At 44.8% G+C, this 68,861-nt stretch overlaps 9 protein-coding genes across 9 annotated transcripts; 4 read left to right on the top strand and 5 right to left on the bottom strand.

Moving 5' to 3' along the window:
- The first annotated feature begins 13,562 nt into the window (after nt 1–13,562).
- Nucleotides 13,563–14,320, top strand: CheA7a (Chemosensory protein A 7a). Its single transcript, XM_017235923.2, has 2 exons — nt 13,563–13,796; nt 13,861–14,320. The coding sequence occupies exons 1-2, from the start codon at nt 13,563–13,565 to the stop codon at nt 14,170–14,172; spliced, it is 546 nt and encodes a 181-aa protein (XP_017091412.2). The 3' UTR covers nt 14,173–14,320.
- Nucleotides 14,321–17,795: 3,475 nt separating this feature from the next.
- On the bottom strand, nt 17,796–18,157 carry LOC108121674 (uncharacterized). Its single transcript, XM_017235925.3, has one exon. The coding sequence runs from the start codon at nt 18,008–18,010 to the stop codon at nt 17,891–17,893; it is 120 nt and encodes a 39-aa protein (XP_017091414.1). The 5' UTR covers nt 18,011–18,157; the 3' UTR covers nt 17,796–17,890.
- Nucleotides 18,158–39,810: 21,653 nt separating this feature from the next.
- On the bottom strand, nt 39,811–42,028 carry LOC108121658 (protein phosphatase PTC7 homolog). The gene is made up of 2 exons (XM_017235908.3): nt 41,231–42,028; nt 39,811–41,162 (listed from the first exon to the last, which is right to left on the bottom strand). The coding sequence occupies exons 1-2, from the start codon at nt 41,861–41,863 to the stop codon at nt 40,464–40,466; spliced, it is 1,332 nt and encodes a 443-aa protein (XP_017091397.2). The 5' UTR covers nt 41,864–42,028; the 3' UTR covers nt 39,811–40,463.
- A 2,595-nt stretch (nt 42,029–44,623) lies between these two features.
- On the top strand, nt 44,624–45,417 carry LOC108121669 (mitochondrial import inner membrane translocase subunit TIM14). Its single transcript, XM_017235921.3, has 2 exons — nt 44,624–44,945; nt 45,008–45,417. Exons 1-2 carry the CDS (start codon nt 44,703–44,705, stop codon nt 45,197–45,199), a joined length of 435 nt encoding a protein of 144 aa, XP_017091410.2. The 5' UTR covers nt 44,624–44,702; the 3' UTR covers nt 45,200–45,417.
- Nucleotides 45,418–48,132: 2,715 nt separating this feature from the next.
- Nucleotides 48,133–48,789, bottom strand: LOC108121666 (uncharacterized). The gene is made up of 2 exons (XM_017235918.3): nt 48,650–48,789; nt 48,133–48,582 (listed from the first exon to the last, which is right to left on the bottom strand). Exons 1-2 carry the CDS (start codon nt 48,707–48,709, stop codon nt 48,385–48,387), a joined length of 258 nt encoding a protein of 85 aa, XP_017091407.2. The 5' UTR covers nt 48,710–48,789; the 3' UTR covers nt 48,133–48,384.
- A 10,945-nt stretch (nt 48,790–59,734) lies between these two features.
- On the top strand, nt 59,735–60,017 carry LOC108121676 (uncharacterized). Its single transcript, XM_043209828.1, has 2 exons — nt 59,735–59,888; nt 59,959–60,017. Exons 1-2 carry the CDS (start codon nt 59,735–59,737, stop codon nt 60,015–60,017), a joined length of 213 nt encoding a protein of 70 aa, XP_043065763.1.
- Nucleotides 60,018–60,985: 968 nt separating this feature from the next.
- rumpel lies at nt 60,986–64,017 on the top strand. The gene is made up of 5 exons (XM_017235905.3): nt 60,986–61,282; nt 61,865–62,024; nt 62,087–62,152; nt 62,326–63,416; nt 63,534–64,017. The coding sequence occupies exons 1-5, from the start codon at nt 61,014–61,016 to the stop codon at nt 63,790–63,792; spliced, it is 1,845 nt and encodes a 614-aa protein (XP_017091394.2). The 5' UTR covers nt 60,986–61,013; the 3' UTR covers nt 63,793–64,017.
- A 2,579-nt stretch (nt 64,018–66,596) lies between these two features.
- LOC108121641 (uncharacterized) lies at nt 66,597–66,872 on the bottom strand. The gene has a single exon (XM_017235889.2). The coding sequence runs from the start codon at nt 66,870–66,872 to the stop codon at nt 66,597–66,599; it is 276 nt and encodes a 91-aa protein (XP_017091378.2).
- A 405-nt stretch (nt 66,873–67,277) lies between these two features.
- Nucleotides 67,278–67,573, bottom strand: LOC108121675 (uncharacterized). The gene is made up of 2 exons (XM_017235927.3): nt 67,488–67,573; nt 67,278–67,429 (listed from the first exon to the last, which is right to left on the bottom strand). The coding sequence occupies exons 1-2, from the start codon at nt 67,533–67,535 to the stop codon at nt 67,298–67,300; spliced, it is 180 nt and encodes a 59-aa protein (XP_017091416.1). The 5' UTR covers nt 67,536–67,573; the 3' UTR covers nt 67,278–67,297.
- Nucleotides 67,574–68,861: the final 1,288 nt, after the last annotated feature.

The following is a 68,861-nucleotide window of genomic DNA, read 5'->3' as shown; positions in this document are numbered from 1 at the left end:
CCAGAGAGGCAGGGGAGAATTCAAATTGGATCCCTCCCCTTGATAGCTTCATATAGCTATCCCTATATAGATGTATAAATTAGCATTTCGGACGACCGTCGGTCGCCGTGGAATGGCTTATTAATGGCAAATTAAAAGCAATAAAAAACAGATGTGCTTAACTTGGCGCATTCCCGGGGGCGTGTGGCAGCAGTCGAAATTTTTTCGCTCATCAGAAGCGCTTTTGGGTGGCGCACCTTTTGCCAAGTTCGGCGACTTTGTTGTTGTCGTTATGAAAATTACTTTGCTCTTTGCCGGGAAAAGTAACAGGCGGGGTAACAGACTCACCCACCCCCACCTCTGGTTGCGTCTCCTGCGAACGAATAAAGTTTTGCATTCGAAATTTCTCGTTTTGCCTTATGCAGTTTATCATTTTTGCAACCATCCTGCCCTTCTCCATGCTCCATCCTCCATCCAGCTCCATTATCCAGCCTCCCGCCCCCAACCATTACCACCCGCTATCCATTCAGGTGGGTAATTTTAATTTTAAGCTTGAGTAATGACAATATTTACTTCCACTTTCGCGTTATAGTCAAGCGGTACATGCTTTAATGGCATTTTGATTTGAGATTTTCCACTTTTGGAAGCACCCGGTGCTACTCCTCAGGTCTCCTGCCTCCGCAGGATTCTCTCCAGATGTTGTCCTCCTGGCGGTGAATTATCCGGTGACGCCGGTGTGAGGATCGTGAAAATTGGCAGAAGGATTTTTGAATGGGAGCTAATCATGGTTCGTACTGGCTGGATTTTTCATAAAGTTTTGGGTCACACACACACACATTCATGATTGCAGTTAAACACACACACTTTACGACCCTGCCCTCTGTCCTCCCCCCATGACATGTGTATCCTTGCGATAGCTCAGAAGTTGTACGTGGAACTTTTGCAACGTCTTAAACAATTAGATGCATCCGTTTATAAGGATTCTGATAGGGAATTGTGTGGAACATAAACAAGTGGCCCTTTTCTGGCGGGAGCTTCTTGTTTCGCTGCCAAGATCAACAAAAGTCGTAAAAATATAAATATGAGCCGGAGCCCAGGACTCGCGGTGTCTGATGTACTCTGATGGGGTATGGGGCAGGCAGGCCACTCCAAATCGTCGACATTGTCTATAGGAATTGTTCTGCCTGGCAGACAGATGAGAAAAATTTTCAGAGCGCTTGTTAACAATGCAAACACCCACACACATGTAACCTTGCCTCCACCCACTGCCTCCCACTGCCACAACAATTATACAACCCGGTGATAGGATGAAAGTGGGTGTGGCAAAAGTTCAAGGAAAGTAAAAAACAAAAGCAGTTGCCACCCACCCCATCCAGAGACTCAACTCCTTCGTTCTGAATCTGTATCTTAGAAGTCTTCTTCCTCCAGTACACAGCGAGAAATTGTTGATCTTTCTATGGTTTGTATCTGTAAGGAATTATTATTTGTATATCCCCGTTTTGAGCAGTGCACTGAAATAGCAAATATTTCGTCTAAAATGTGAGCGGGGCACTAATCTCGTTTATGTTGCGTAAAATGCATGTAATTCGTATAAACAAAGCACAATACATATATAGGCTGCTCCTTTTTCGTGGCTCTTGGGTTTTTTATATATATATTTTTTTGTGGGGCGGTGGGGCGTGGCAGTTGCTGATGCCTAGATAGAGCTTTGATAATTGTGTGACATACATATATGTATGTGAAATGAATGGAAAGAGGTGTAGAGTCTGAGTCGACTTTTGTAGACCCTGTTGGCAGATTCTCTTTTTTGAAGAGCTTTATATAATTATTATAATCATCTATGAACTATGATACCCCAGTGACGGTTCGAGTGAGCCGAAAAAAAATTATAAAGCTCATCAAAATGTGCACTGAATTGTAAAACTGCCTTCTGCTCTGAGGTGGGGACTGGGAACTGAAGACTGGGGACTGGGTACAGGGGACTGAGAACTGGGTACTGGGGTGTGGCACCATGTTATGTGTGTTCTGCTTATCTGAGGCAATTAAAAAATGTCTCTTACTTCTTGGTGTTTTTTTTTTGTTTTTTGTTTAAGACTTCCTGGAAACGACATCGTTGTCAGTTGCGAAACAACAAAGACGCCTCAAAAATCTCGCATATGAATTTTTCTTCAAGGAGTTAACGGGTTACTAGAGGGAGGGAGGGGTTTCCGCAGGACATTCCTTTCGTGGCAGGCCGTAAAAGTTTTCCCTTTTGTGTGTTGATGTGTTTATTTATGACGACTCTTACTTCTTACTGATTTTACTGATTTCCTAAAGGTCCTTTGGCATCCCCTGGCCTTCCAAAACTAGTCGATGGTTTCTCGTTTCTAGCGTTTCAAAGCCTCTGACACTCTCATAAATCTGGCATTTAATCAAATGGCCCCGACCGAAGCCAGCTGATTGATTGAAATGTCACACTAAATGCCCTGCCGCTTAGGCAAATAAAAAAAATAACCAAATAAATGAAGAAAGCATCTAAAAATGCCAAAATGAAACATAAATGTCACAAGAATCACAAGGAGCGTGGCCAGCCACACATCCGCACAGGGGAGGTCCTGGCGAAGGATTTCCACCGACCGCAACCCGAAACACAAAAAAAAAAAAGCTAAAAAGTGGAAACAAATCCCTCCCCCAACCCTCTTGTGTGCGTTCGTTTTGTATTTGATAAGCATGAAAAAATGCACAAAAATAAAAAAGAAAAAAAAACATAAAATTGTTTTAAAAAAGAGGGAATCCTGACGGCGTGGGGGAGTGTGTGAGTGACTGACAAAAAGGACCAACTGATGGACCTTCGCCCTAAAAACGGAATCCTTAAAAAATAGTGCTACTTAAAAGTGAAACAGAACCAGAAACAGAAACAGTAACAACCAACGAAGAAATGAAAAGTGGCTAAAAGTCCTGGATGGGGATGGGGGTGGGGTTGGTGGTGGGGTGGTTCTAACTTCACTGGCCGGCAAAATGCTTTATCGTTTATACTTTTTATTTCTGCGTTTGTTAAGTTGGAAAAATGAGCGTCGATTAATTTAATAGAGACAAAAAGCCTTCGCAAACAAACGAGCCTCGAGCTGCCAGCAAAATGGGTCTGAGGGTGGGACGTAAAAAAAAAAAAATGTATAAATAACAATACACATGAAAAGGATATGGAATCTCTAAAAAAAAAAACAAAAAAATTACTAAGCACTGTTTGGCCCAAATTCGAAAAGGAAGTGATTAGATCTGGAACTCTGGACGATCCAGACTTCTTGATGATCCGATATCTGAGATCTGGGAGTACTCTTCATTGTCCACAAAGGCTCCCCTCGGACAGAGTTCCCTGGACAACTTTTCATATTAAACAGAGAACGATAATATAAAATACGAACATTTGTCTAAACGTTTAGCCATTTATTATCAAGAGTATATCCCCCAAAGCTTAGTGGTAAAATAAAATCGAAAAAAAAAAAAGAAAGTGGAATGTGGAGCAAAGCATGTGAAACTAATGAAATCCTCGGTAATATGCTATGGACCTTTGCTATTTGCCGAGAGAGCCAGATACCCCCAAGACCCCAAGACCGAACCTAACCAAATTGAATATGCAATGAATTGTAAAACGCAAAAGTTTTGCATAAAACAAGAAATATGTACTAAATATACATATATTTTTTATAGAGTAGTTGGTAAGGGAGGGGGAGACAGCTTGGTCAGCTTTTTGGATAGAAAAAATGTACGCACATTTTTCAGCGCATATTATGTAATTTTTCACATTTCTCCACGCTCCAAAAAATGACCAAAACTGACCATTTTTTTTTTTTTTCGGTTTCGTTCTGTTTTCCTTGGGATTTCCATACCAATGTGTGTGTGTGTGTTAGTGGCTTTTCCTCAGAATGAATAAAAGTATACTTTCATACTTCATGGAAATGGGGGGGAATGTGTCCAATCAGCTGGCTGCAGTCGCACGATTGGTTGTCCTAGCGCACTCGTGGCTCCGAAATCGAAGGACCTCATCGCCCCGTCTCGGTCGCTTCGGTCTCCGTCTCCTTCTCTCGGGTCATATGTGTCGGTGTCGGTGTGTGTGTGTGTGTGCGTGTCCTGGCCAGCTATTGATATCTGATGCGTATTCAATAGGTTTCGATGCGGAGGATACTCGCGCACGCGTCTCCCATATCGGAGGGTGGAAATCCAGGACATGACTGCAACCCTTTTCGTTTCCAACAAAGGGGTGACGCAGGAAGGATATGCACCAGGCTTTCTAAAACTATATCTAGTAGTATAGTAGTCCATTTCAGGATAAATGTATCTCATTTGCGTTTTTCAGGGTCTACGCAAATGTGCCAATAAAAATACTTAAACTTCATTAATAAACAATTATGTGCCCGTTACTGCGAGCCGGGCGCAACGAATTAATGGCTTTGTTGGCTTCAATAATTTTAATGTCTTTTTGCAGACTCCCCTATTCTGATGCGATGCGGTACCCCCCCCCATCAAGGTCCCATCTACCTCTGCCGCCCATAAAGGTCCATTAAAATGCCAATGTGTTTGCTACACTGTAGCAGGCCATAAATTAAAGGGTCCCCCCTAGTCAAAATGAACGGGGAGAGTCCTACAAAACAAACCAAAAAAAATTAAGAAAATATTAAAAGTCAGTATGTGTGTGTGTGTGTGATATTTATAGATGAGAGTAGCGACTAGGATGCTTAGAGGGATACCTCTTCCAGCCCAATATCTATAAGATTCGGTAGGCACTCATAACCGAAACCGAAAGGACTAATAACGAAAGTGCTACCCTGGACCACTAAAAACACACCCATGCCCATGACACAAATGATAATACATTATCAGGCCCAAGCATTAATGAGCTGGAGCTCCAAGCACGAATAGTAGAATCTCTCTGGGAAGGGTTCATCGTGGCTGGCTGGGTGTGGGTGTGGGTGTGGATGGGCTTTTAAGTTTATGGGCCGCAAAAAAAGGACCAAAAATCAACGGCCATGGCCGAGGGAACGATAGAGATAGAAGGTATCAATGAAATGAAGTTTCTTCAGGCTGCGAATAATTTTATAGCATATTTTTCGGCTGTTTTTATATTTATTACATTGGGGACTTTTCATTGTTACGCATCGGTCGTTTGCCAGCCCCAGAAGCCAGAAGCCCCACCTACCACCAAGTGCGAAGAAATGTCTTGGAAGATGTACGGCCCAATCCTTCCCTTTGGCCCGATGTCTCGTCCTTCTGCCGCTGAGACTCCCCTTTCGGCCGTGTTTGTTTTGGCTTAAATTAACAAATGTGCTTTTGTGTGATAATTATAATTTTACATTACCTTTTGTTAATTGTTCGGCGCTGGATGGTGGTGCTGGGAGGTACTGGAGGTGTTAAAAGGACGCAAGATGATAATGTGGCCCGTTATTAGATTCAGGCTCGCAAAGATGGCTATGCCCATGCCCTGCCTGGGTGTGACATATTGGCAATTGGAATCAAGGCTCGGTGAGCAGATACAGGTCCTTGGCCTACTATCCAAGTAGTGGGTCCTGAGCCTGGCTGAGATATGACACTAGAAACTTTACCGCCACTGTACACACATGCGTGTGGGAGGCCACACCCTTTCCTCCGAATGTGTGTGTCTGTTACGCATTAATGGCACAAAATTTTTAATGATGTGCTACGTGTTAAGTCATCTCCAGAGTGCCGCAAAAGCAGAAGGAGCAGCATCAAGGTATGTATAGTATGTTGAACGTGCAACATCCATGCTGCGCAAAGCAACACATCACCGAACCCATTGCCAAGGTAATAATCGTAAGCAACAAAATTGGTAATTTTTGGGAATATGTTTTGCTGCGGGACAGCACCCGGTAGCACCTCATCCTATAGGATATATATATACATATACATATATATATATAAAATTGTAATAAGTAAAATTATGGTTCCCGCTTAGGATGTGCTTCCAGAGAGAGAGAAAGAGGAGGCTTTCATTAGACCTTTCGCTACCGACTTTCCCGCCTTTCCGCCTTAAAAGGTGTTGAATGTTTCGGGTATATTTTTTGCTGCATCTGCTTTCTGGGCTAATAATAAAATAGTGTTCGTTGTGTCGCAGCTAATAGGCTTTTTGGTTAATTAGAAATTTTATGAGCCACCTGCTAATGGGGCTGTGGGCCGCACACCATTCGGTGGTGTCATTGCGGCAGGTGGTGGTTCCAATTGGCGGTCATTGTGGTGCTATTGCTTTTTGATGGGAGAGATTGGGACAGTTCACAGGCCATTGATGGGAGCGCTCCTCCAGAGGGACCTCCTCCTCCGGCCAGCATCTAATTGGAACACCATCCGCCATTCGGCTAGTGCCACACACAAGGAATACTCATCAAAAGAGATACAAATAGGACCAGAAACGTAAGGGGGCTGCCCAGCTCGAGCAAAACTGTTTGAATTATTTGCAACATTTGTACAAATTAACTTTATGACCGCTGGCTAAATACAGTCAAACATGGCTCAGACCAGGAGCCGACGAGGGGCGATCCAACTACAGGTGGGGACAGGTACTTGGTAGGGTGGGCAGGTGGTGGGGTTGGGTAGGTGTGCAGGTGTACAATGTGTATACAACACACAAAGCATAACAAGGCAAACACAAAATATGAAACGAGCAAAGAAGCAGCAGTAGCTGAAAAAAAACGAAAAAATATTCTGTATATTCTGTCTGTTTTGGTACCAGACGATGGTGGGGTACAAAAAATTGTAAACATTGTTCCCGCTTCATTGTTCGTGCCGGTACCATTTCCCTCACTCTAGCACAGCACCCTCCTTCTGTCCAGGATCTCTGTCACCAGTGCCAGCCTGGGCTCTTCCTCGGCCGGAGAGTAGCTGAGATTCAGCGCCAGCCGTTCCAACCAATCAGCCACCCAATCAGACTAACAAGCCCAAGTCCCAGATTGCATTTGATGGCAGATGTCCTTTGGCTCCGTCCTCGGATGCACTAGGAAAAAATATGGAGAACCTGCCTCCTACCTCCAAGTCTATAGAAACTTTTCCGATGTGCTCCGAAACGATGTCAATATCTTGGTCAAGTTTTATCTGATCCTTAAAAGGGATAGCTTTTTGGAATCGTGGATCCATTCTCTATTAAACTGCATTAAAATCTGGAAGGCCAATTTTTTGAGGATATTTTTCCAAATTTTTTGATGAAATGGGGAAATTCAAGAAACCGTAGAAATGGCCTCTTGTCAAGTGTGTATCTTGGTCAATATCCGTCTGATCCTTAAAAGGGATACCTTTCTGTAATCGGGGCTCCATTCTCTATAAAACTGCATTAAAATCTAGAAGGCCAATTTTTTGAAGATATTTTTCCAAATTTTCTGATGGACCCCCTATGAAAAATGGGGAACTTCAAGAAAACGTAAATATGGGCTCTTGTGAAGGGTGTATCTTGGTCAATATCTGTCTGATCCTTAAAAGGGATACCTTTTTGGAATTGTGGATCCATTCTCTATTAAACTGCATTCAAAGCTGGAAGGTAAAATTTTTGTAAAAATTTTTAAAAAATGTTCTGATGAACTATCTGAAAAATGAGGAATTTTACTATACCCGGTTCTCACGAAAGCGTGGATCTCGTGGAGATTATTATATATAGAGCTATAGGATTCAGCATGGAGACTCCTATAATGCCCACGCAGTTTAAGTTTGTATCAAATTATTGTTTTCAAACTATTCTAATGGATAATCTGCACCTCAAATCATAATTCAACTATCTATCTTTATCATTTCTAATGGTTTTAAGGATTAGTTAAAGTGCGGGTGGAAGAGTACCGGGTACCGGGTATGATATAGTCAGGAAACTCGACTATAGCTGTCCTCTCTTGTTTTTCCTCAAATATGTATCTCTAATGATGCTTCGAAAAATTCACTAAAATCATAACACAAGACCAAGCAGTGTCGATGTCTTAACCCATTTGGGTTAACCCAAGACTTCTCAGATTTTCTCAGTGCAGCTTGTCCAGGTGGAGGCCCAGTCACAGTCCACATTTTGTTTTCTTACCGCGCTGACTTTATTTACATGGACATTCAAGAGGCAGAAGATGAACCAGAAAACCAGAACTGAAAACCCTGGAGCGGGACACAAAAAAAAAAAAAAAACAGAAAGGGGCAGACGGAAAATTGAGGTTGATGTGAGGTTGGCAGCTTCGAATGCCGTTTGCCAAACTGCAGTAAAAACTCAATGATTTAACAATGAATGCAGCCAGGCACTCGCGTAGACGCACCCAGAGAAACCCAGCAAGTGCACTGAGAAAAAATGATGGTAAAATAAATACTAACAAGGAACTATTGCTATCAAAAGTTAATTTAGATAGCAAGAGAACCCACAGCCATTAGAACCCATCATGTAGGTTTGGTGGGGTTTTATTTTTTAACCTGTAGGTACCAGAAAAGTCAGCAGCTAGCTATACAAATATATCCAACCCAAAGAATACAAAAAAAAAAAAAAAAATTAAAGCAAAACATTGACAGACAACATGAAGGACCGAAAGGATCACGAGGCTATAGCAGCGGTGTGCGTGTCGAAGGACGAAGGACGACCCACTGTTACTGCAGAAATATGAATGCCTCACTGGTTCAAAATGAATTAATAATCAGTAATTCTTGAACAAAAAAAAAAAACAAAAAATGAGGCAAAAACCCGAGTGAGGCTATGGGGCAAAGGTCGCCCGGTGTCTGCCTTTGGGGCCGACCACCCCCTTTTTAACCCACACCTGCCTGCACTCCTGCAGCCTGCAGTGACAAGCTAGACCGGACGCGGGACCTGGAAGCTACGGTGGTTGACTGGTCTGTGACTGATTGGCGCAGCTGAGCACCTGACTGAACCACCAACCCCCCCGTCTAAGTGGGCTGGGGGGGAGGGGACCAGAAGAGGCCATGGATTTTAATTACAAGAAATTGTTTGCGTTTTTTTTGTAAAGCTCTGCTTTTGCGAAAGATTTCGCGGGCCAGAGCTCGGTTGAAACAATGGACCACGTAGTGATGTCTATGTGACACGCTTATGCATATATTTGCAAGGACCAAAGGACCTTTTCGTATATTTTACAAGAAACAATAATTAGGAAACCAAAAACTGTAGGGATAGTGCTTGAAAAGAAGGCGAAGGTATCTCCTAACTTGGCTTATATTAGTGACGAATATTCCGACTTCTATAAATCAACTCCTTTTCCAATCATTTTCAGGTAAGGCCAAAGGACCTATTTTTATATATTTTATAAGAAACAATAATAAAGAAATCGAATAGGAAAGGAAACCGTAAGGGATAGTGCTTAAAAAGAAGGCAAAGGTACCTCCAAATTTGGCTTATATTAGTGACGAATATTCCGACTTCTATAAATCAACTCTTTTTCTATTCATTTTTTTTTGTCAACAAAAAGGCGTAAAAAAGGAATTTTATTGCCTTAAATGTGAAATATGTTGGGAATAGAAGAATGCCGTTAAAAAACGTAACTATTGTCATATGATTCGACTCGAATTTGTTTTTTTTTCTGTCGTCTCTAAAGCCACACGCCCATCGTTATATAATGAAAAGGGTTCGACACTGAGGCGGGGATCCGGTAAGGACATGGGACTACAATGACGTTGGACCAAACAAGGTCGCAAAAACGAAAAAAAAAAAAAAGGTGGCTATGAGTAGAAAAATAGCAAAATTTATTGGACATTTGCACGACACCCATTTAATATAGAATATTATGTAAGCATTTTTTGGGGAAAGACCTTTAAGATGAAGTGCCGTGTCGTCTCTCAATAATGGGCCCAAACATTCAAATACTTTTGTGTCTTGGAAACTAACCTTTATTCCCCAATGGGATCTTATTCTTTTTTTTATTATTTTTTTTCGAGTATCCCCATAAAAGCGCAACAAATTACATGTCAAACGGGGAATAAGAAGAATACCCACATTTCTTGTCGCCTTCCTTGCGTATTAAAAAACAATTTGCACCACACACCACACTAACACACACAAGTGACACGCCAGGACACCACAAAAAAAAAAAAAGGACACAAGAAATTGGCCACAAAAGATGCTAATGATTTATTTAATCGATTTGACCAGGAACATATGTCGAGGCTAAAGACAGTATCGTGTGAAAAATGGCCAAAAATCCTCTTGAATTTTATTTCCTTTCGCCCCTTTTTTTTGCGTCAATTTTTATGTCCTTGCCGGCCTTGTGGCCGTAGAGAGTCAAGTGTCCGGCTGATCTTTTTAATAGTTTCGGTTACGCAATGTTGACAAGGGTTCTCCAGAGTCCAGAGTGTCCGGACAGGAAAGGGTCAGGTCGAAAGGGGTCGGTCCAAAGGTTCGAATGGGGGGAATAATGTTAAACGTTTGTCAATCTGCGTGATTTGGCACGAAAGGTGTGAAAGGGGTTGACCACCGTCCATGGTCTCGAATCATTAACTCCAATAAATATCAGGCCACGGGAGGTGTGGATTTGTGGCGATTATCGTTGAGTATTTGTGGGGATAGTTCTAACAGATTCAAATATTTTCATAAAATTATGTGTAATATTTTCCATCTCGGACATGGACCAAGGGAAGGTCTAAGCTTTTTTTCCTGGGGGTGTGTCCATCCAGAAGAGCTAAGAAAAAAAAGGGGGCGTCTAATAAATCGGCACCAATATATCAAAGACTTAAATTTCAATTTTTTGAAAATTTCCTGCCATTTAAATGCACTCCTTCGTCCGAGGGATTATATGGAAATGAAACTAGAGGGGATGGGTGGATGGGTGGGGGGCGCCAATTGTTATGGTTGGCTGCTAAATGATGCGCATGGGACAGTGGGGCGGGGTTGGATGAGTGGGCGACTGGGGCGTCGGGGCGTGGCATTTTTTTTTTAATGCAGAACATTGTGCCTTTTTGAGTGAGCCAGGAATTGAATATTTTTCTTTTTCCAGCTCTTCCAGAATTTTTTCTTTTCCTAATTGGTTGTTGTATTTGTTTATTTCACCCTGTTGTTGTTGTTGGGGTTTTCTTTTTTTTTTTTTTTAACTTTGCTTCGGCGACAGACAACGAAGCAATTCTTTAGCATTTTATTTCAATTTTCTTCTTTTTTTTCTGTGGGTGGCTTTGGGTGGCGAGCCGGCACAGCACATTTACTGCCTCATCTATTTAATACCATAAATAATTGCATCTAATTAAATATGCTTAAATGAAAATGTCCGCTTTTCTTTACCATTTTTTCCTTGCCATCTTCCTTTCGTTTTTTTTATATTTTTTTTTTAACCATCCCGGTTACGTGCCACGAGTTGGCTGCAGTTGACGCGTGATGGAGCGAATGTCATTCGAAATGAAATTCAAGTTCCAATTTGGACGAAGCGTAGGACCATCGCGGCAAGAATGAGATGGAAGCTGGCTTGGAGCTAGGCGGTGGTTGGGTGGGTTGAGTGGGTTTGGGTGGCAAAAGTATCAGCAGGCGGGAAGACAACGCAAAACAAAAAAAAAGGAAGAGAATTTAATAGTTTTCAATTAGGAATCGTTTGCAGCCTTTCTTTTGGCACCCGCTCTTTTTTTTTCTTTACCGCCCCCGACTTCTTTATGGCACACACTTGATGCCACAACCAATCCACCCACTCGCCACCCACCCACCCGCTCGCGTCACTTTCCCTTAGCCAAGTGTCAGGCAAATGAAGTCACGACTCGCCTGCCCCACACTCCTGTCAGTTTCGTTATTTTCCAGCTTTTTTTTTCAGTCCTCTTGCGCATCAGAGATACCCTGTAGGTTTTTAATTAGAAGATAGTTGGAGTATTCAGGCTGGTTGCAATTCAGGCTATAGCCAGGGGTACTTATAGCTTATGAAAGTACTCCCTACGATCAAGTACCCAAACTAGAATCAGTAGTATCTAGAGGACAGTCTGAGTATTAGTCTGGTTGGTATTCAGGCTATAGCCAGGGGTATTTATAGCTTCTGAAAGTACTACGATAGATATAGAAGCCAAGTCAGAATCAGGAGTATCTAGAGGACAGTCGCAGTATTAGTCAAGCTGGTATTCAGGCCATACCCAGGGGTACTTATAGTTTATGGAAGTACTACAATAGATATAGAAGCCAAGTCAGAATCAAGAGTATCTAGAGGACAGGTGGAGTATTAGTCAGGCTGGTATTCAGGCCATATCCAGGGGTACCTATAGTTTATGAAAGTACTACGATAGATATAGAAGCCAGGTCAGAATCGGGAGTATCTAGAGGACAGTCGGAGTCTAAGACAAGCTGGTATTCAGGCCATACCCATGGATACTTCCACTTAACCTGTTTCTTTATAAAAATCCTCAGAGAACTCAGTAGGGTCAAAAAGTATCTATTCGTGTCCTTCCAAAGGTATCACCTCTTCGACCCTTTTCTAAAAAAATCATTGCATTCCTCAACCTCACCCTTTACTTTGGCTCTTCCTGCTTCCTTTTAATTCAACGTAAATTTTATTTTATTTTAATTTCGCTGCATTTCTTTAAGCTCGCTCTTCAGTCTTCACCCTCCAGTAGCCCCACCTTTGACTTTGTCTCTGCTCCCCAGCCAGGACCTCTGGTGTTGCTCTGCTATACGTATATAACATTTTTTTGTTTGTTTGTTTGTATTTTATTGAAATGATGTTTCGTTTATTTTGTCACGTGACTCTTGCTATGAGAGACGCAGTACCAGTGTGTAATTATTTTCGACATTGCTTTAATTAAATAGTATATATTTTACTTGGAACTTTGAAGCAAATATGGTCTATGGTGTGGAATCTTTTATTTGAAAAGTTCACATTATTGTTTCAAGTGTCGCCATCGATTATCCTTGTTGGCAGCTAAACTTTCTGCCGGCTGCAATTCTGGGAATATTTTGCGCGAACTAAGCTCTTAACACTCTATTGAGACATGTAAAGTTTTAATAGCATTTACGGCCCTCGACCCCGTCCTCGAGTCCTCGAAGATGACAGGGCCGCGGTCCGATGGGGGCCGGGGAGTCGAGGCGGTCGGGTCTAGGACCTTGTTTTATGGCCTGCAGCAGTTTCGTGTTTGAACATCAAAAGTAATAAATTCATCGAACTATCGCCGGCCCAGCAATGTTCCCATCGGATTTTGTTGTTGTTTTAGGTCGCGTCTCGTCCTGGCAGGAGACCTCCTTCGTTGGATTGTTGGCTCCTTCCTCCGGCTTTCTGCCAGTGCTGCTGCAAAGTTATTCGGGTTGCTGTCTTGACTTAAGTGGCGATGGCCCCCGGGTGGTGGTGGGGCCGGGAGACGACCCGCCAAACCATAAATATTCAAGGAAACAGACGTTGAGTGTCTCCGGAAGTTCATGTGCATCGGCTTAGGTATTGGCCTTCGATGGCTAGGTGGAAATGAAGGGTTCAGTTGGCTATGCAGAGGAGTTACCTCACAAACTGAACAATTGACGGTTTCCGAAACATGCAACCCGACCTCGGCCAGCTCACATAGTAATGTCGGAAGATAAGCCCCTCTAATCACGTTGCTACACCGATCTAGCGTGCTGGATTAGACCAAATCCAGGCCAAGCGTGTCGCTATATAGGGGGAAGCTGAAGCGATCAGTTCACAGTTCGGTTCGCGATGACACAGCGTCATTTTGCCCTCGGGCTGTTGGCCCTCCTCTCGTTTCTGGTCTGGACAGGAGCCGAGAAGCCCTACAGCGTGGAGCTGAATTCCTTCGACAAGGATTCGATGATCGACAACCAGGAGAAGTGGGTGGACTGGGGCACTCTGCGGATGAAGAAGGTCGGACGCAACAAGTTCGTGGTGGCCGGTGATTTTGAGTTCAAACTGAATATGGGCGATGAACAGAAAGTAAGTCCAGTCCAGTCCTATGGATGAACTACAAGGACTAAGTCGCTTTAATCTCTAATCTCAGATAGCCCTGCGGGTGTTCGTCTATGACTCGGCGGCCAAGCAGAAGGGTCCTCTGGTTATGAATGTAAACAAGCCCTTCTGCCAGTTCATAAATGAGGACCAGGACACCTATCCCGAGATCCAGAAGTCCTCGAACCTGCCCGAGCAGGGAAACTGCCCTTTTCCGAAAGGCCAGTACAAGATCGATAACTATGAAATGGAGACCAATTTCCTGCCCGACGATGCCCCCAAAGGCGATTACATCATCGAGCTGAGTCTCCAGGATCGGGAGATCCCAGTGGCAGGACTTGTGGCAATTGTAACTCTCACCTAGTGCAGATGCTTTGTTTTTTTTTGTATTTTTTTTTAGCTTAAGATCTTGGATCCCCATTGACACCACAAGCGCTCTTGCTTCAGGGCCCCGTATATTTATTTTTTTGTTCTGATTCCAAATACAACGATTTCGCTTTCAAAGACACAGAGTGGATGGTGTTTCTGCTTCAACACCTTGCCTAATTGAAGTCCCTCTCGTCCTGCATGGACGGGGAGGGTCCTTGGCAACGAAATTTTAATGACGAATGTGTGCCATTTTTTCGCACTTGCCCATACTGGATGACTGGATGATTATCTCTGAATTACAATCCATTGATTCCACTTAAGCAGCGCTACAGTTGCACCACCTGCTGTGGCAGGGGCAGGAGACTAGGACTGTATGTGTGGCGGAGGACACATGCGACACTTAATTAACAAATATGCATTACAAACACCCGCAACGAGCGGCAATTGGTTGCCGCTGTCAGGCCAAAATCCCTCGGCATCATCACCACCAGAGGACACTCTGCCCCACCCTCTCCCTTCTGTTTATAAACCCTTTATTTGCCGAGGGCCCTGGAGTGCTGGGGGAAGGACCCCCCTTCGGCACCGTGGCAACGGGTTGCATGGTTTAATTGAAAAATCATATGCAGCGCGCATAATTATGTTTATTGCAATAATCCGATGCAAATTTTCGCAAAAACTCAAAACTGACACAATCAACAAGGGGGTTGTATCAGCCCTTACCGACTTTAATATATACCTTAGGAGGTATACTAATAGATTAACTAGAATCTGGATTTTTTTAGCCACCAGATAGTAGACTAGCAATAGATACTATAATTATGGATATTAAAACTCTCCAAAGGGGAGTAAATATCATCCCTCTAAGCCTCACATCCATCCCTATTGTACCCCAATCTGTATCTGTTGCTGTAATGTTGCACCGTATCTGTGTATCTATGTATCTGTATATCTGTGCATCTGCGTATCTGTGGAATTGTTGTTTTTGGCTGCTGGCGCGCATTAAATTGCACTTTAAATTGCACATTTCAACGCCTACTGATTATGACAGATAATTATGTTATCGAGTGCCGCCACACGCCTGCAACCCTCCGAATAACACCGAGAGGCGTAATGTTCATTTGTGGGGGCACAACGAGCTCGTTTCAATAGAATTATTGGGTGGAAGAGGACGTGTGTGTGTGTGTACCATACCTTTCCTTATACATATGATTTGTCTGAAGTTTTTGGACTCGGAGCCATGCATATTATATTTGAATATTAGTGCGACTGGAGTGCGCTTTTGGAAAAGGCACTGAGTCTGAGTCACTCAAATCAGGATACGTTGCTTTGGGGAGTAGCTGCTGTACTCCCCAACCTAGGCCTACATGGGTCTCAACACCACGCCCCCGCCCTGGATCTGTTGTTACACCCTTGAAAAGCACACCTTTTACTTCCGCCGACGCACCTGGCGTCCCAGGCAAGTACACATATTTTTAATCATCATTAACAATAATTCGAGAAATACTTTTAATTTTCTGTTCTCAAGACGCCACATATGTATGTACATGGGGGTGGGGTTTGGGGGCTTCGGGTTCGTCTGAGCCGCGGGCCTGTTGGGTTTTGTTTCGTATTCCCCTTTCTACTTTCGCCTCAATGACATTGCACTTACTTGTCCCCCCCATGCCACCCCGTTTCTTTTTTTTTTTTTTGTCGCCTCGTAAGATTTATGAAAAAATTGTATTTCGCCTCCGCCACCCGCCCCCCAAGGGGATTTCTTTTCGACGCCTTTGCTCTCGAGCCGTGTCTTCCACTCGGCTCCCGGGTTCTTTCCGGGTTTTCGGTTTTTTTTTTATTTTCTCCGCTATTTCCTTGTGTGCAATATTAATTATTATGGGCGCCGCCACCCACACAAATAAATCATAAATTAAAATCCAGGACCGGGGGAAGTGGCCACTCCCCGCCCCCCACGCTTAAAATTTTTATCATTAAACGCATTTGATAATTAAAAATTGTCATTTTTTGGGCAGCTCCACCGCCCTTCCTCCATCCTCCTGCGGTGAAATGTCAAAAAAAAAAACAGAAACTTTCGGAAAAAAAAAATGAAAAATATTAAATTACCAGGGGGAGGGGTGGGCGAGCCGAGGGGCATTTATCATTTTGCCAACTGTTTGTTTGATAAGGGAGCACAGTATAAAAAAAAAATATATATATATTACCAAAGGCGACAGGGGCATAAATAAAAATTAATTGGTTCAAGATGAAATGCAGGGTAAATTCACATAAATATTACTTAAAATAGATTTCAACAAAACGCCTAAAACCAGAGCCTGAGAGACTGCATCTCCTAGGGTTTCATTTCATTAAGTTTTACCGGGCTCCGTCTTCAATAGACAGCCCAGACCAGCTCAGCCCATTAAAAGTAATGCCAAAAACAGTGGAAACCATTATAATTGTTGTTAAATGAACCAGCTATAGCATTGGGGAAAGCCCCAGCCCGGAAAAGGCGGAAAGCTGACGGCAAATGTGTTTCCAATTGATGGAAACCTGTTTGTGTTTCGTCTCAATTGCCGGGTTTCACAACCGGAGAAGTAAACAGAACAGGTGGAAATTGTATCCAGTCTCGGAATACCTGGCTGTAAGTATTTATTTTGCCAACGAGCTCTAATTTCGAAAGACGGTTAGTGCCCTTTTAAATTTAATCTTTTTGGATATCAGACTCCAAAATAACAAGTGTCGGGTCTGCAAACTCATTCTCCAAGCTGATGGACTCCCCAAGAAGTATGTATATAGTACTTCACAACCTGTGTCTGCTTGCCATTCACGCGCTATTACCACTTTTCGAAGTAATAAAATATTATTAAAATATACATACCGCTCAGCGGGCTCACAGAGAGACCCGGGGGCTGTAAATCAACGTCTCGATGACATTAAAATAAAATTTTAATGCCGCCACAAAGGATAGATGGTGCAGATGGTAAGGGGGGAACGGAACGGCATCCGTGCCACTTTCTTGGCGCTTTTTGATCGAGAAACTTTCCACGTCTGTAGTTTTGTCAGTGGGTGGTTTTTCGCGTCGAAAAGTCTCGTCATTTTCACCTTGGTTACACTGCATTGCTGTAATTTATTTGAATTTATCAGCATTGCATGCCTCACCCCCTCCCCCCCAGACCTATTTTCCCACCCCGCCGATAAATTGCCGACGTCTGGGCCTTCTGCTCATTTCCCCGGCTCCATGGCTATATGGCTCATGGCTTACGGCTGATGGCTCACGGCTCATGGCAAATAATTGTAAATATTTGATACACAATAAGGCAATAAAAATAAAATTGAAAATTTTTCGCTTTGTGCTACATTGCGTTTGTTATTATCATACTGTGTCCTGCGTCCTTCATCCTTCGTCCTTCGTGCGTCGTCCTGCGACCTGAGCCCCGCTTCCTGTGTCGTAAAGGAAATTGATACATAAGTCATTTTTATTGGCATATTCTTTTGTGTAATTACATCGCAGGTAATTTAAATTTCCTCTCCCAAAAGTAATTTATGCCCGAAGGCAGGCGCCCATTAAAAATTATACTTCGTTTGCGTAAATCGCATCGATTTACAATTTCTCCCCCCCAAAAAAAAGAGATAAAAAAAAGATAATTCGGTGGGGTGCCAAACTGCGGATTCTTTATTTTTATTTTTTTTATTGTTTCACGGTTCGGATTACTGCGACCTCCATTGCCCTGCCACCACGGTCATGTGTCCTGCACCCGCTGCACAAGATGCTCCAGGACATTCACGCAGATGCAGTATATAAAGATGATCTTGAAGCAGTGCATGCTGAACTGCAGCAGGATCAGGTGGCCAGCCGTCATGGCTGATGTCTGTGGGTCAGTTGGCCGCAGGACCCCGAAGGCACAAAAGGATCCGCCACACCAAGACGACTTGGAACGTATCAACAATGTCTAGCTACCTTCACATTTTTAAAAACAAACTCGAATTGATGTTTTGACGGAAAGTGCCATGAAAACTCCTTATAAATATTATATTGAAATGTTTATGATTTAAAATATTGTCTAAAATGCTTTCCATTCTTAAGCGGAATATCTTGAGTCCTCGATTGATTCTCCAAGAAACTGCATTAAAATTTAGGTACTACGTTTTCGATCCTTTTTTTCTCAAATATTCTGAAGGAACCCTCTTCGTGCATTTATGGTCCACTAGGGAAACTATATCTTGGCCAAAACCCATCAGATTCCCATGACGAATGCCTTAAACTACTCCTAGATCGGTTCCGCAGAAAACTGCATCAAAACCAAGAATCTATATTTTCGATAACTTTTTTTTCCAATTTTTCAAGGGGACCCTCTTCGAAAACAGGGAAAGCTCCCGAAAGTGGATATATGGCCCACTGGGGAAGCTATATCTTGGCCAATATTTGTCGGATTCATAAGCGGAATGCCTTAAACAATTCCTAGATCGATTTTGCATTAAACACACTACATATCCGATTCATATCCAGCCTCCATAAGAGTACAATCTCTAAACGCAATACGGTTAAGGATATGTGTATGCATCCGTATAAGGACAATTAATATGAATATTCCCCCTTTGAAAGTTGTTTATAGCGCATTTGTTAGGTGAAAGAGTCAAGTTTGGAAAGTTGTTCCGGCTCCACCACTTAAATGTTCAATTTGGGGTTCCGACATTCCGCCGCAATATCCCCCGGAATCCTCCGAAATCCCCACCTTCACGGCAGCACCGGCTCCCCCCCTATTTCGAGACGGTTTTTTGGTTGCTTACTCTATTACCTATGTGTATTTTCGGAGCTCTTTTTTGGTGCAAAGTTTTTGCGGCTTTTTCAATATTTTATGAGTCAAGCTTTTGCGTTAACACCTTAAGTACGGAGGGCATTGCGGTTGGTTTGGAAAAGCGGTGGCAGGCCCCCCATCCCAAGCCCCAGCCCCATTTCTCGGAGGGCGAGTGTTTGGCTTTGGCAGGAAATAACGCGCAAGTTGTAAGTTTTAACTAGGAAGCAACTCTTGGCTTGGTCTACAAGGTCCTGGAAGCCGCAAAATCGGGCCAAGGGAGGGTGTCTGTTGAAGGACGACTGTTGCGCCTGTTGAGCAAGGATGTGTTCTTCTTGTTGTTCCTGGAGTTGCAATGAGCCATCAAATGTTGCACACAAGCCCACTAAGTTCTTCCCGAAATCAGCCTTTGATTTCTGCAGGCAAAAAAAAAAAGGTGACCTTTTGCAAATCAATATATTTTTTTGGTGATTATTATAGTATAGTTTATAGTATTTTGTATATAGTTTTCTTCTTTAAAAATTTAGGAATATGTTAAGTTCCTCAAACCCTCATTTCTTTCAGTGCACTACATTGTACCCGTCGACAGCGATTTATTTCCCAGGCAACTAAGGGCCCATGCCCCGCCTACCTAACCTTCCTCCACCTCCCTGACAACAATGCCAATTCATACCGCCACGCCCACTAGCCCACTCACCCACACAACACCCTCTGGCAAGGCTGAAAAGAAAGTTAGACGGAGCGCGGGGGCTTTTGGCGCCCAACTCAATGAGTCGAAATTAAACAATGCTAAAGATTAAGTGCAGATTTTGGACTTTATCTGCTTGTGCCATAAATTGGTATTTAAGGATGCCCCAAAACTGTCTATAGCACGAACACATACGCATATATATGTATGTAGGTAGTGTGTGTGTGTGCTTTGGGCGTAGACACATAGTCGCTGTGGGTGGCGCCTTGAGGTATGCAGCAAAGTAGCTTTGCCAACAATAGATCAGCCTCCGCACAAATAGCCTGATTCCTGTTTGCGGGCTAGGAAGTCCCGAATGCGGTTCTCCCGAAGTTTTCCTCCGGTGTTTTGTTTACCAATTCCACAAGGGGGGCTATATGGGTACTGGAGGCTAAGACTTGCACAAGATTAATTGCAATCGGTGTTTCAGCATATGTTTTATACTTTGTCGTTCCGAAAACTTGTTCCTCTCTCTTCGCTATTGGGGAGTATGTTTTTGTGGCTTGGATTCGAGTATTTTCTTTTAGTGGCAAAGGGCAGCAGGTAGGTAGATGCACCTGGCACTTGAGGAGGCAATTAAGCTTTTATTTATGCGGCTGGCTGGCTGGTTGGCTGGCTGGCTGGTTTGGCGGAATACGACGCCAAACACATGTCGAATAAAGTTTCGGAGCCACTATTGCTTAATTATCAGGGGGAGAAGGGGCGCTCCTCCCGCCTTAGATAATCATCATCCTGGCTTCGATCTTTCTTTGGGGCTGGACAGCTCCAGGAAGTTTCCCAGCTGTGGAGAGTTATGCGCCTCCGTTGCCATTTCTTATTCAATTTCATTTGCAGGCCAGGACCATAATTCGATTGCCTCATGTCTTAATGGCATAATCTCGGGAAAAGTCTCGGTAAGAGGTGGGTCCTGGAGAGTCCTGGCAACAACATATTGCGGGGTTTCTTTCTTTTATCCTGCCCTGCCAACACACACACACACATGTCCCCCCTCCCAGCAGCATCAACACCATATCACTTTGATTACTTTATTATTGGTGGGTGTGCACACACACTCGCACTCGTACTTCCACCCACACACTCCAGCATACACTACACACCTTTGTGTTCTTTCTGCCGCCTTCCCCTTCCCCACCCCACAAATTCTCGGCATTATCCCACTTTACTTATTAGAAGCAATCATACAACACCCCATCCTGGAGAAAAAAAAATTATTAAGGGCTGGTGGTAGGGGTGGGGTGGGGGTGGTTTTTGGCCAACAAAAGATGAAGAAGAAGAAGAAGCTGAAGAAGCAGCCAACAAAAATAAATCATTTTTTCTGCTTTTGTTGTTGATTTATGCGTTTCTTCGATGTCTCTCACCCCAGGCCCAGTTCCAGCTCCAGTTCCAGCCCCAGTTCCTGCCCAAGCTCCTGGTCCAGGGCTCTTGCTCTTCGTGTCCTTGTCTTTTTCTTTATATCTCTTTTTGTCTATAAATGTAACTCTGGATTTTTATACACTCAAAAAAAAGGGGGTGCAAATCTAGAGTTATATTTCTTATAAGGAAGATTATTATTTTTATTTCTTAATAATATTCCCATCAAGTCCCACTTATAGTAAGATCTTTCACTCTATTTCTCTCAGTGCTCGAAGGCTGCACTTTGGCTCCTGTTGATAATGAGCCAAATCATTTTTCGTAAGATAAATTCCAACCCCCCCTATCCCTCACCAACCTCCACCCCCTTCCCCTGACTGCAGCCCGTATAAGTAGCTGGAAAACTTATGTTCCGACCTGGCCTCAAACTTCCCCCAGCCCTGGTCTCCTAAGCTAGTTACTACGCTTTGTCTGCCAAGTCATTCCGCCGCCTCTACCCCAACCACCCCCATCTAACCCATCCTCCCGGAAATACCCCTCTCACCTTGAGGAGAATCGGAGAGTTGGCGTCGACAAGTTCGAGTTTGGTGCGCTCCTTGAAAGCGTTATAAATCATTGCCATGATTAAGCGACGCGGCACGACACGACATCCTTTTGTTATAGTAGTAGTAGTGGTGAGGTAGTGGTGCCATGGAGTGGTAATATCCCAGGCAGGGTACAATGTGTGGCCAGTGGATGGAGAATAGTAGAGGCTAGTGGAGGAGTGAAAGTTTTTCCCGGCAAGTAAAATGATAATTTAATATCGAAAATTGTTTTTATTGAGTTGATTTGTAAGTCCAATTGCCGGGATGGGCCGGGATGGGCCGGGATTTGCCAGTCCCCCAATCCCCCAGTTGGGTTTTTGGGAAAAGGTTTCGAGGGCAGAGAACTAGTCACAGTCACCCCCCAGCCAGCCAAGCACTCATCCGCCACTTTGGCTGCCGGCATCTTACATAATATTCCGTTTACCTTCTCGAGCGCTTTTCTGAGCCTGCCACCCCCCACTCCTGCACCCACTCACATCAAACATATTTATGTGTACTTTAAGAAACTTTGCTAATATGTTAAAACTGTTCATTGACACCGAAAAATGAGCAAAAGCGCATCTGCCGGCATAGAAGAGGCCAGCAGGGCGTGGCAGGGAGGCTTCAAGTACTATACTTCGTCCCCCATGGCACTGCCCTCGTACTGTGTGTTTGAGTTTGAGCTGCGATTTTTCCTCCACCCCCTCTTAACATGCGATGTGTGTGTTTGCAGTGTTGAAAAACACAAACAGCAACTGCGAGCTTATTAAATGGTAGATAGCATCCCCCCCTTATAGCTTCTTGCTACGCCCTTGGCCCGGGCCAGTGGGTGGCAGAGAGTTCTAGGCAAATAGCAGCAATAGAAATACAGCCGAAACAAACTTTGTTTGCCGCTTCTGCAATATTAACGGTTAATTATGCCGACCGGCTCAACCGCCCCCACTGCCATGCCCATTTTCCAGAGTCTGTCAATATTTGTTGAAACACTTCCTGATAGGCGAAAAATGGTTTTTGAATATGCCCCCCCGAAATGCAGTATAAAAGTTGAAACCATTTTGCAATTGCATTTCCCCACTATTTTATTAGAAAAGTTTCACCCGATGTTTGACTTTATGCGCTATTTTTTAATATTTATTATGGCTGATTGCGATTCCTCGACAAAGCCCCCATCCCCCCCCCCAGACACACAGAGGCGACTGCCCCCCCTTTTTTTTTTGTTTGCCTTGTGGCGAGCAGAAAGGACGATTCCAACAATGGCAAAGGGCCCAGAACACAGGACTCCCTTGGAAATCGCAAAATGTAAAAGTTTAGACGAGGGCTGGCTGCATTCACGCATTATAATTTAAGTGAAACATAAATATTGATGTAATAAATTAATTTCATTCTATAGGAAAAATATATAGAGAGCCCGGCCAGACGAGACCCCATTTCAATCTCTTGGGTAGAAGTACGATTGGAAATTTAAATATTAAATATTTGCACTGAGGACGGGCCTTTAAAAATATTATGATTTCAAGGGCTCTCGAAAGTTAACAAATACTGTCACAATATCGCTTTCAATAATTCCAAAAAAAAGGGGAGGCTCTAAGTCTCACTGAGGTTAGCTAATTGGTGGGAATGCAATAAACTCTTTAGAAGGAACTGGCCACATCCTTACCGAAATCTGAGTCCAACATTCTTTTTCCGTTTCTTTGCCAGTGTGTCCCAGCATAGTTTATGAACTATTTATGGCCCGGAGACAAAAAAAGGTCAATGTTGTCAACTATGCAAAGTTTCCGGTAAGCTATATTCTTTTTTTTTGTTTTTTTTGCGAGATACATAACTTTGATGAAGTCTTCGACATTTTGGGTCCAAGAGACTGTCGGCGACAAAGGAGCCTGTAAGGTTTGGGGCGGGGGTCCTTGTTCTGGAATCTTTGTTGGCCTGCAAAGTTTGCAATTCTTGTGGGAACACTTGATCATAAGTTGCGCATTTTTCACTTATTTATTCCGTCTGAGCAGCAGCAGCAGCCAGTCTTGTCCGCCAAAGCCCTTGTCTTCAGCTACTATCTACCAGCTACCTGGTTTTTGTCCCACCTCGCTTGACCCGGTCACTTGACTTTTGGCCACTAAAGTTTTGGTCTCCATAAAGCTAAAGGAATTCATGGTATGGCTGCATAGCAAGGGGTAAGCTCATATGTTATCCTTGGTGCCTCAGAGGACTGATCCATTGATTGGGGCAGGGTCTGGAGTCTCGTCTCGGGTGGGTATACCCCACAAATACCCTTCAAATCCTCGGCAACTTATTATGCAATCTGTAGTCCTCGCCAGTCCTGGGCAAATCAATTCCCTTTAGTGGCACTTGCACTTGCAAGCTTACTCCTGGCTCACTCCTGCAGGAAACTTAAGCCCCAGCCCCCAGCTCCTTTCCTAGCTGCTTGTCAGCTTCTCCGGAGTGCGGACATACACAGCCCACACGACACACCGCTGATATGCCACAAATTTGTCGTAGACGGTTGTTGTTATTTTCCTGCTAAGACAAACACACCTTCGGGTGTCCTTTTTTTTGTTGTTTCGGGGTCTGAGGCGATACAAAGTTGAGACTATGAGCTACGGTAGATAAAACTTAGTTTTTTGTTGACTTCAAATGCACACCCTGTTCTTGTTCCTCTCATGTGTGTGCAAACCACCCATCCATCCACCCACCCCACTTAAGCTCTCAAGGATACTAACAGGAATCGTGTGAATTATTAAAATCTAATAAACCACAAGATTTTATGTTACACGGAACTCGTTCATCGTCGTCGCCAAGAATCTTGGCAGTCAAAGTTTCTTGTGTGGTTTTCTTTGGTTACGCTATTGAACCTTAAATTAAGTTTGAACATAACTTCCGGTCCCGCCCCTCCCTCACACACACACACACACACAGGATATGCACCCTCACACACTTGGAGGATACCTTTTCCTCGCCTTGTTTACATAGGTAAGTTTAATTTTCCTGTAGCACAATTTTCGGCGCAACCAGTCAAAGGTCCAGGGCTAGGGCCAGGGCCAGGACTTCGAATCCCATGTGCGTGTGTGTTACGGCGGTTGTTCATAAATTTCCTTAATGTCTAAGTGTGAAAATCTTTGCCGTTCGATGGTGCTTTTCACACTTTCCACAACCGTAAGACCGACTTTCCCAGGCCCCATCGTCCCAGTGAAATCAAGCAGCAATGTGTAAACTTTCAATAGGTTCGTTAAAATTTTATGATTTTCCTGCCTGACTGCCCGACTGCCGGAACTGGAGGGAAACGTGTTGAAAATTGTTGAGCCACTTTGAACCACCCATAGTCCCCAATCCCCGACTCTGTTGAATGGGATTTTTAAGTTTTCTCGGTTTTTGTTTTCTTTCAATACAAACCGTGTTTTTTTAATGTTTGGCAAAGTATTTCATTTAATTTTATTGGTATTTGTAGAATATTTATAAGCATGGTTTCCAAAACTTTGCCAACTCGAGATGGGGGATTAGGATCAGGGCCTGATTGGGGCCTCATGTTTGTGGTTGTATTTTTTTTTATGGGCAGTACTTGTGCTATTCAAACAGAATTTTGAGGTATTTTTAATGTTGTTCGGCACCTTGAAATTCTATTCAGCTAATTTGGAATTCCCCTCTGCCATTTATCTTTTTATTTTGCAAGTTTTTGGGATTTGGACAAAGTTTTTGGGAGCTGCAGCTTGGTGGCTTTGACAGCTGCAAGTGCATGTGATACATAGTTCGTCTATCTTTTTTTGGTTTCACAGCTAAAGGCCCTGGGGGTTCTTATATGCATACAGTGGCGAGCAAAATTGAGTGTATGTTCACGACTCAGACTTTCGTCACCCATAAATTCATATTCACACAACCAAATCCAAAAATTTTTTTTGTTTTCTATTAATTATTTAATTCCTAATAAATTCTAAGCAAAAACAATGATGATAAAGATGAAATCGAGGAGAGATAAATTAAAAACGAAAAAAACCCACATAAACTCAATTTTGCACGTTTCATTTAATTTCCAAAATAATATTAATATTTTGTCCAAAGAAATTTATTTGATACGACTTCCTGTACGCGGCCAGGCATGTTATCTACCAAAATTTCTCATATATCTTTAGGAAAGCGTATCCATTCAGCTACAACACGCTCCCAAAGGTTGCCCCTGTTTGATGGACCTGTTTCGTACTGCATGAGCCGTCTTTTCATGATTGACCAAAGATTTTCAATCGGATTGAGGTCGGGACTTTGTAACGGGGTTTCATTTAATTTCTAAGGTTCCCTTCCAAGCCATTCCTTAACAATTTTCGAAGAGTGCTTCGGATCCCTATCTTATTGAAAAACCATTTCTTTTTCGGAATAAGCACATTTTTCAATAAAATTGGGAAGATTGGTCTGCAAGTTTTTTAGGTAGTCCTCTTTCTAATACCTTCTATTAATTGTAGAGGGCCAACATGCCACCATGTGAAGCATCCCCAAACTATAATACCACCACCCCCATGTCTTACAGTTTCTTTTACATGGTGTCTTTGGATTCGATCTCCGGGTCTACGCCAGCAATATTGCTTTCTGTCAGACTGAAAAGGGTAAAATTTAGACTCGTCAGACCAGATAACACGTTGAATCGTCAACGGTCCAATTTTTGTGTGCCCTTGCAAATTTCAATCGCGCTGTAATATTTTTATCGGATAATACAGGTTTGTTTTTGTTTCACACTTGCAATATATCCGATGTGTCGCAGCGTTTTTCTAGCATTCCATTCGCTAACATTCTTGATTATAGCCAAAGAAGCATCCTTTAGTGTTAGGAGCTTATTCCTTCTCATTTCAGACATTTTTTATTGAAAAATGTGCTTATTCCGAAAAAGAAATGGTTTTTCAATAAGATAGGGATCCGAAGCACTCTTCGAAAATTGTTAAGGAATGGCTTGGAAGGGAACCTTAGAAATTAAATGAAACCCCGGACTAAAGTCCCGACCTCAATCCGATTGAAAATCTTTGGTCAATCATAAAAAGACGGCTCATGCAGTACGAAACAGGTCCATCAAACAGGGGCAACCTTTGGGAGCGTGTTGTAGCTGAATGGATACGCTTTCCTAAAGATATATGAGAAATTTTGGTAGATAACATGCCTGGCCGCGTACAGGAAGTCGTATAAAATAAATTTCTTTGGACAAAATATTAATATTATTTTGGAAATTAAATGAAACGTGCAAAATTGAGTTTATGTGGGTTTTTTTCGTTTTTAATTTATCTCTCCTCGATTTCATCTTTATCATCATTGTTTTTGCTTAGAATTTATTAGGAATTAAATAATTAATAGAAAACAAAAAAAATTTTTGGATTTGGTTGTGTGAATATGAATTTATGGGTGACGAAAGTCTGAGTCGTGAACATACACTCAATTTTGCTCGCCACTGTATGTACATATACATAGCTTCTCCAGATTCTCCAGCATGTCTGGTAGTCAGTCAAAAAAGTTGAGCAAAAGAACTTGCGCCGCTTGGAGGCAAGGTAACAAGTTGCAAGGCAGCAAGGAAGCTGTACCACCTGTCAAAATGACAGTTGAAAAAACAAGCGAGGTGTTGCGAAAATATATTCATATATACATATATATAGTATGGCCAGCTCAAAGAGCAGCGGCTGGAACATTAAGCAACATTTGGTCGGTTCAAGTTTTTGCCAAAAACCCAAAACTTTTCCCGGCACCACATTTCTGGACATGCAACGGGGGAACTCTAGGAGGGGGAGGGGATGGGGAGGAGAGGTGAAACACATCTCGACTTCTGACTAAACTAATTATATTCGAAAAGAAATCAGCGCCCGAAACCCCTCGAGCACTTCTGCCTGTACACGTCCACAAGTGGACTCCGAACTCTGAACTCTGAACTCCAAACGCCTTTGTACATACCGCCCAACACTCTTTTGTTGTTTTTTTTTTCATTATTTTTTTTTTTTCTAAAAACATATTGCGAAAACACCCATTTCCTTTTGAAGTGCAGCCTTTAAAATGACGATCGGCGGTCGCAGAATAACAATCAAAACTCGTCGGTTTTCAAAACTCTCCACTTGACTTTCCTCAGCAATAAAAAAAAATGTGATATGAAAGGAAAGAATTCTCTTTAAAAAAAAATGTTAAAGGTGGTTTTCTCTAGAGAAATTCTAGAAGTTGATGTTTTTTTTTTTTAAACTTCAAAGAAATGTGGTGAGGGCCTTTAAAAAATCCATTTCGATTTGGTAGTGGACTTTGCGAATGCATTCTAGCTGCGGAACTGGGTATTATTTTGGGGTCATTGTTTCAAAGCTGGTGGGGTTGTTGATATAATTTTATTATTATTAATATATTTAATATTACTCTGTCTATTGAAATAAATTGTGTGTACGATATTTATAGGAATTTTGGACAATTTTTCAAGCGACATTCTAGAAATTTGCAGAAACCCATATAACGGCCAAAAAGAGGTCTGTCTCTCAGCCAATTCTTATCCGATCCTTGAGAGGGATACCTCAAAAGCTTTCTTTTTTAATTCTCCGTCATTCTGCATCAAAATATGGATACCCAATATTTTTTAAATTTTTTCCCGAATTTTTGCCATGGACCTTGGAAATCCACGAAAACCCATAGGTGGCCCGAAAGGTGCCTGTTTCTCAGCCAATTCTCAACCGATCCTTGGAGGGATACCTTAGAAGCTTTCTTTTTCAATTCTTCATCATTTTGCATCAAAATATGGATACCCAATATTTTTAAAATTTTTTCCCGAATTTTTGCCATGGACCTTGGAAATCCACGAAAACCCATAGGTGGCCCGAAAGGTGCCTGTTTCTCAGCCAATTCTCAACCGATCCTTGAGAGGGATACCTTAAAAGCTTTCTTTTTCAATTCTCCGTCATTTTGCATCAAAATATGGATACCCAATTTTTTTTAAATTTTTTCCCAAATTTTCTGCCATGGCCCCCTTTTGAAATTTCATGAAAACCCATAGATGGCCCCAAACGATGCCTGTATCTCAGCCAATTCTTAACCGTTCCTTGAACGGAATACCTTTATACCGATCTATTATTATTCCCCACCATTTTGTATCAAAATATATATCATTAAATTTCAAAAATTGTTAATTTTCGTCATCTTTAACTTTGGACTCCCTGCGTATCGACAAGCTTCGTGGAATTGGAGTTCCTGGATTTGCGAGCATAACGTCAAACTTCATTCAATTCAATTAAGCGGGAAACTTTCTGCTAATTGCTGAAAATTATCAATTCAAATCACGTTAAGACTTTTCTCTCCGGGCCGAAAAAAAAACCGAGGAGGAGAAGTCAAGGAGGATGGAAAAAATTATCATGCAGCACGCTTAAATGGCTTTTCAATTAGATTATGTCATTCAAGTGCCTGGCAGCCATGGCTCGCCGCCCCATCCTCCTGCTCGTCAACCCTCCTTATGGCCACATTAAACGTATCAATTTCCGTTAAAGAATTTTCCCGAAAAACAGCAAAAAAAAAAAAAACGAACAAGAAAAGCCCTCCCGAAAAACAACGGAAAACAACTTGAGTTCATTAATTTTGTGCGAGGCGCAACAATTAGCACGAAACCCGAATTCAGAGAAGGGGGCTTGGAGCTTGTGGGGGAGTGGAATTCGATGGTATCTGGCAGTAGAAAAAAAAATACAATATTAAACAATATGCTGGTGCTGGGGGGCTCCACCCACCCCACCAAAAAGCTCCCCTCCCCATGGCCGCAAAACGTGACGCTGCTAATTAAGTTGACGCATTTGCCGCCTTGCTGGCTCAGCTCCTGCTCTCCTTGCCCCCTGCCCCTGCCCCTGCCCCTGTGCCTGCCACTGCCACGGTCACCGCCCACTGCCCCTCCTCGTTGTTATTATTTTGTATGCCTCGCGGTCCTTTTTGTCTAGTGGGTGGGTCTTCTAGTGCCGTCTTGCGGTGAGCTTAGGAAATTTGCATGCTTGATTTGCTCTTCTGAGATGGAGATGGGGGGGTGGGGGCCAAAGTGGGTGTTAAGCAGGCCCCGAGGGTGCTCCAGTGAAAGCGATGTGGCTGCGGCAACAGGTGGAGGAGACTCCAAATACTCTCAAATGAAATTTGAGAATTGAAAATCAAATATTAATTGCTTTAATTTGTTGATTTTATTTCAACGCCTAAAGTCTCTAAAGTAAAGGATTAGTCCCTTCTCCCTTTAGTCCTTGTTGCACATCCCCCACGCTCCATGTTGCATGCCCCTCCTGCAACTGCATCCATTATCTTTTGCCCTTTGGTGGGCGTTGTTGTTGTTGTCATCCGCTTAATTGAAAAATGTCCCTGCTGCTTGTCAACATTTCGATTTCCAATATGTCGTCCTGCGTCGTCCTGCGACATCCAGGCCTGGACGTCCTTGTTGTTATAAATGGCCAGTGTCGAGTGCAAAATTTTCTAAAAATTTCACACGTCGCCCGCGACAGATGTCGCCACCCAAAGTGCGCCTCCTCCCCTCCCCTCCCTTTCCGGCTCCACCCCCCTTTGTAACCACTTCCGTTCAGCCGTCAAATGCAGAGGTTGCTGCTTCTGCCTGCCGGCCACTCCCCCTTTTTTTGTGGCACCGCATTTACCGTTAGCATATCAATAACACACACTGCGCCGCTGATGCTTTCCGAGGGGGGGGGGGTGCGGGAAACCTGGGGTTATCCTGCCACCCGGGCATCAGGCACCGGGCACTGGGATCCAGGAGGTATCTGGACTAAGGGGACTGGACTCATAAAATATGGCAACGGGCGTCCATCAACCTGCACGTGAATGAGAACGTGACACCAGCGACGCCTGCTACTGAGTCCAGAGTCCCGATCCTGCCACGCCCCAACCCCAGGAAGACTCACTGAAAGAAAAGATACATTATAGAGTCTAATAGTAATTCTATTAATTGAATAAACTTTCTCTCAGTGCAGTAGACCGCGAGCCTGCCGTTTGATTTCACATTTCATGCAAAATTTTTGGTGGTCCTCAGACCTCAGCCAGGGGGGCGGCCTATGAAAGGCCTGGCAAGGACGCAGGACGCAGGTCGATGTCGCATCATCGGAAATGAATCATTTGCTTCGTTTGTTGGCATCCGCTCGGCGTTTATTTCCGCTGCCTCGCGCTCCGTCCTGAACCTGAACCGGTGGCTTCCCCCCGAGCCACCAGGTGGCAGGACTCGCTGTCTCGGTTACACAGGACATGTGTGCACGGCACGCTTCCGTGACAAAACATGGACACCGGGATCCCAAACAAAATCCAAAATCCAATGCCAGGTAGTGGCGCTTTTATTTTTGGCTGGTTGGTGGGAAGTCTTTATTTTTTATTTCTGGTTTTTTTTTTTTTTAGTTTTATTTTTGGCACCTGTGCGTCGGTTGGGGGGGCAGGATATGTGGCATGAATGTGAGGCTATCGGATGTGTCGGATAGTGTCGATCTGGGAGCCCGCATCTGGAGGAAATGGATGTTTGGAGCATCCCTTGCTCTCGAAATATATTTTCTAGCCCTTTGTTTTGGTCCATTGATACTTTTATGTAACCAAACCGTTCATCCTTTCAGCTAGCCATCGGTCCACCCTTCCATCCAAACCATCCAAACCATCCATTCCTTCATCCATCCATCCATTTGTGTCCGCTCTCATTTGAGTCCCGCATAAATCAATTGCACTTGTCATCAACTCAATTAATTTTTGGCAAACAAAGTGCAGTAAATCAATTGCTTTGGCAGCTGGGCCAACGGGTCATGTCCATGGCTGTGTCCCCCCCAGCTGCCCATCTCCCCAGCTGCCCGGCTACCCCCTTTTTATTATACCCTTGCAGAGGGTATTATAATTTTGGTCAAAAGTGTGCAACGCAGTGAAGGAGACATCTCCGACCCTATAAAGTATATATATTCTTGATCAGGATCACCTCCTGAGTTGATATGAGCATGTCCGTCTGTCCGTCTGTCCGTCTGTCCGTCTGTCCGTCTGTCCGTCTGTCTGTTTCTACGCAAACTAGTCTCTCAGTTTTAAAGCTATCGTCTTGAAACTTTGCACACACCCTTCTTTCCTTTGCACGCAGTATATAAGTCGGAACGGCCGGGATCGGCCGACTATATCCTATAGCTGCCATATAACTGATTGATCGGAAATGGTATAACTTTGGTGTTTTTAGAGTTAGAGAGTTCAAATTTGACATGAGAGTTATTTTTGGCAAAATAATACGACATGCCAAATTTCATAAGGATCGGCCGACTATATCCTATAGCTGCCATATAACTCAACGATCGGAAATGACCCAACTTTCGTGTTTTTGAAGATAGAAAGCTGGAATTTAGTACAGACTCTATTTTTGGTTAGTTGATCCAACCTACCAAATTTCATTAGGATCGGCCGACTATATCCTATAGCTGCCATATAACTGAACGATCGGAAATGACCCAACTTTTGTGTTTTTGAAGATAGAAAGCTGGAACTTGGTACAGATTATATTTTGATCCATCCTACCAAATTTCATAAGGATCGGCCAACTATATCCGATGTTTGCGATATATATCCGGTTTTAGCTGCAAGGGTATATAAACTTCGGCTCCGCCCGAAGTTAGCTTTCCTTTCTTGTTTTTCCGTTGTGTCCAGTTTGTGTCCTTTGGTGGGTTTTGCTTTCTTTCTGCGTTTGTCATTGGAATTTTTTTCCTGCCTCCTCGTTTTATTTTTTTTGTGGTGTCCGTCGCGAAAATGGGTAAATGGCTGGGCTGTCGGGCGGTCGGGCGGTTTGTAGGAGGGCGGTGCCACCGTACTGTCCATTTTATGAGTCGCCCCATGCATGTTGACACTGTATCAAATGGGGTTAAAAAGTGATTAAAGTAGGTTTGGCAAATGTCAACAATGTTTAAACCCCCATTCGGCAGGATATCCCGGCTCGGTGGTCCTTGGTCCTTGGTACTCGGCGTCCTCGGTCCTCCGTCCTCGGTCCTCGGTCCTGTCGAGGGCTTAGGCGTGTAACTGTCGTCGGAGTGCTCTTGACGTTTCGGTATGTACCCCCATCCCGCATGCCACGGCAGGAAAACCGATGAATGTTGTCCGCTCGTTTGGCGACGGATTCGATTTGCAATTTTTTACCACGATATCCCCCCTTCCTACCTCACAAGGGAGGACCACATCACCCGTGTGTGCATATCTGTGGCATTGTCCCTTGGGGAATTTTCAGGGAGTGTCAGCGGTAAATTATGCATTTTTTTGTTTGTTTTTTTTTTAACTTTTTGTACTTTTGGTAAATTGAATTTATGCATTTGCTTTGATGGTCGAAAGAGAGCCTCTGAAAAAACAGGGACTTTTAAGCACCCAATATCAGATTTTGATGGTTCTCCTTAATGGTTTTTAAATTATGTTTTTAATTGCTAGTGATACTGAACTAGAGTGTTTAATTTCTTAAATATGTGTTCCGAGAAGCACATATTTATGATGATTTGATGATCTCATAGGATCTGATGTTACCAACAAGAGTTTTAAATAAAATCAATTTTAAAATCTATAATGTTAAAGGAAAAAATCGATTAAGTTTTTAGGGAATTTATGCATCGACAAATTAAAGTTATAAGTCTAGTCTAAGATTACGCAGATGAAATATTAATATTAAATGTGGATTCAAATATTGGTGTGTTATGTCCCATCCTGAAAGCAGGGCTGACATTTAACATGGCTGGATGAGTAATTATCGACCTCCAAGTTTCCTTGAAGGCAAAAATGTGGACTAGCTGGTATTTAACAGCAAAAACCAATAGGTTTTAGTACACATATCATCCCAAACTCTGATCTTAAAATTGTTTAAAATAAACTGTGTTGTTTTATACATAAAATGTTACCGATTTTCAAAGCGATTTAATCGTTTTTTCCAGAATTGCATTGAAAAGAATCGATTCCCCAAAAGTAGAATCGTCGAAAGCTCTATTAACTAGATATCAGGACACCTTACTGAAGGGATATTTAAATCCTATTCAAAAATGTTCCAAAGGTAATATAAGGATATAAACAATAAGGATCTTTTCAGGAGCATGTGAAACCGATTTAAACAGATTTATCGATTCAATCGATCTTTTTCAGAATTGTATTGAAAGGAATCGATTAACCAATACTAGAATCGTTGACCTTGATACCTAGATATCAGGACACCTTACTTAAGGTATCCGTTCGAAGAAAAAGATATGTTTTTATATCCTATTCAAAAATGTTGAAATGGGGAGACAATAAGGGTCTTTTCAGAAGTATGTAAGTGATCTATTGTTATAATATTTTGCAGCGTTTTCATTACTTTAAGTATTGTCTGAATAATACTGTGTATTTTCATGTACTTTTAGCTTGTACATCTTAAAACGGTATGCTAACTTATATCCATTCTTTGTATCTTACAGCTATTTTCATCAAGTTGAGTCTACACACCTTTGGATCGAGAAAAAATAATACAAAATTGTGAGTTTTTGACCCAATAACTAAATGGTATGTCTAGAAAATTATGAGAAAAGATAAGTAAATTAGAGACTTAAAAACATTCAAGAGAAAGGATACAAAGGTGAGTTTTAAAATCAGTTAACTATTCACAAGCCACAAAATATAAAATTAAAACGATAAGATGAATCATAATCCCTTCGAGGAGAGTGCCTTAGGGCAGGATAGAATTCAAAGATAGTCCTTTCTTATCGCAAAAGTATTTAGGAGACAAGGAAATTCGGTCATACCATATGTCATGCTTGGGCAGGCGATTTATTCTCAACGAAAGAAATACTCTTAAAAATGTTTCTCACATAAAATGCAAAATTCCAAAATGCAACTCTCCAGATGAGCTGAGTGGAGGGATCCCTAAAAGCCAAACAGACAGCAGAGCAAACAGCTTTGGAACGGATTCCGGAGCGGTCTTGGGAGCTGGCTAGTTGCAAGTTGGAAGTCGCATATATAAATTACACACCCACATATATAAATTACCTTTTGATAAATCTCAGTCGTCAGGCAGAGCTGGGGAAAAACCGAAAAACAGCAAACAGAAATGAAACATATAGAAAAATGTATTCCTTCAGTTAGGAGTGGGAGTGGGAGCGGGAGCGGGCTTAGTGATTGGGGGAGGGGGTGTGTGTGTGTGTTTGGAGCAATGTTGCAGTGGCAGAGGTTCAGTGGTGCAAGTCCGAGTTGCACAGTTGAGAAATCTTTTCGAACGTAAATCAATCCGTGCAGCTACATCATCGTCCGACTGACGACGCTTTTCCGGCTCGGTTCAGGTCCGAAACCCCTTCATAGCTCCTTGCCATTCCTGGTGTCCTCGGTATCCTTGCCATCCTTGCCCACCCACCTTCCTCCCTTGCACATTTGAGTGCACCAATTGCTTTTCTTGATTGTTTTGTGGGCTGCTGGAGCAGTGCCACATATCGAAATGCAAATTCAACTTGCAGTTAGAATATCCTAGAAATGGTGATGGCCAGGCCAGGGTGGGAGGAGGACGACTGTGTGCGTCAGGACGAAGGATATGCGGTAGTGGTGGTGGTGGTGCCTGCTGAAGGGTCTAACAAAACAAAACTCCGCAAAACGATAACGACACTCATCATCAAACAAAGTCGGATTTTCGGACTTGGTTTCTGGACTTGTCCGCCACCTTGCCCACTCCAGCCCCTGGCAGGACCTCCTGCAGGACCTCCTTACTCCTCCGTCCCTGCCTCGCATGCATTTCAGAAACGCAACGGCAAACGCAATTTTTAGCCATGGCCACAATTCGTTTACTTTCTACCAGCTACTGGTTACTGCTACTGCAATGGATGTCCAGGACTTCTCGCAGGAGGACTTCTCCGACCAGGGTGACTGCCACCACCCGGACTTTCCAAGGGACAATCCAATCCTCCTCAGATGCTGGGCTGCATTTTCCGTTTTCGTTTACGCATCGTTTGAAATTTCTATGAATTGTAGATGCAATCGTCCAGGCCATGGGTCCTGGCTAAGACTCATGTGTTACACAAGAGTTACCGAATAGCCCCCTACCCCTGTCCCGTTTCTGGTCATGGTTCACGAACCCAACCGACCCCAAAAGTCAGTGGAGTGCATTTCACTTGCAGTGCATTTGGTAAGCTCACGACGAAGGCAAAGTTGACGATTCTCCAGCAGGAGCAGAAACAGCAGCTTTGGTGGCCCAGTCCGGGCAATGGAAATTGAAAACATTGCCCATGGTAGCACCTCCTTCTCCGTCTCCTCCTCCTCCGGGTGGCCGGAGTGGAGATGTGGAGAGAAAGAAATGTGCAGCTGGCAAAAGGATTAGAGGGAGAGCTGGTAACATGGGGAAATGGTAAAATGGGCACCGGTAGCGGGGCCAATCTTTCATGACGAAACAAATATCCTCATAATTCAACAGGAAAATTGCCCCGCAGTTGGCAGGCCCTGAAGGATCCACTCACAGAAAGTTAAATATACATATGGGGAAAATAAAAAATATATGAGAGTTTTTACATCAAAACTTGGGGGCCTGAAGAGGTTAATATTTGGGAGTTGAAACCATCTCCAAAGTAGGGATTATAGGAGGGTTCTTAGATGATTAAGAATAAGGCTTAGCGACCCATAGTTTGTCCCTCGAGTTTATCATTAAAGCAAGATTTTATTTTTTCTCCAAGTGCACCAGGGGGGTCTAGTGAGCTTTGGGGGCCGGAAACTGAGCCCGGGCCTATGAGGTTTTCTGCGGCATCGTTCCGTACGCCTCCTGGCTCAAAAACGAGGTGGCTCACAGATCCAGAAGGAGACGAAGTCGTAGACCCTTTGTGGGTCTGCCGTTTCTGCTGATTTGCTTTCTCGGTGACAAAAATAATAACAGCCAGCCACAGTCGCAGCCAAAGCTCCTCGCCCGACCACGTCACCGGGCTTTCTGGTTCTGGTTATGGTGCCTGTTCCTGATTCGAATGCGGGAGACCCACCAGACCAGTGTCAGCTTTCGGCCTCTCCCATATGTCAAGTTGGCCGAGTGAGTGTGTGGCCATTTTTAATTGCCACAATTTGAATTTCTTACACAACTATTTGGATAACAATCAGGATTCTGCACTCTTATGCAAAGCATACACAGTCTTGACTGACTGGACCTGCCCCTGCTCCTGTCCCAATCCCTGTTGCGTTTATTTTCCGGCCTGAGCAAACTATTCTTCTTCGTTTCGAGTCTGGCCGAGCCGCGTCTCATAAATAATCAAGCAATTATTTTGCTGTCAATTTCAACACGGCCGCCAAAAACGCAATGCCAACGCCTCAGAACGGGGCTGGGAGTCCCGGGTCTGAGAACTAAGGATTTAGTGAGGATGAAGCACAAAAGGACGCAGTAGCAGGAACATGCAACCCGCTGAGTCCTTCGCAACGGACACGCTACACGGCCTTAAGGGGCAATAAATTCTTTCTGCCTGCGCCGGCTAAGAAGTGTGTGCACAGCCAGAAAGGTTTAAGATTAGTGTACTAGTCTAGTACTATAACATCATGATAGATTTTTTCAGTGTATGGCAGTTCACAATGGCGACGCCAACTATGGAAGCCCCGCGTCTGGTGGGCATAGTCTGTTGATTTTGTCGAGCAGCCAAAGGAGTTCTTGGATCGAAAGTTCTTGGACTACGCGTTGTCCTGGAACTGGGATTGGAACTGGAGTCTTTGTGTCCTGGGGTTGGGCGCACTTAAAGCCTTTTGAGCACTGGCCCTTCGTCCGGTTGCGATTCGATTTCACGGCCGTATATCATTGCGATTTCAGCTCCAGTGCTCGGATTCCCTCATCCTCCTCCAGCAGTCTAAGTCGAGGGCTATGCCACGTAAGACACTCGAGGCGATTCAGTGGGTTTCAGAGGACCTAGAAGGACCTGTCAAATATTGTATCTAAAAAGCATTTTTATTTTGAATAATTTTTAGAAAAAACAGATCCTTTTTGAATTCTTGGAAATATTTCCGATGATAGTTCCGGATATATTCCTAATTTTTTGACCCACAATCGTATCTGTCCTCTTCTTTGCTTTTCCACGCACCGGTCGGAAGTTCTTTTGGCAGATTATCTGCACAGGCGAGTCCTGCGAATATCCCTCACCGTGACCAGCCCGTGAATCCTGCCAGTCGGCTCGCATAGATTTTTAATTGAAGGGCGTGTTCGCCGGTTATCCGAATAAAAGGCTCGAAGAAGAGCTCTCGTCTGTATCCACGCCATGGAGTGGCTAGGATGGCTAGATGGCTGGACTGGCTGGGATGTGGGCAATCAAGTTGTTTAGCTGATTGCATTCAGCTACAAAAACGAAAGGAGGATGTCAGATGGCGGATGGCGGATGGCGGATGGCGGAAGGGGCCATTAAGTGATGGCAATGATTAACAACGGAAGTATAGATTTGCCGGGAATCGGTTGAGAGGGCCGATCCCTGCTCTTGGTATGGTTTGGAAAATAGAAAGCGGAATCGATAGCTCTAAATGGCATTTGGCTATAAATCAAATCGTTGCTTAATTGCTTTGACTTCTTAAAGCTACAATTAAGTATGTTTTTTATACCCTTGCAGAGGGTATTATAATTTTGGTCAAAAGTGTGCAACGCAGTGAAGGAGACATCTCCGACCCTATAAAGTATATATATTCTTGATCAGGATCACCTCCTGAGTTGATATGAGCATGTCCGTCTGTCCGTCTGTCCGTCTGTCCGTCTGTCCGTCTGTCTGTCTGTTTCTACGCGAACTAGTCTCTCAGTTTTAAAGCTATCGACTTGAAACTTTGCACACACCCTTCTTTCCTTTGCACGCAGTATATAAGTCGGAACGGCCGGGATCGGCCGACTATATCCTATAGCTGCCATATAACTGATTGATCGGAAATGGTATAACTTTGGTGTTTTTAGAGTTAGAGAGTTCAAATTTGACACGAGCGCTATTTTTGGCAAAACATTACGACATGCCAAATTTCATAAGGATCGGCCGACTATATCCTATAGCTGTCATATAACTGAACGATCGGAAATGACCCAACTTTCGTGTTTTTGAAGATAGAAAGCTGAAACTTAATAGAGATTCTATTTTTGGCCAGTTGATCCAACCTACCAAATTTCATTAGGATCGGCCGACTATATCCTATAGCTGCCATATAACTGAACGATCGGAAATGGTACTTGGTAGAAATATCAACTTTCGTATTTTTGAAGATAGAAGTTTGGGACCTTTTTTTAGTTTTTATATTTTAGTTAATTAGTTTTTTTATGATGTAATCATAAGGATCGGCCAACTATATCCGATGTTTGCGATATATATCCGGTTTTAACTGCAAGGGTATATAAACTTCGGCTCCGCCCGAAGTTAGCTTTCTTTTCTTGTTTTTTTTTCTGACTCCCAGATCCTCAAGCTTCATGTGGCTATGCCCTATGGTATATCCTTTTCAAGCCCCCAAAACAAATGAAATGCTGCCCCAAAAACTTGCTATTCAAATGTATCCAAACGGAAATGATGTGGGGATGGAGCCAAATAGTTTTATTTCAATTAACAAGAGAAATTCGATGGGTTTATTTGTGGCGCGTGTGGAGTTCCAGCCAGCCCGAACCGGGTGCGAACCGGGTGCGAGTCGGTTTTATGCGACACAAGATAAGAGCGATGGCGACGGGCAAGAATTTAATGCTACTATTCCTATTCCTATATTGTACTCCAGTCCGACCAGTGGTGTGTGTGTGTGTGTTGTGCGATAATGTTGACAGATAATAAACTGGGAAAATTACAAAATTACAATCAAAAGTGGGCTGGGGAGGGACTTTGGTCGACAGTGCGGCATTGGGGAAGGATTGGGGCTGCCGAAAAATAATGCTGCTAATGGCGGACCATTGTCGAGCGGAACTGTTGGGTCCGGGTGTGTGTGGGGTTTTACGGCCCAATTCCGGGGAGCGAACGTTAATTTTCCACTGAACTATTCAATTGAAAGTTATTCACGTTTTGGGGCTTTTATTGCATATCCTCATCGTAGAGGGGATGGAGTTGGGACTTAATTGATAAATATTTTCAGTCGATTGGGGAGCTCGTGCTGGATGAGTAAAGATCAACATCAGGATCTCAGTAGACCCCTGGCCCGGAGCACCTCTTTCTGCTTCTCCTCTTATTTTTGGCCAAAGTTAGTGCCAAGTTTTGGCCCCCGACTAAGTAAAAGCCACTTAAAATAAAAAAGTGCACGAGACATTGAGTGGGGGAGTAGGGGAGTGGGGTGGGGACCAGGCTAAAGGACTCAACACACACGAAACTCATAAAAATGCTTTGCGGTTGGGATTTCTTTTGCTCTTTTATTTTTGTTCTTGTTATTTTTTATCGTACAATGGCTGGGCTGTCATCCCATCCTACCATCCCTGAACTCCTGCCCCAGGAATGCTTTAACTTTGGCTCCCACTTTCCTTTCGGAAACTTTACAAAGCATTAACACCTCATAGATGGAAGACACAAAGAGCGACGAAAAATCAAGTTAAGAGCCACGAAACTCTAAACTCGAATATCGTACGTCACGTCCTACATTGGCAGGACGAAAAGGATGAGGAGCAGGAGCAGGACCAGGAGCTGGGGGCAAAGGCAGTAGTGCAACTCACGTAGATTGTAAAAAATTTGATTACGTCCATTGGGGTTACGGAACTCACTTGACATTTCCGCCGAGATTACCGACCGCGGAAGTCCCTTTGCCGGAATCTTTGGATCAATCCAATGGACACCCCAGTACCATATCCCCATGAAGACACTCAAGTAGTCAAGGATTTGTTGGGAACACTTCAAACAATTTAGTAATATTTTTTGGATGCGTGTGTGTTCTTACATCGCAGTGCGTTTACGTGAAAGTTAATAGCGGGGATTGATAAGAAACGGGTTCGGTGGATAGGACTCCACAGGCACAGATGGGCAGCTATTAGTAGCAAGCGCTCCAGAATTGTCTAACAAATCGAGGCCAGGATCAAGGTAATGTCGTCCGGCTTTCCGCCCGAAAAGTCGAGGTCGTTCATTCGGGCATGCTGGCTGAAGGGCGAGTCGTGGTCCGGATCGAAGCTTAGAGACCGGGCCATCAGGGCCATCGAGTTGGCGGTCATCTGGAGGCGCACTCCGTCCGAGACCCCGGCCACCTCGCTCAGCACCTCCACCAACAGCTCCTCCGGCAAGTTGTCGAACACCCCGTCGGTGGCCAGCAGCAGGACGTCGCCGGGCTCCGTTTGGAACTGCAGGGTGTCCGCCATCTCCGGCCCATCGATTATGACCTCATCTTCGTCCATCTCGGGCGGAAGACCCGTCAGCTGAAACGGGGTATTGAATTCGTGCTGCTGTTCCTCGGAGCGGCAGACCACCTTCCCGCCGCGCACCACCATAAAGCCACTGTCCCCGAGGTTGGCGGCGTACAGGATGCCGGTGGTACGGTCCAGGGCCACGATGCAGGCCGTGCAGCTGCCCACTATTGGAGTCTTCTGCTCCAGCAGGTGGAAGTAGGCGCGGGCCAGGAGCATGTCCGGCCGCTTGGGGTCGGTGTCCATGAAACATGCCATGCACTCGCAGGCGTTCATCAGGAACATGCTGAACACCCCGGGATCGACGCCGCTGCTGCGCCAGGATCCCACGCCATCCGCCACGCCCATAATGTCTGCCTGCGGGTGGGCAGTATATAGATTGAAAGGATAATTAAATAGAAAGGATAACCATATAGTTCTCTTACACGTGGTGTCACCGTCTTGAACCAGGCATCCTCGCCAAACTTGCCGGGAATGTAGCTTGGGTACATTTCTTGGTCCTTGGCGAAGCCGCAGACGACACTGATCAGGTGCCGTTCCTTGGTCTGGACCATGAGATTAGCTCCGCGGTGCCAGTCACCTCTCTCCCCGGCCGCCCGTCGCCTTCTGGGTTGGTTGTCCTCCTCGTCGGGACTTTGGGTATCGCTCACGGCGTCCGTCTCCGTGTCATGATCCTGATTGGTCTCTCGATGATGATGTCGATCATTACGGTCTTTGGTGACCGTTTCGCATCCAGATTCGGATTCAGTTTCGTTGGCGATCCCATTACCCCTTCCTCCGTTACCGTTCTCACTCCCATTACCGTTCGAATTTTCTCTCCGACTTTCACTGCCATGGTCATTACCATTCTCTGTACCCACGGGGTGGCCCAGATCTTCTTCGTTGTCTACCGGGGCGGTGCCCCAATCGACCAGGAGCCTCAGCAGGTAGGCACCGCCGATGGTGGCCATAACGGCGACCCCGGCCAAATGCTCGAAGCAGCTGAGCAGGGCGCTCTGGATTAGGGTCGGGCGACGTGACCCACTTCCCAGATTCGCGTTCATGTTCACGGCGCTCATGGTAGTTACAGATACAGTCGCGGTTCTTAATCGCTTATATTACTTTCAGTGCAGTGTTGACCGCGGAAAATGGAACTCATATATATTTCTAAAGTATAAAATCTAATCGGGTTTTTTATGTATATTGTATTACTCTTACGAATGCCAAACGTTAACTGACATGTAGTGGGGGGTTTCTTTCAATAGAGGACTGAATCTAAAAGCAGAGTCTCCTGTGTACAGGTTTTTGGATAATCCGGATCTCATATCGTATCACTTTAAGAGTCATTTAATTTGTGTTTTATTAGTTGCGGGATCCGATACGAGATGCACCACCTACCTCCTCATGGTGGTCCAACCTCCTGGGCAATGCAAATGGAGGCCTCAACTCAATTATGCGCAATTACGGACACAAACAGATGCCGAGTGGAGGAGCTCCCTCCGCCCTTTGGGTTTGGGACTGCCGGTTTTTTTTTTTCGGCTGGCCCTCGGAGCAGTCACTTCTGCAGTGGCTGGCACCGGCCAGTTGCAGTTGCATTTCCAATTGCTGTTGCAGCTGCAGATGCGGCACTCGAATTGCATGCATAGCTCATTGCCTGCCACTCGAGTGGGATGAAGTGGCGCAGGATTCGGGGGCTCCTGTAGCTCTGGTGGGCTCTGGTCTCTGGTTTCTGGTCTGTGGATGCTTGGACTGGTTCAGGGCACTGTCAAAATGCCATTGAATTGCTTAAATACTTTCATCGTCGTCATCGCTTAATGGCTTGCCTTTTTTGGAGCCAGGCCCCCATCCGAAATGATGCAACATATGTGAGTGGCATGAATAAACGAGCTGCTTGAATGCCTGAATGAACGGATGGCTTGATGGATGGATAGATGGCTACATGGATAGATGGATGGATGGATGGATGGCAGATATGAAGTGCAATCAATGCAAAAACGTTTTCAAGTTCCCGGCCATTTAGTCTGCCATCCAAAAACAGACTAGACAGAATCCTGGTAACCTGCCATCCAGCCATCCCACCATTCCAATGTCCTAACATCCTGCTGCACATGCAACTCCCTCAGGAGACTGTCTGTCTGTGTGTGTGAGTGTTTGTCGTCGGTGTGAAAGGATTATTCACACACTATTGATTTCAAATTGAGTTGACTTCAAATCCGTCCAAATTGACAGCACATGGCAACCCTCTTCTGCCAGCCGGAAGCTGACTAATGAATTTAATTTGCACTGGGTGTTGAGGCCAATAGAGCGGCTCACAGGATCACAGATTCGTTGGATTTTCGAGAGGCTGGTGACGGCAGTCAGCAGTCAGCAGTCAGCCAACCAGCAACTGACTGATTGACTCCCAGGCTCATTCGACTGTCTTCTGTGGGCTTTATGGTGCGCCTGTAAGTAGGCAACTGTTTTTGTTTACCCACTTGAAAGTGCTCCTCCTACATACCATCCCCATTGATTGGCACCTCCTCCACCACCATCCGCCATCCGGAGCTATGCATTTGCATTTCGAGTGCATTTGAAATTCCTGATACTCGCAATTGACGTTCCGGGAAGGACCGGGCTGCCTCGGCAGCCACAACTGCTAACTGACCAATGATCAATTTAATAGGAAAACAATATTGATAGCCCAGGACTGCTTGATGTCCGTCCGACATCCGTCCGAGCAGGACACTCGTAAGGACATTCAAGTGGTGGTGGTGGGGCCAGGAGCCGGATGTAAAAGTGCTGCGGTTTCTCCCAAAAAGGACTAGGGGATGGGGGAACGTAGTCTCAGCTCCTGAGTTTTGTTTGTTTGCCCAGAAAACTTGGCAAACTTTCGATGGCCGATGGTGTTGGTTTCTGTAACTAAATTTTCAGGCGCACGCACAAAGGACAAAGGACACACAACACTTTCACTTCGTCCAGGGCACTTCTACACTTCGTGTCCTCTGTTTGGTTTCTTGTGGTTTATTATTCACGCCTGAATTGATTGTAAATTAAAGTTTGGCCGAGGCAGTGTGTGCATTTTGAGGTCAGCCTATGGGAAAGTTTCTTTTGTGTGTGTGTGTGTGCGCTTGGAGATCTTGGGTCTATGGGTGTATGGATGGTCGTGGGTCTCCGGCCTTTGTCCTCTTTGTTTTGGGTCCCCTGTGTCCTGCTCCGGGCCCTTGAGTCCTTACTGTCCGGGCATATTAGAAGCCAAAAGGCATTCGAGTGCACATAAGACGATTACACATCATTTAACCGACGCACTGCAAAACTATAAGGGGGTGCCGGTCCCAAGGAGGGGAACCAAACCGCCTCTCCCCGGCCATCCAGCAGCCCTCAGCAGTAATTGTTGCTCCTTGGCTCCTTTATTGACTGCCGCATATTGATTATGGCTACACAGTCCTGCCTCTGCCCTTCGTCAGTCTTCCCTGTAAGGAAGTTCATTTCGTTCTTGACTTGATTGTAAGGCAGTACGGCTGTTGTCGTCCTTGTGTTTAAAATTCAATCGTTGCACTCAAGTGTGCTCGAGACGTATTCATGTGAACAACTCTTTGAATCGGGCCGGGGCTGGGGTAGCCCCCAGAACCTCACACACGGCCGTAAGGACATGGCTATCTGAAAGTTTCGAGACGAAATTAATTTGGTGTTAATAAAGTGAAAGTGTGGACTGGCTTTCCGTTCTGGGAGAACTTTAAGCGGCTTAAATTGATTAGAGGGGAGTATGTTTCATAACAGTTTCTAATTCCATTGATGCCTATAACTAAGGAACCTGGGCTGAGCTGTAGAACAAAATCCGAAACCCAGCAACCTTTGAAAGGTGTGTTGTAGATTATCTCTCTCAGTCAGACGACATTCGTATTAATTTTTCGACACAAACGACACTCGAACATTTCCAAAATGCAATCCAATAAATTCTCGAAAGCTGTTAGCAACTCGTGGCTTATGGTGGGGATCGGATTAGGTGCCTGTGGCCTGGTCGCCCAACTCATCCTAAGGCGCTCGCCCGTATCTGTTTCTACTACTTCCGGACGGATAAGTCAGTTGTGGTCGCGCCTGGGAAGCCTTGGAAGGCTCGGGAACCTAAAGGAACGCGTCTTTCGGAGCATCACGGCCAGGCAATACTACCACGGTGGCTTTGAGGTTGGTTTCTTAAGATTTTCCACCATTTCATATCATATAACCCTATTGATGGCATCCTCCAGGAGCGGATGAGCCCCAGGGAGGCGGCCCGGATCCTGGGCACTAGTCTCAGTGCCCCCCAGTCCAGGGTGCGGGAAGCCCACCGTCAAGTCATGCTGGCCAACCACCCGGATCGCGGCGGCTCTCCCTATTTGGCCGCCAAGATCAACGAGGCTAAGGAGCTGCTGATGTCGCGGAAGCCGCGACCGGGCTAGAGATGGACGGCAAGGGCTTCGTTCTCAAAATTTTCGATAGTTGCATAGATTTTCAACAACGACTGAAGGATGTTCTTTTTTTCTAAAAACAAGTTAGACCTTTTCTAAGCATAGGCGTTTCATAAAGCTGTTCTTTTCCAAATTATTATATTTACATCAATGTGTACATCCTTGTGGTCTCAATCCTAATAAAATATTGTAATCGGTTGTTGAATCAATTTCGAGACTCGTTATTCACATCCCATGTTCGGAAGCTCAGATTCTGACAAAAGCCATTTACTTACTGCTAATGTCCTGTCTTCAGGGACTAGTCCTTAACCGAAACCCTTGCCCATGTTTGGGTTTTTTTCCGGGGGCTATGAAATACCTGCTTGTCCTGCGTAGTACTGTAGCAGTGGCCACTTGGCCGCCTCTCCCTCTGGGAGACGAAAAACTTTACCCACTTGGCCACATGGCTCCTTGAGTAAGAACGAACTGCGAACTGGCCGCTGTCCAGGCATGCACTTGACGGTTGTTCCGCCCCCCCCCCCCCCTCCAAAAAAAAGTGCATCTCCTTTTCCAGTTCTTGGACATCAAAGTTGGCAACTTTCGAGTTGAGGAATTTTCGACAAGGCTCTGGCTCTCGGTCTCGGGCTCGGGCTCGGAACTTTTGTTACTTTGCCGCTGTCGCTGGAGATGCCGGTGGTGGTGGAGAAGAGGATACCTGAGAAAGGAGGAGCACAAGGAAAAGGACTCCGAAAATGAAGGTGGAATTAGAGGCGGCAAGTTTAATTGTTGTGTGTTGTCCTGTGCGTTGTTGTCCTGCCACTGTCTCGGCCCGGAGCCAGGGTATAAATTCAGCCAGGGTCCGGCGCTCAGGTGTCCTTAGTGGTGTTCTAATTACTAACAAACTTAATTTGCTACAAGTTATTTTCTTGCGGACACCGCTTACTTGTACTTGCCCCCTTGCAACTCCTTGTGACCACGGCCGCTTGACTCGCCCCGCTCCTCGGCCAGGACACTTGAGCCCACGCGAGTCCTCACGGCTTACGAGGCTCAAATCAGAGTTGGCCTAATAGTAGCATGTATTTTTATTCTCGTAAGTGGGCTTTTGGTAGCTGCGTCTTGGGAGAAAGGTTCAAGAATTCACGGCACTTGCGTTTGTGTTTGTTTTAAGTTATTAATCAACCTAAGCACTGGCTAGCTTGAGGGCAACCACAATCGGTGTTGCTCGACTCTATCCCGGCCGCCTTGGGGGCATCTTCGACTGATTCGAAGACGTTAGTCGGAAGGACGGAGCTTGTCCGCAACCGACACTTCCAGGTCTTTGGTCTCCGGGTCTGATACCCCAAAATTCCTGTTCTCAAGGCCCAAAAGTCGGCCGTTGTAAATTATGCGCCTTGGCTTACAAATTGCAAGTGCCCGGTAGCATGAAGCATGTGGCTGGTGGCCGGCTACCACCCTGCCTCCACCCAAGATGCTGCTGAATCCCTGGGATGCAGCTTCGGTCTCTGACTTGGGACATCGTCACCTATCTCCGACTGGTAATGCCCTGACTTGAAGCTGATTCCTTTGCTTTAGGCAGGAGGTTAGGATATTGAGAGTTTCCAAGTGAGAAAAAAGGGCATCTGGTGGCGCGACTTGCACTCCCGCATCCACAGCATCCTCCGACAAATGCGTGGTCAAAGTTGTTTGCATGTCCTGTGAGATGGTAGCGGTTATTCAAATGAGCGGCCTGCAACTTGTTTTTTGCAGGACTTCTTGCGGACTCCTTGGACATAGTTTGGTGGTGGCCCCGGCCGGTGGCCCGGCTGAAGGCGAATATTTTATGCTTTACGTGGTTAGGTTACTTGAGAAATTACGTGGCTTTCCCTTTTCCTGGCACTCCTGGCACTCCATCCTGGACATTTTCATTGTCTTTTGATGGTGGTGCTTTGCATTAGTATTTAACATGAGCCGCCCGAAAGTATGCAAACTTATTTCTTGCCTCGTTTGTTTCCAAGAAGTGTAAGTGTGTGTGTGTGTGTTGTGGGTTAACTAAATGCTACATTCTAACTCTAAACGCATTCAACTTGACTTTTTATCGCAAGCCGCCCCTCCCACCCCCTGGATCCACCCCTCGCTAGTCCTGGCAGGACGAAAATGCTTTTGTGTACTTAGCGAAACCAAGAAAAAAAGTTGTAAAAATCCTGTAAAAAATTCTAGCAACCGAAACGTGCAAAATGCGTTTTAGTTGTGGCCGAAAACACACTGGACTCTGGGACTCTTGGACTCTTGGACTCTAATAATTTATTTTAATGATAATGCACGCCTGCCATTGTGGAATCTGTAGAATATCCGTGTCCCCAGATGATTCTCGTCCCCCAGGGTTAGGTGGAGTGACACTCACTTTTCTCTGGCCCCCCCCCTTGAAGACTTTCCTGCCTGCCCGCCTGTTTTGAAAATCAGTTTCGGGCCTGTTTCGTTCGCCTAATGATATGCCAGAAATATTAAGTGCTCGACACGCCCACTTGGGCAGTTAGGGGCGGAATATATAGCCAGAGGCGCGGTAAGGGGCTGGGGCTAAGGACTAGAGCATCGCATCATTGTAAAAACCCCTTTCGGCGAGCTACGTTTCTACAAGACAAGTGCAAAGTTTTGGCCACAAAAACTTTCCTACCATAAAACTTGTGCATTTTTCTAAAAAAAAAAAAAAAAGAAACAACTACACAAAAAAATAAAAAAAAAAAAACCAAGAAACAAAACCAAAAGTGTGTAGAAGAAATGGAAACCCAAAAACAGAAACAGTCCTGGTCTCACTTCTTTGTCTCTTTCCAGTCTTGAAACAAAATGCAAATAAAAAAGTTTTTCCCCACGACGGCCTCTTTTTTCCACGGTCTTTCTTTTATTTTTCCCCTCTTTTTTTTTTTTTTTTTTATTACTTTTCTAAGAACTACTTGGGCTGAAGGTTGTTCTGGGCGAGGACTTTCAAGGGATAGGATGGCCCACGGGTAGGCCCAAAAGGGCTAAAAGGTTTACGGCCGACAGGAAGAACTGCAAACTTGGTTTTGGAGACTCTAATGCCTTTTATTATTCCCAGTGCTTAATAATTTTCCTAATCCATCATGTAGTCAACGCAAAAACTATTAGTTAGTGACTCAGCTTTCACACTTGCAGTTTCCTTATAATATAGTCACGGTATCCGTGAGATAATTCGAATGGTTCCGTCACCGTTTGATCACATCGACCTTTTGCAGGGGAACCCGTTCCCAGAGCTGGCGAAATCCTGCATCCGACTTCCGGGGATTAAAGTGGGCTATCGTGTCCCGGGTATAGCCTGTCAGAGCTGGTGGCACCTCTGCGGAGTTGTCATCGTCCAAGTGATGGTTCTCGATGCCCTCGTCCATGAACTCCAGGGCTAAAGCCTGATGAAGAAAGTCTTTGGGTTATGACTTGTTCCTCTACCGTTTATTGATTCTCTTTCTGACTCACCACGTGGACTGAAATGGCGGCCAATGCCAACAGGGTCAATATTTTGCTTGGCGGGGCCATGACCTAATCGGCTCAAGAATCGGCAGCTATATGACGGTCTCGAGGGAGCCACAATCTACAACATTTTACGCCGAGCGGCGAAACTGAACTGGAACCGAGTCCGGTGGCCAGAGAGTCGGAGACCCCAAACTGAATCGAATACGAACCGGGCTTTGAATCGAGCTCCATCAAATCGGCCCCACGTGCATCGCATACCGAAAAGCTCTATTGACCCTGGCGGTGGCCTATGGGGGTATGCCCGGTAAACACTACATATAGTACGGCAATTGCTTTATTTTTAGCCAGCGGCGTCATCCAGCCCCTCCTCACCCGCCCACTTCACGCCTTTCTGCCACGTTGACTCATTCAATTGCCCGCTCTAATGATGGAAACGGTTTTTGCCGCCCGGGCACTTGCTTTTTTTTTTTCATTCCGCTGATTTGTGTTTTAATTTCCCTCAAATGGCTGTGCGAATTATTGACCAGAACGCTGACAGCCAAGCAAACAAATTAGACCCCCGGTCGGGTCCCAAGCGGGGGTCCCAATTCGAGCGATGTGTACTCATTGATGGCCCAGCCAAAGATAGTCTCAATCGTGACTGGAAGACCACATGCCGTATACTTGATTTTTTTTTTAACAGAAAATAGACACCTTTATAGATAACCTTTTATGATTGAGCCACGATCTTGCTAGAAGCTTATTATGAAGAACCTTTCTTATAAATACTCCCAGAACTGGGTAACAAGATCACTCGTAAATATTGAGACCAAAGATGAAGACTTTTGTAGCTTTTGTTGCTTTGTTGGTGATCGCATTCGGAGCTCCTACATCGGCAGTTAGTATATCTTAAGTCTTGCCATTAAAAATTTCTAACAAAACCTCCTTCTTTAGTGCAATACGACCCTGATTTTCAACAAGAGCCTCGAATTATGTGATTCGTTGAAGTTTACCTTCCCTTTCTTTCCTCTTTCTTTCTGGAACATAACATTCTCCTCATCCTTGTCAAAAATAGATAGCTACTGCAATTCCATCAATCAAGTAAGTCTGTGCGGCTCTATATTCTTTGCAATCAAAACCCAAATGTACTACCTCACCGCAGGACCTCGAATACTTCCTGACCACCTTCGATCCTCTCACGGATCTGACCTGCAAGTTTTTCAAAGATCTTTGCTTGAACTGCACGGATAAAGTTACTGTTTCCTCAAGTGGCTCTTCTGGCACGACTTTGAACGAAACAGCGTCTTCGGGCTGAGAAGAAAAATCGAATGGACCCCCTCCCCTAAATGACATCCTTCTGCTACCTATGTATCTATCTATATATTTAATGTACTTACCTTTAACCTTTATCCCCATGAGATGGCATGCCAAAATAAAAACCCTTCAAATTTAGTTTATATGTTTTGTATTTAATATCATAAATAAAGTATTAAGGGAGCAATGAAAATATTAAAATATTTAAATAAGTGGGTTTTATCATCAGTAAAATTTAAACTCATGTCCTATATATTTCTAGATTTTACATCAAAAATATATACTACGGAAGCCATATCTTGGCCAACACATAGAACCATCTTTAACGATTCCTAGATTGCTTCTTAACATAGCTGCTTCAAATCTTCAATCTTTATTGTCCATAAATGTATGTCCAATTCTTCTAGAAGACCCCCTTTGAAAATATCGAAAGCTCCGAAAGTGGGCATATGGCCCACTGCGGAAGCTATATCTCGGCCAAAACTTGTCGGATTCATAAGCGGAATGCCTTAAACGATTTCTAGATCGATTCTGCATAAAACTGCATCAAAACCTAGAAACTTTATTTTCGATCACTTTTTTTCCAAATTTTCTAGGGGAGTCCCTTGGAAAATAGGGAAGGCCCCCGAAAGTGGCCCACGGCCACTGCGGAAGCTATATCTTGGCCAATATTTGTCGGATTCATAAGCGGAATGCCTTAAACGATTTCTAGATCGATTCTGCATAAAACTGCATCAAAACCTAGAAACTTTATTTTCGATCACTTTTTTTCCAAATTTTCTAGGGGAGTCCCTTGGAAAATAGAGAAGGCCCCCGAAAGTGGCCCACGGCCACTGCGGAAGCTATATCTTGGCCAATATTTGTCGGATTCATAAGCGGAATGCCTTAAACGATTTCTAGATCGATTCTGCATAAAACTGCATCAAAACGTAGAAACTTTATTTTCGATCACTTTTTTTCCAATTTTTCTATGGGAGTCCCTTCGATAATAGTGAAGGCCCCCGAAAGTGGGCATATGGCCCACTGCGGAAGCTATATCTCGGCCAATATTTGTCGGATTCATAAGCGGAATGCCTTAAACGGTTTCTAGATCGATTCTGCATAAAACTGCATCAAAACCTAGAAACTTTATTTTCGATCACTTTTTTTCCAAATTTTCTAGGGGAGTCCCTTGGAAAATAGGGAAGGCCCCCGAAAGTGGCCCACGGCCACTGCGGAAGCTATATCTCGGCCAAAACTTGTCGGATTCATAAGCGGAATGCCTTAAACGATTTCTAGATCGATTCTGCATAAAACTGCATCAAAACCTAGAAACTTTATTTTCGATCACCTTTTTTCCAAATTTTCTAAAATTTTTTCATCTTGGACCCTCTTCGAAAATAGAGAAGGCCCCCGAAAGTGGCCCACGGCCACTGCGGAAGCTATATCTTGGCCAATATTTGTCGGATTCATAAGCGGAATGCCTTAAACGATTTCTAGATCGATTCTGCATAAAACTGCATCAAAACCTAGAAACTTTATTTTCGATCACCTTTTTTCCAAATTTTCTAGGGGACCCTCTTCGAAAATAGAGAAGGCCCCCGAAAGTGGCCCACGGCCACTGCGGAAGCTATATCTTGGCCAATATTTGTCGGATTCATAAGCGGAATGCCTTAAACGATTTCTAGATCGATTCTGCATAAAACTGCATCAAACCCTAGAAACTTTATTTTCGATCACTTTTTTTCCAAATTTTCTAGGGGACCCTCTTCGAAAATAGAGAAGGCCCCCGAAAGTGGCCCACGGCCACTGCGGAAGCTATATCTCGGCCAAAACTTGTCGGATTCATAAGCGGAATGCCTTAAACGATTTATAGATCGATTCTGCATAAAACTGCATCAAAACCTAGAAACTTTATTTTCGATCACCTTTTTTCCGAATTTTCTAGGGGACCCTCTTCGAAAATAGAGAAGGCCCCCGAAAGTGGCCCACGGCCACTGCGGAAGCTATATCTTGGCCAATATTTGTCGTATTCATAAGCGGAATGCCTTAAACGATTTCTAGATCGATTCTGCATAAAACTGCATCAAAACCTAGAAACTTTATTTTCGATCACTTTTTTTCCAAATTTTCTAGGGGAGTCCCTTGGAAAATAGGGAAGGCCCCCGAAAGTGGCCCACGGCCACTGCGGAAGCTATATCTTGGCCAATATTTGTCGGATTCATAAGCGGAATGCCTTAAACGATTTCTAGATCGATTCTGCATAAAACTGCATCAAAACCTAGAAACTTTATTTTCGATCACTTTTTTTCCAAATTTTCTAGGGGAGTCCCTTGGAAAATAGGGAAGGCCCCCGAAAGTGGCCCACGGCCACTGCGGAAGCTATATCTTGGCCAATATTTGTCGGATTCATAAGCGGAATGCCTTAAACGATTTCTAGATCGATTCTGCATAAAACTGCATCAAAACCTAGAAACTTTATTTTCGATCACATTTTTTCCAAATTTTCTAGGGGACCCTCTTCGAAAATAGAGAAGGCCCCCGAAAGTGGCCCACGGCCACTGCGGAAGCTATATCTTGGCCAATATTTGTCGGATTCATAAGCGGAATGCCTTAAACGATTTCTAGATCGATTCTGCATAAAACTGCATCAAAACCTAGAAACTTTATTTTCGATCACTTTTTTTCCAAATTTTCTAGGGGAGTCCCTTGGAAAATAGGGAAGGCCCCCGAAAGTGGCCCACGGCCACTGCGGAAGCTATATCTTGGCCAAAACTTGTCGGATTCATAAGCGGAATGCCTTAAACGATTTCTAGATCGATTCTGCATAAAACTGCATCAAAACCTAGAAACTTTATTTTCGATCACCTTTTTTCCAAATTTTCTAGGGGAGTCCCTTGGAAAATAGGGAAGGCCCCCGAAAGTGGCCCACGGCCACTGCGGAAGCTATATCTTGGCCAATATTTGTCGGATTCATAAGCGGAATGCCTTAAACGATTTCTAGATCGATTCTGCATAAAACTGCATCAAAACCTAGAAACTTTATTTTCGATCACATTTTTTCCAAATTTTCTAGGGGACCCTCTTCGAAAATAGAGAAGGCCCCCGAAAGTGGCCCACGGCCACTGCGGAAGCTATATCTTGGCCAATATTTGTCGGATTCATAAGCGGAATGCCTTAAACGATTTCTAGATCGATTCTGCATAAAACTGCATCAAAACCTAGAAACTTTATTTTCGATCACATTTTTTCCAAATTTTCTAGGGGACCCTCTTCGAAAATAGAGAAGGCCCCCGAAAGTGGCCCACGGCCACTGCGGAAGCTATATCTTGGCCAATATTTGTCGGATTCATAAGCGGAATGCCTTAAACGATTTCTAGATCGATTCTGCATAAAACTGCATCAAAACCTAGAAACTTTATTTTCGATCACCTTTTTTCCGAATTTTCTAGGGGACCCTCTTCGAAAATAGAGAAGGCCCCCGAAAGTGGCCCACGGCCACTGCGGAAGCTATATCTTGGCCAATATTTGTCGTATTCATAAGCGGAATGCCTTAAACGATTTCTAGATCGATTCTGCATAAAACTGCATCAAAACCTAGAAACTTTATTTTCGATCACTTTTTTTCCAAATTTTCTAGGGGAGTCCCTTGGAAAATAGGGAAGGCCCCCGAAAGTGGCCCACGGCCACTGCGGAAGCTATATCTTGGCCAATATTTGTCGGATTCATAAGCGGAATGCCTTAAACGATTTCTAGATCGATTCTGCATAAAACTGCATCAAAACCTAGAAACTTTATTTTCGATCACTTTTTTTCCAAATTTTCTAGGGGAGTCCCTTGGAAAATAGGGAAGGCCCCCGAAAGTGGCCCACGGCCACTGCGGAAGCTATATCTTGGCCAATATTTGTCGGATTCATAAGCGGAATGCCTTAAACGATTTCTAGATCGATTCTGCATAAAACTGCATCAAAACCTAGAAACTTTATTTTCGATCACATTTTTTCCAAATTTTCTAGGGGACCCTCTTCGAAAATAGAGAAGGCCCCCGAAAGTGGCCCACGGCCACTGCGGAAGCTATATCTTGGCCAATATTTGTCGGATTCATAAGCGGAATGCCTTAAACGATTTCTAGATCGATTCTGCATAAAACTGCATCAAAACCTAGAAACTTTATTTTCGATCACTTTTTTTCCAAATTTTCTAGGGGAGTCCCTTGGAAAATAGGGAAGGCCCCCGAAAGTGGCCCACGGCCACTGCGGAAGCTATATCTTGGCCAAAACTTGTCGGATTCATAAGCGGAATGCCTTAAACGATTTCTAGATCGATTCTGCATAAAACTGCATCAAAACCTAGAAACTTTATTTTCGATCACCTTTTTTCCAAATTTTCTAGGGGACCCTCTTCGAAAATAGAGAAGGCCCCCGAAAGTGGCCCACGGCCACTGCGGAAGCTATATCTCGGCCAAAACTTGTCGGATTCATAAGCGGAATGCCTTAAACGATTTATAGATCGATTCTGCATAAAACTGCATCAAAACCTAGAAACTTTATTTTCGATCACCTTTTTTCCAAATTTTCTAGGGGACCCTCTTCGAAAATAGAGAAGGCCCCCGAAAGTGGCCCACGGCCACTGCGGAAGCTATATCTTGGCCAATATTTGTCGTATTCATAAGCGGAATGCCTTAAACGATTTCTAGATCGATTCTGCATAAAACTGCATCAAAACCTAGAAACTTTATTTTCGATCACTTTTTTTCAAAATTTTCTAGGGGAGTCCCTTGGACAATAGGGAAGGCCCCCGAAAGTGGCCCACGGCCACTGCGGAAGCTATATCTCGGCCAAAACTTGTCGGATTCATAAGCGGAATGCCTTAAACGATTTCTAGATCGATTCTGCATAAAACTGCATCAAAACCTAGAAACTTTATTTTCGATCACCTTTTTTCCAAATTTTCTAGGGGACCCTCTTCGAAAATAGAGAAGGCCCCCGAAAGTGGCCCACGGCCACTGCGGAAGCTATATCTTGGCCAATATTTGTCGGATTCATAAGCGGAATGCCTTAAACGATTTCTAGATCCATTCTGCATAAAACTGCATCAAAACCTAGAAACTTTATTTTCGATCACCTTATTTCCAAATTTTCTAGGGGACCCTCTTCGAAAATAGAGAAGGCCCCCGAAAGTGGCCCACGGCCACTGCGGAAGCTATATCTTGGCCAATATTTGTCGGATTCATAAGCGGAATGCCTTAAACGATTTCTAGATCGATTCTGCATAAAACTGCATCAAAACCTAGAAACTTTATTTTCGATCACTTTTTTTCAAAATTTTCTAGGGGAGTCCCTTGGACAATAGGGAAGGCCCCCGAAAGTGGCCCACGGCCACTGCGGAAGCTATATCTCGGCCAAAACTTGTCGGATTCATAAGCGGAATGCCTTAAACGATTTATAGATCGATTCTGCACAAAACTGCATCAAAACCTAGAAACTTTATTTTCGATCACTTTTTTTCCAATTTTTCTAGGAGACCCTTTTCGAAAACAGGGAAGGGCCCCGAAAGTGGACATATGGCCCACTGCGGAAGCTATATCTCGGCCAATATTTGTCGGATTCATAAGCGATTTCCTAGATCGATTCTGCATAAAACTGCACCGAACTTTACATGTGATTAATGTTGTTTTTTCATATTTTTATGGGAATCCCTTTGAAAATGAGGAAACTGGACCTCTGAAATAGGGATTCTTTCGAAATAAAGCATTCTTTCTTGTTCAATATGCTTATTGCTTTCCGAGTTTTCCGAAAAGGTACCGCATTCAAAAGTTTGACTGTCACGATTCACGGTATTCAATAACTCAGTGATAAGTTTGCGCGACTCATATAATGGCAAAAATAATTAAAAAATATTAAGTACTTCGCTTAAGCCCCTCACGACTGGCTAATTGCGTTGCGCAGACTCACGATTCTTTTGAGAGATCTTCCCTTAAATACAACCGCCAGTTGGTACCAAAAACCAATCCAAACTGTTTCCAATCAAGATGAAGGTGACTCTGGCTTTTCTGGGAGTATTCGTGGTGGTCTTCTGCAGTCTGCAGACCACAATCCTGGCTGTGAGTCCTCTAGGTCATGCTCTGACTATTTTCTAGACTGAATTGTATTTTCTACTCGTAGAACCCTTTTGAAGATTTTTGGGCTTGCCGTGGTTTTCCACAGGCCCCCTCGTGCCCTTTCTACGACATTTGGAATAAATTCGCGGGTGGGAACAATGGATCAGGCTCCGGAAATGGAAATGTGCCCGCCGGATCGGCTGCCGGAGGAGCTGCCACAAATGCAACCGCTGCGACTGCAGCTGCGAAGCCTGATGCAGCAGCCCCTCCAGCTGCCACCCGTTCGCTGGGGCCACTGCCCCTTCCTGTGGACCTACCCGTAACTCTTCCAAGACTCATCCGTTAGGTGAAGTTTAGTTCTACACTTTGGCATGCCACTCGCCTAAATATATTATCCTGAACATTGCAAGAAGGTTTCGTTTTTTCTTAATTTGTTTATCAAATCAGAGTAGAATTCCTTTAGTGGCCCTGGAAATTCTTTGCTCCAAAACCTGAGCTTGATTAGACCTTAATCACTCATCGCCACACACCTCGAGGGCTAAAGGTCGCTAAAAACGCGATTAATTCCGAAATTATCAACGAATGCAATCGGTTATGAACTCATAAGTGCGACGGTGGGCGACCTTTTGACCCCACCACTACCACCTCAACCGGGGTATTTAGTGGACATAGTTACAGATCGTTATCCAATTAGTTAGAAGCCCGTGTAATAAATTGCCCGAATTAAGGTGCGGAATTTTAATTACATAATTTACGCGTGTGCGTTGCGTGGCCATCGAAGATCCAAAGGGATGGTACCGAAAGTGTGGCCACCTAATCGGGATTACTATATACATATCTACATATATAGTCCGGCCCAAAAAAAAAAAAAACAAAAAACAAACAAAGCGCAGTCGAAAGTGCGTTTGATAGCTCATCTTAATAGAAAAGTACACGCAATTTTGGTGAGTCGGGCGGGCGGGTCATTAGAAAAATGACAGTAATAACAATAATTATGAATTTTATCCGATTAACGAGAAGAAGAGAGGGGTATATGTAGTATATGGTCCTTCTGTATTCAAATATCTAGTGCAATGCGTGCCATTGAACAATTAATTCTTATCTAGTTGGGCTGATGCAACAGTCCCAACGACTTTTTGACTTCTGACCGGGCAACGGTCCTCAACGGTATTTCTCACATGTCATCATTGGAGCCAGTTCTTGCTCCAGCTCCTGGTCAGGTTGTGTCAGGGCGTGGAGGGTGGTCGTATGGGTGGCATTTTTCTTCCTGTGCACCGCCAGGCCAGGCGCAGGCGGAGGGACAATTGCGTGTCAAATGCGCTCAATTTTGTTATGACAATGCGATGTAATTAGAGGCCACGCATAGGCCGATGACGATGACGATGACGATGGCCCGGAGAACATAATATATGGCCCACTAGGCAGCGTTTTCATTTACATTTCCAGTTCGAGTTCCTAATCGCCATACAGCTCTGGCTTTTGCTCATTTTGGGTGTGTCGCGAGCACTTGATAAATATTGTAAATGGCCTGGCCCTGGAACTGCCACTGGTCTTGGCCCACCGATGATGACCGAAGTGTGAATGACAGTGCCTCGAAAATTGGGAGTTGGAGGTGAGGCCCATTTGCATGACCCGGGCAGGGAGTGTTCCAAAGTAATTCCTGCACTTTCCTGCTAGTGGGTATTAGCTGGGTTGGTTGGCCATTAATGAGGAAGGGAGGGATTTCTTTTAAATATTTTGAAAGTTTGGCACCCAGTCGCCTCCCTTTCACAGCTGTCTCTAGGTGCTTCAAGGTGCTAAGGGTGTAGGTGTAGGTGGAGGGGGGCAACTAATTAAAACCACTTAAGGGGTTATATACCTTCTTTTTCGAAGAAAAAGAGGAAAGTTTGAATTTTTTTTTAGGTATGTAGCAATTATTTAATTACACGGATGTTTTAATATTTTGATAGTACACTTTATTAACAATGTTTGTGCAAAATTTGGTGAAAAAATATTGAATAGTTTTTAAGGGGTGGCTGTTTTCCTTAGAGGCCTTTTTTTTTTTAGAGCCTTGCGGTGACAGTTCCCCAGGTCAAAAAGGTCAACTTAAATCATAAAAGTAAAAAAATTTCATTAGTTTAGAGTAATCTCTTGTGCTTGAACGATCGATTTTAAAATTTTTTGTTTTTGTTTGGATATGGCAGCGTTTTATGCTAAAAATGAACGTTTTGGTCTCTAGAAATTTTACTAAAAAATTTATTTCGCCGAAAAAAAAGTTTGCGCGTGAAAAGTCGATCGTTCAAGCACAAGAGAATTTCATTACGAACATTTTAAAAAAAATTTGAAGTAAATCGGTTTAGTAGTTTTCCGTCAATCATTGTCACCGCAAAGTCATTTTTCAAGAAACACCATTTCGAGATATTCGCGTTTAAAGTTTCAAGTTCAGTTCAAGGCCGCAATGAGGCGCGCGGTTAGGAGCGCTGTAACTTTTTTTCTACTGCTCCAATCTCTATGAAAATTTGGGAAAATGTTCTCAAGGAGTTGTTCTTCAAGATAAACCACTAAAAAAATTTTCGTTTTTTTTTAAATAAAAAAGGTATATAACCCCTTAACAAATGCTTTCTCAACTGTAAAGTTGGCTATAAACAACGGCATGCAGACAGAGACACACAGCAGCTTGAAACAAAATTAAAAGGCAAATAATTTGCATGGCTTTTTTGCCGAGAGCAGCCGTGGCTGTTAAAAAATAGATATAGTATGTATGTATATATATGTCTGCATACATCACATATGCATGGAGGGAATGCATATGGAAAACACACTTATGTAGCCCAGCAAGCGGGCAAAGAAAACAGAAATTCCAACATAATTCCAAATAATATTACAACACCTGCGAACCATTTTGGAGTGGCCAAAGCCGAGGGGGCTCATTCACATATCACACATAACATATCACAGTCGGCATTACATATTCCACAGTATAAACATATATATTTATATATGTGTAAGAGGAGAAGGGCTTTTCTTGAAAAATCGCTCCACTGGAATTAATTAATTTGCCGTTGACGCTGCAGCGAGAATTATAAAAAAGGCATACCCTACACATGAAAATAACTCAGTTAATTACAAAATATATATATATATTTTTTAAACCAAGTCCCTAGCTTATGCCTTAAAGGCTAACTAACTAGTTAGTTAATCCCTGTCCAATGGTATGTTTCTGCTTTCTTCTATAAGATGAGTGCCATTATTTTCGGTTTTTCTTAAAAGTTGCCATCAGAACTCAAAGTACCGGGATTTGAGTGCAGTAGCTCGTATTCAAGGCGCAAACGCATATAATTTTTGATTCTGATTCGCCCCCCTTCCCTGCCCCCCCCTGGCCAGGTGCGTGGGGGCGTGTGTCTCCAGGTGTGTAGTGGCACTTGCTACTCATTTCATGCTTCGATTGCCGCTGGAGTGCAGTAGGATTTTTTCACAGCCTCGGCTCAGATCTGCAGCTCCAGCCGAGTCGGGTTGGAATTCTGCAATTTAATATTTGTTTTCAACAAAATCAAAGCCATTAAGTACAAATTAAGGTAGACCGTTCGGTCTTAGGTCATTTGCTAGCCATTCATGCATCAAAACCGACCCGTTTAGAACCAGTAATCGACCGTAACTCGATCTTGATTAGATCTGGTCTATAAAAGTGGTACGCTGCCAAAATTTCCAGTCATTCAGATTCGAGCCTCAAGACAAAAATGGACTATTCGATGGCTGTGTTCCTGGTATTCGTCGTGGCCCTGTGCCTGGGCCATAGTGCGTGGGCAGCTCCCTCGGTGGAGGATTTGGCCCAGTTCGGAGAGCTAGAGAAAACCATCAAGGAGCTCACCAACTCGATCTTGGCCATGAGCGGTGGGGCTTCAGGTATTAATAAAGATTTCATATTTGGTCAAGGACTAAAGTAAAATAAACCATTGAATAGGCGATGTCATGGGAAACAGGAACTCCAACAGCGTGTGGACCGAAGACCTGCAGGCCTAGCTACTGTAAGGTATATCCCAAGTGGGCTCGGTCTACTAGGTCTTCCTTAGAAGTTCTGCAGTTTCTCTGAAATATTTTGTATAATATTTCTTTTTTTTTTTTTTTCGTTTAATAAAGTGTCAATCATAATTTCTGATTTGAAGTGCTAGAATTCTGCCCAATTTAGACCCAGATCTAGTCGCTGTAATGCTGTATATGATCACAGATCTCACCCTTGAGAGTCGCCCTCCCCGATCTGCCGGAATCCGATTGTCTTTGGTGGGGATTTGTGGCTTTGACACCCGCAACCTACATAGCAGCCTACCGGGGGTTGGGGGAGCAAATTGTCAACTAAATCTAATAAAGTTAATTTACGCAATAGCACCCTATTTCCCCTCTTGAGCCAGAAGCTGCACCACTTCCACTGCCATGCGTTCTGAACCACACACTGCTCCTCAAATCTTTGTTTAGAGAACATAGTCTCGGTGCTCTAGTCTCATTATTTGGGTTCATAATAAGTTAGGAATACTAGAATGTATCTTTGTGGACACAATTGTTCTCGGTGCAGCTACTATCCCCCATTCAGAGTGCCACAAGGCAAAGACAAGGCGTCGACTTGAGTGCCCGACTGGTGGCGACTCAAATTGCCTTTCGCGAGCCAATTAGCTGGACGGGAGGTGCCTCTGCCTGGGGCTGTAGGTGGTTTTCTCAAAAATCAGCTGGCCGGCCAGCTGGAGCTTCAAAACGCAGCAACAGCAGCACCGCCAGAGCTTGCCGCATCCCGAGTGGATGTGTGTGTCATAATGTCATTAATAAAAATAAAAATAATAACAATAACAACCAGTGTGGCAACAACAACCGCACTATCCGTAAAACAAATCCAAACCAGAATCCAAATCTGAATCTGGAAACCAGGCCGGCAGTCACCTCTGATGCGTACCGCCGAGTAGTGCGATCGGTCTCGGTTTTTCCGTTCTACTATTTTTTTTCGAATAATTTTTTTTTTCTGTGTATGGAATGGTAGTTGAAATCCCACCGAAAATGCACGTGGAGGAGCTGAGAGCCAGTCTGCAGAGCTTCGGGTGGCCGGACTATCTGGTCTTCTGCCTGATGCTGGCCATTTGCGCTGTGATCGGAATCTACTTCTGTCTCCAGTTGCGCAGCGAGTCCCGGAAACAGAAGGCCCAGGGCAAGGGTGCCGAGGAGCTGGCCAGCAGTGCAGCCAGCTATCTAGTAGGGGGCAGGCAGATGAAGGTGTTTCCCATCACCATGTCTCTGATATCCAGGTGAGTCTGGCAGGGCGAGGAAGGGTTGGGTTTGGCCAACCCGGGAGGTAGTTTCATTTAAAGTCCCGTCACAGATCCGAATTAAGGCAATTGTCCGAGAAGACCGTCTGTCTAAATTAAGGCAGACACTCAGGGGTATCTTTCCAGAGACTTGCTTTGGAGGTAACCAACCAGTCCATTAGCACTACGGGAGCGCTTGGTCCAGTAACGAGCCGCGAAAGTCGGTCGCTTATTTTTAGCACACGTCCACGCCGTTACGGCTCCTATCGACGCACCGAATCAAAATGTTTCATAATTAATAATTGGCCTCTGCCACTCGGACTCTGGGGCACTCGGGCCCAGGCCGGGGCTCAGTCCATCATGGGCTATTCAAGTGTAGAAGTGGCTTTTGTGGGGCACGACGACAGGCTGATTGAATTGTATAAACGCACTCTGATCGCCAAGATCGGTGTAAGGCAAAGGCCAAGGTCCAGGGGGTTATGTTTGCATATTATACGGCCTCTGAAGATCCAGGGATGGAGGAAGAGTCGGAGGAGACAGTCATTCTTGGTCTAGACATAAAAGAATTACATTTTATTCAAGCTTCATCTCGGGAATCACTCTGCTGGGGACACCCACAGAGGTGTATCTGTATGGAGCCCAGTACTTGTACATCATGGGGTCACTGGTCCTGATGGGCTTCTGCATGTACTACTTCTTCCTGCCGGTCTTCCACGAGCTGAACCTGATATCCACCTACAAGGTAACCACATTGGCTCTGACAATCTCAATTTTTATCTCTTTTTCTCAACGTGTCACTTGCAGTACCTCGAGCAGCGCTATAACCGCAGTTTGAGGCTTTTCGGCTCGGTTATGTTTATTGTTGCTTCGGTGAGTATTAAAGGAGGATGACCAGTCACCAGCTACCCTTCCCTTGTATATAATCCTGGCCAAAAGCCAGTCAGTCATCCCCCCCACCCATCACATTCGCATGTTTTTTGTCTCAAATGGAATGACCCACCCCCTAAGATGGAGTCACCTGTTAAGTGTCTGCTGAATTCCAGCTCCTTTGGCTTCCGATTGTGATTTATGTGCCGGCCATAGCCTTCAACCAGGCCACGGGCGTGAACATTCACGTGGTGACTCCCATCGTGTGCCTGGTCTGCATCTTCTACACCTGCATCGGCGGCCTGAAGGCGGTCGTCTGGACGGACGTCGTCCAAACACTGATCATGTTCGGGGCCATGGCCCTAGTCCTGATCAAGGGCACCCTGGACATCGGAGGTCCCGGCGTAGTGTGGCAGAGGGCTCGCGAAACGGCCCGCCTGGAGAGGCCCAACTTCAGCACGGACCTGACCGAGAGGTATACCTTCTTCTCGCTCGTTCTGGGAGGAGTGGCCCACTGGCTGAAGTCGAACGCCATCAGCCAGAACATGATCCAGCGATACCTGTCGCTACCGACCCTCAGGCATGCTCGAATCGCTATCTGGACGTTCATCGCCGGGGTCCTGGCCTTCATCCTGATCTGCGGCTACACGGGCCTCCTGATATACGCCACCTACGCCCAGTGCGACCCTCTGGTGACGAAGCTGGCCCAGCGGAACGACCAGCTGCTGCCCCTTTTGGTGATGGAGACGCTGGGAAAGTACCCGGGCCTGCCTGGAGTGTTTGTGGCCGGCGTTTTCAGTGCCGCCCTATCGTCCCTGTCCACCGGCCTGAACTCCCTCTCCGCCGTCGTCCTGGAGGACTTCGTGAAGACGTTCCGCAAGGCGCCGCTCACCGAGAGGCAGACCGCCTTCGTGATGCGCAGCGTGGTGGTGGTCTTCGGCGTCCTGTTCGTGGCCCTGGTCTTCGCCGTGGAGAAGCTGGGCGCCGTGCTGCAGCTGACCATCACCCTCTCCTCGGTGGCCAACGGGCCACTCCTGGGCATCTTCACAGCCGGCGTCATGCTACCCTGGGTGAGCTCCAGGGGGGCGCTCCTGGGCGGCTTCAGCTCCCTGCTGGTGATGGCCTGGATGTGTGTGAGCGCCCAACGGGACCTCGTCACCGGAGACCTGGTCTACCGGCGGAAGCCCTACTCCACCATGGGCTGCAACTACACCTTCGCCGGGGAGCCCGGAGACTTTGCTCCTCTCCCCCTCGACGGGGGCTTCGGGTGAGCTAGCGATTCAACCTTCTCACCTATCATAAGCATGGCCATCGCCCATTCCGCTTCCATCACCAGCTATTTTTCCTCAACAAGCCACTTTTCTTATCCCTCGATCGCTTCCAGGTCCTCCACCAGCTCCGCGGGCGGGCCCTTCCAGCTCTACCGCATCTCGTACCTCTACTTTACGCTCTTCGGCGCCCTGGTCACCATAGTGGTGGCCCTGGTGGTTAGCCTGCTCCTGCGCGAGTCCGACCTGGACGCGGTGGACACCCGCCTGCTCACCCCCTTTGTGCGCCGCTGGGTGGAACGACGCCGCCACCGGAGATCACAGACGCCCGGGTCCGCCCACAAAAGCAAGGACCTCAAGGAGACTCTCACGTGAAGGTCGGTGTTGGATGGAGGAGGTCGGCCACCCCGACCATCCTGGCAATGTTCCTTTCGGTAGCTTAGCAAATATTTGAAAATAAAACACAATTCATAATTATTTGGGGCGGTGTGTGTCCCGTGCCGGGGAAAATTAGTTCAAAGCACTGCAGCTCTCTCTGTAATTAGAAAAATGCCCGCAGTTAAGGTCCGGGACCGAAAAAACAGAGGCAATGGAAAGGGCAAAGGTGCTATGGACCCGGCCGAGAAATCAAAGCCTGTTGCCCAAATAAAAATAGTCGCATCTAAACCCTGTTCTGTGTCAGAAGCTCTCAATACTCTATGTTAAGGATTATCTTTATAAAATTATATAACTTCCAAGAGATCTTCTTCTAGGAATGAGTAACAGACCTTATCTATAAGTTAGTCACATTATCTAAAATAAGTAATTACTAGTAAGTACATGAATGCCTCTCAACTTCTACTAAAGGGTATCGAAAAAGGTCACACAGCCAGGAGGAGGAGGAAGGTCGCTCAGGTCGACCGCTTTCAAGTGCCAGGCACAAGTGATTGGGTGGGACGCCGTCTGGACCAGGCCAGGCCAGGTCGGTGGGTGGGAGGTCTTCCAGCTAGTCGGCGGAAAAGGTGGGGGGGCGGCGGCCCAAAGGGTTTACGCTAGTTTTGGCCTGGTCCGTTAATTGAATATTTACTGCTTTTCATGTATGCGGTCAGTCTGCATCCGCACGAGTCCAACTATTTTCGTGACCCCCAGTGGGAGGGGGAGATGGCCCGACCTCCCACTCATTAGGTATTTGTGTGTTTAGGTCGTTTATGGAGCAAATTGAATTGTTAATGAGCTGGCAACTGTTTGCAACTTATAGTTTCTGATCGAGACCCCCTCCTTCCATCCTCCCCATCCTGGAAAATAATTAAGACATGCAACGTATGCTGGCGAACGAAAAAAAAATCCAGTTAATTAGCCAGCTGCAGTAGTGAGTGAGTTCTGGCCAAAATCCGAAAGCTAGAAGGGGGGGGGGGGGCCAAAAGGGAGCAAAATTTCATCAGAATGCATAATGACAGTTTCCGGGACTGTTTTGTTTCTCAAAAAGCGAAAAATCTGTGTGTGGCACAGGTGTGCCGCCTCGCGGAATATTCACTAACTAAAAACATGGACCAGTGCCTGGGGGCCTGGGGGGAGGGTGGAGGGGCAGGAGGGGCATGAGGGTCAGGTCAAAGGACAGCGACAGTTGTCATATGGGTGGATTGTTTTTTGGAAATGCCAGGAAGCGGAAGCTGCAGTGCAACGTGCCAAACTGCCAACCTGTCACTACCAACTCCAACTCTAGCTCCAGTTCCCATATCCACCTCCACCTCCAGCTCCAACAACAATAACAATTAAAGCCTAACAACTACAACAACTACAAGGACGAAAAACTAAAAACAACTACAAAGGCCATCCCAACTACACACCCGCTCCGCCCTGTTAACTTGTTTATGTTGCCGTGTAGCTTTTGTGTTATTTTTTTATGTTGGAATATAATTTGCCCACCCCACTCCGATACCCTTCTGAGGGGGGTATATTGGCTCTAAGGATAACTAATCGATAGTCCTTTTCAAATACTAGATAGGATTACATGGTGGGTGTTGTTAGGAGCTCAGACCCCCAGACAAGGAATTTTTAAAATATTATAGAGTATCTTGGTAACGTAATCCTTTTGGTGAGCCTCTCTGGAACAAAGCCTCCTTTCATGTTGTAAGTAGGGGGTGTAACCTACTCCCCTCCTAGCCCTAGGCCTTATAAATGCCAGTGACAATTTGCAACGGGCTAACCTCAAGTCCTCAGCCATAGTTTTTTGTTTGGTGCCCCGTCGTCGGGTCAGAGGGTGAGAGAGCAAGGGGCAAGGGGCACTTGTGCAAAATTCATTTTTGATTGTTTTCATGAAAATGAGCATAGAAAAATTATAATTAAAATTCATATGGAAATTGTCGAAAAAACGGCAACTGCAAATGGAGGCGAGAACAATGGCGGCGTGTTGTTGTTGACCAGAAGATTCCATCTAAAAAGGATCCAAGAAATGCAGTGGCTACGAGTGGTGGGGGCTAAGCCGAGCTGCGGGTTTATTGTTTGAGAGGAACATGTGTTTTAGTCCCCCACTAGTCCCCCATCCTCGCTAGCTAGCTGCTTTTCCTGCCAAAACAATGACAGCTTACAGAATTAGAAGAGAGCTTCAGGGTTGGAGTTAAGGGAGGGTGGTACCTGTGCAGATTGTACACCACATGACCACCCACCACCCACACCACTTTGGACCAAAAACAATGGCCAGGAGCCGGGAGCTGGGAGCTTGGAAGCTGGGGAGTTGGGGAGCTGGGAAGGAAAACGCATGCCGTCTGCTCACTTTCTTGTTGTCGTTTCATTTTTGGCACTTTTATGCGATAAAATATTTAATTATATTCGGCAGCTCCGTTTGTGCATTGTGCGGTTAGCCCTTTTCAGCCCATTTTACATCACCTTGGGGAGGGGGACTGGCCAGAGAATGGGAGTGGGTCGAGGGCGAGGGCGAGGGCGAGGGCGTGGCCAGTAATTGCATTTCGAGTGTCTGCCGGAGAGTAGTGGTTATCCTGAGAGGTGCCGACTGGGGTACCATACCATAGAAGCATAGGTGGAAAAATCTAATCACTTGCTTTCCAGCCACAGGACATGCTGAGAACATCTAAGATGGTTTATGTGGTGTTCACGTTCGTTTAATTAAATATTGAAAATATTTTTAACTTGAAAGGCACTTGGGCTAAGAAAGTGTTCCTCCTCCTCCTAGAACCTCCACCTTATCCGGTGGCCGCTGTGGTGGCCACTGTAGTAGTGGTGGTCGTAGTCGTCGTGGTGGTGGTAGTCGAGGTGGTGGAGGTGCCCAGGGGTCTCTTGATTATGGTAATCCGTATGCAGCCAGCATGGTCTGGATGCTCGCCCAGCGGAGCCTGTTCCGTGGGGACCAGCATTAGCACCGCCAATAGTACTACCAACATAGATCGGGCATCGGGCAGCTCCATTGTTGGCAACTCGTTATCCTCCGATAGACTAACCGCGGACCACTCCACAGTCATAGGCTTTATAGTGGATGGGGGGGCAGCTCTTGGAGCTACCATTCAGCCGCCAGAAGTCATAACAATGGAGCTGAATATGTGCTATTATAAATTGCAGTCTCACCTCCGTCACGGCTGGGGGTCACGTGATTCCACCGATCTGACCAATCTCGCCGATCTGGCCAATCTGGCCATCCGGCTGCATTATTCGAACGGCCTTAATTTCGATATGGCGAGTCACCTCTCTGGTGTGGCAATTGCATAAAATTATTTTTCACAAATTAGTATTTTGGCCGAGTTTTGATCTCCAATCGGGCACTAGTATTAACATTAATTTCAGTGGAATTGCTGAGAAACTTTGCTTTATTGAAACTACTTGGGGTTAATATAACAAAAGAATGGTTTCGGGAATCAGTTTCAGGGTCATTTCCATTTAGGAAGCCTACCTAACCAGTGGAGCTGGCGGCGGTGGTGCTGGGACGTGGTGGAGGAGCTCCCCGTGGCGGTGGTGGTCCAGTGGAGTTGCGCTGATGGCCAACAGAGACAGGCTCCAGATGAACCCCAGCCCTGGCAAGGCTCTGAAGAGAATAAATAGAGAATAGTTTAGTTAGGACCTGATCCATGGTCGTAACTCACCAGGAGGCAACAGCTCAGGGCCAGAAAGAAGAGCAGATAGAAACGCATCTTGATGTCGAATGCTTGACAATGGCCCCCAAAGGTCCGCTTTTATGGCCAGCTCATTGTTGTCCGGTACAGCCATCGAAATTCGCTGCCTTAATTGTCGTGTGGCATTAATTGAGGTGTTGGCTTTATAATAATATTATTTCAGCCCATCCGCAATTACCGCGGGCAGCGTTTTTTTGTTGTCTGCCGAGTTGTGCAGGTCTGGGTCGAGGTTGTAATTTATTTATTGTGAAAAAATATAACGATACTCCATATATAGAAAGAGACTAAAACTTGGGAAGTGGGATTTGGAGTAGTCTTTGTAATAAATTGCTCTATATACTTTGGGTAGCTCGTCGTAAAACCCACAAAAATCCACAAATCCTGTACCGGGGAATATTCTATCAATATTCCGGAGTAATGCCCATTTGATGAAATGTATCCTGGCGAATTTATGCGTCCTTAAGAGCTTGCACGACCCCCCCTGGCAGCCACGTCCCACCACCCCACGTTAATGCCCCACGCTAAGCCACTCCAAGTGACTTGTCGGGAACTGAGCACTTGATGAACTGTCACAGGATGTCACACAGGATGTGGACGACAGGGATGTGTATTGGCAATGGCAGTAGCAGTAGCATTGGCGATGCAAGATTCGAGATTACAGATCTTTTACGACCTGTTCCTATTACCTGTCACGAGGTTTGCCGGGGCCATGTGGTGTCCCCTTCTCCATATGGATGGTGTCTCCATTTCCGAGACTGAGTCGAACTCTGACGAGAAAGAACCGCCATAAACTAGCCGAAAATCGTAAAAAAAAAAATCCCAATACAGCAAACACACAAACGTGGCCCAGTTTTATTGGATTTTTATGATAAGCTGTGCTTCCTTTTTGGGGGAGTCTCGTACTCCGGCCGCAGGATGATGATTTGAAAGGCACTTTTGGCACAAATTGCAGCTGTTATCGCTGATCAAATGGCCAGGACACATCCAAGTTTTGCCTATATATGTCCGTATGTATTATATACATATTAATCTGGGCAGTGTCTCTTCCGAGCACAATGCAAATCAAACAAACAATAAATTGAATCAGGACATTGTTGAATGTAACAGATAGCCCCAAAAGGGGGAAGGAGGATGATGGGTATGATGGGTGATGGGAAAGACAATGGAGACTGGACAAGGCAACGCAAGCTGAACGCCTGCACATCCTACAGACATTAAGGATATCCTTGAGTAGATGCAATTTTCTAACCAATATAATTCATAAATTTATTTTCAATCCTTTCCGCACATAAATTTTCATATTATGCACACACGCATATATGCACCATCCCCCCCCTTGCCGGC

This window comes from Drosophila bipectinata, chromosome XL, assembly GCF_030179905.1.
Source record: "Drosophila bipectinata strain 14024-0381.07 chromosome XL, DbipHiC1v2, whole genome shotgun sequence".
Classification (NCBI taxonomy): Eukaryota; Metazoa; Arthropoda; class Insecta; order Diptera; family Drosophilidae; genus Drosophila; species Drosophila bipectinata.
The sequence above is the reverse complement of the archived record's forward strand: the minus strand, read 5'-3'. Positions and strand labels throughout refer to the sequence as shown.

Bases quoted from the DNA above. Each gene is read 5' to 3' on its own strand.
- LOC108121658 (XM_017235908.3), bottom strand. From the start codon at position 41,863: ATGAGCGCCGTGAACATGAACGCGAATCTGGGAAGTGGGTCACGTCGC. The intron at 41,163-41,230 runs GTAAGAGAACTA...GCCCACCCGCAG, and splicing joins TCAAGACGGTGACACCACGT to GCAGACATTATGGGCGTGGC.
- LOC108121674 (XM_017235925.3), bottom strand. From the start codon at position 18,010: ATGACGGCTGGCCACCTGATCCTGCTGCAGTTCAGCATGCACTGCTTC.
- CheA7a (XM_017235923.2), top strand. From the start codon at position 13,563: ATGACACAGCGTCATTTTGCCCTCGGGCTGTTGGCCCTCCTCTCGTTT. The intron at 13,797-13,860 runs GTAAGTCCAGTC...CTCTAATCTCAG, and splicing joins ATATGGGCGATGAACAGAAA to ATAGCCCTGCGGGTGTTCGT.
- LOC108121669 (XM_017235921.3), top strand. From the start codon at position 44,703: ATGCAATCCAATAAATTCTCGAAAGCTGTTAGCAACTCGTGGCTTATG. The intron at 44,946-45,007 runs GTTGGTTTCTTA...GGCATCCTCCAG, and splicing joins ACTACCACGGTGGCTTTGAG to GAGCGGATGAGCCCCAGGGA.
- LOC108121666 (XM_017235918.3), bottom strand. From the start codon at position 48,709: ATGGCCCCGCCAAGCAAAATATTGACCCTGTTGGCATTGGCCGCCATT. The intron at 48,583-48,649 runs GTGAGTCAGAAA...TTTCTTCATCAG, and splicing joins CCGCCATTTCAGTCCACGTG to GCTTTAGCCCTGGAGTTCAT.
- LOC108121675 (XM_017235927.3), bottom strand. From the start codon at position 67,535: ATGCGTTTCTATCTGCTCTTCTTTCTGGCCCTGAGCTGTTGCCTCCTG. The intron at 67,430-67,487 runs GTGAGTTACGAC...TATTCTCTTCAG, and splicing joins CCCTGAGCTGTTGCCTCCTG to AGCCTTGCCAGGGCTGGGGT.
- rumpel (XM_017235905.3), top strand. From the start codon at position 61,014: ATGGTAGTTGAAATCCCACCGAAAATGCACGTGGAGGAGCTGAGAGCC. The intron at 61,283-61,864 runs GTGAGTCTGGCA...ATTTTATTCAAG, and splicing joins ACCATGTCTCTGATATCCAG to CTTCATCTCGGGAATCACTC. The intron at 62,153-62,325 runs GTGAGTATTAAA...GCTGAATTCCAG, and splicing joins TTATGTTTATTGTTGCTTCG to CTCCTTTGGCTTCCGATTGT.
- LOC108121641 (XM_017235889.2), bottom strand. From the start codon at position 66,872: ATGACTGTGGAGTGGTCCGCGGTTAGTCTATCGGAGGATAACGAGTTG.
- LOC108121676 (XM_043209828.1), top strand. From the start codon at position 59,735: ATGGACTATTCGATGGCTGTGTTCCTGGTATTCGTCGTGGCCCTGTGC. The intron at 59,889-59,958 runs GTGGGGCTTCAG...ACCATTGAATAG, and splicing joins CTCGATCTTGGCCATGAGCG to GCGATGTCATGGGAAACAGG.